The sequence below is a fragment of the Callithrix jacchus genome, chromosome 2, assembly GCF_049354715.1.
Source record: "Callithrix jacchus isolate 240 chromosome 2, calJac240_pri, whole genome shotgun sequence".
In the NCBI taxonomy this organism is placed as follows: Eukaryota; Metazoa; Chordata; class Mammalia; order Primates; family Cebidae; genus Callithrix; species Callithrix jacchus.
This window is the reverse complement of record NC_133503.1, coordinates 66,163,714-66,235,802: the sequence shown is the minus strand read 5'-3', so window position 1 is coordinate 66,235,802 and position 72,089 is coordinate 66,163,714. Positions and strand designations below refer to the sequence as shown.

The 72,089-nt window shown below is 45.7% G+C and overlaps 2 long non-coding RNA genes across 2 annotated transcripts; one reads left to right on the top strand and one right to left on the bottom strand.

Annotated features, from left to right (window-relative positions):
- Positions 1-28,036: 28,036 nt before the first annotated feature.
- Positions 28,037-66,314, bottom strand: LOC118151340 (uncharacterized). Its single transcript, XR_013532516.1, has 6 exons — positions 66,085-66,314; positions 46,411-46,504; positions 43,477-43,571; positions 33,121-33,241; positions 31,612-31,663; positions 28,037-29,583 (listed from the first exon to the last, which is right to left on the bottom strand). It is a non-coding gene; the product is annotated as an uncharacterized LOC118151340 (long non-coding RNA).
- Positions 61,876-64,218, top strand: LOC118151339 (uncharacterized). Its single transcript, XR_004739504.3, has 3 exons — positions 61,876-61,990; positions 62,585-62,748; positions 63,860-64,218. It is a non-coding gene; the product is annotated as an uncharacterized LOC118151339 (long non-coding RNA).
- Positions 66,315-72,089: the final 5,775 nt, after the last annotated feature.

Here is a 72,089-nt window from a genome sequence, read left to right as displayed (position 1 = left end):
ATTGGGAAGACAAGTCTTGAGGTTTATTTATTGATTTTATTAAATTAATGCTTTACTTTTAAATGATTTGAGTGCTGTAATGGCAGGGCAGTGAGTTAGGTGCCATAAGAGAATCCGATGAAGACTACGATTGGACTGGAAGGCCCGGGCGTTTGAAAATCTGTAAGGCAGTGTTCACCTGCACCAATTATTTACTTGCAGTGAGAAGCTGGGCAAACCTCTTCACCTCACTGAGCCTCAGTTTCCCCACATGTGAAATGGCAACAATGAGACCAGTTTCATGGTGTTGTCACTGAGGGTGGCAATGTGTAAATGCCCCTGAGGCCATTCCTGAATTACAGCTAGCATGGAGGCAGAAAGGTCCTAGGTCTGGCCAAGCCAGAAATAGCTGAGAACTGGCTCCAGAAAACTGGCAGAATCAAACCCAAGCTGTGTTCCCCAGTGCTAATTGGGAATTAATAAGGAGAAACAATGACCAGCCAGAACAATTAGGAGAATGAGCTAATGGAACCTGCCCACCCCAAGCTTTGTTCATTCTAGAATAGCAACCAGTCCTCCCCAAGGCTGGTCCACAGCTGCCTCGAGGGTGGAGGGCTGTGTGGGGGCAGAGGCAGAGTATGGCTCATTTCAGCACACCTATCTTTATCTCCACCATCAGTTCTCACGAATGCTGCGCTGAGCTCACCAGACAGGGCAGCCAGGGCCAACCACTGGAGGCTTAGGGAGACCTGTGGATGCTGGCAGCAAGGCAGGGCCCTGAGATGGAGACTAGAGCCAGGCATGTTCCCGGCCCCTGCTTCCCAGTGGCGGAGCTGCAAGCAGAATTTTCAGAAGCATGGATGGGATTTCTAAGTTCATGTAGACTCTGCATCTCCTATGTTCAGATAAGAAAACTGAGGCCGAGAGACAGACAATTAGTGATTTGCCTAAGGTTGTCTAGACAGCAGTATTGCAGCCATACCAGGAACCAGACTCCAATTTCCTTACTGACCTGTCTATCTCAACATCCTTTTAGAAACTGGGCCACCAACATGGAGTTGGAGAGGCTAGGGGTTTGTTTGAACAGAGAAGGGGTAGTGTGAGATCAAGGATGCAAATCTCTAAAATTCTAAGCTGGGTTAAAAGAAAAATCTTTCTCTACTGTGGTAATATCCACATTGGAACAAGGGACCCTTCACCACTAGATTACAAGTCAAGTATCCTCACCCAGAGGGAAGGGTTAGCTGCAGATGAAGACGACGGAGCACAAACATTACTTTTGCCTGATTTGCTTTGTGGAAAATTTTCTAATCCTGGTCCTGTCATTTCCTGGCCCAGTGTCCTTGGGTAAGTTAATTCTCCATTCTGAGCTCTGATTTCTCCACCTGCCAAACTGGGGTAGTGGTAGAATGGAGAATCTTTTGTAAGCGGTAATTTGTTAAATGAATGGAAGGTTTTGACCAAGGGAATTTTATGTGTCAAGCAGACTGAGGCAGATAATTTTTAGTTTGTAGCAGGTGCCCCTGTTCCTTAAAAGAGGGTAAAGAAAAATAATGCCAGGCAGCCATCCTGCAGAGCATGGAACCTCCTTCCTGTTTTAACAACCTCCCTGTAAACAGTCCAGGGGCTGGTAAAGTCTCCTTCACTGAAATTCTGCAGTAATTGCATTCCAGGCAGACTCACCAATCATTAGCCATGCGATCTTGTTTATCCTGCCCCAGCCTGGAATTTGGCCTCTTACAAAATCTCAGCTACAAAAGGAAAACAGGTTGGACCAAAACTGCTTAGCGAGTAAAGGAAGCCTTCCAAGAGGAAGGCTAGGGGAAGTTTGCTAAACAGACATCAGGCCAAGGCCCACTCACCAGACCCTAGCCTGAAAGTCCCAGCTGACCTTCTGGTTAACATTGATTTGAAAGTCTAAGGTACAATCTGATCGCCAGAGAGGATAGCTCCCAAACTTGGGTAATTGACTAGGCTTTGCCAAAAGTCAGGTCATTGCTGCCAGTGATGGCCACATTGCCTTCCATTTGCCCAATGGAGGGATTAACATTTGTTGGGTAGCTTGTATGGGACAGGGATTGTGCAATTCTCATCATTCCCTCAGAAGTTTTGACAGAAGCATGAATTGAGTCTCTTCTGAGCTATTGAGTCATTTGCCCAAGGTCACAGAACCGGGAGGGTGGAGTAGACAGGGCTGACTGCTGTTTGTGTCAGTCAACACATTTCCTCACCTCTCCTCTTCTTGGGATCACAGACGAAGATACCTTGTCCATGGAGGCTGGGCACAAGACCCAGGCTAATCCAATCCTAAGACCATACCCTCCTGGCAAAACCAGAGAGGAGCATGTGATGAAGAGGGGCCAATCAGATGCTGTTTCAAACGTTTAACGTTTGGAACTACTTTATGCCTCATGCAATGGACTAAATGTTTCTGTCCCCCCCCATATTTGCATATTAAAATTCTAACCTTTGGGAGGTGACTGAGTCATGAGAGGATCCCTTCATGAATGGGATGAGTGCCCTTATATGAGGGACTCCAGAGAGGTCTCTTGCCTCTTTCCACTGTGCGATGACACAATAACAATCTGCAGGCTGCAGCAGGGCCCTGGAGCCCAACCTTGCTGGCACCCTGACCTCAGACTCCCAGCCTCCAGAACTGTGAGAAATAAAATTCTCTGGTTTATGGTACCTATTAAGTTGGTACAAAATTAATTGTGGTTTGTGCCATTACTCATTTTTTTCCTTTTTTTTTTTTTTGAGACAGAGTCTCACTCTGTTGCCAGGCTGAAGTACAGTGGCACGATCTCGGCTCATTGCAACCTCTGACTCCCTGGTTCAAGAAATTCTCCTGCCTCAGCCTCCTGAGTAGCTGGGATTACAGGCACGAGCCACCATGCCCAGTGAATTTTTGTATTTTTAGTAGAGATGGGGTTTCACCATGTTAGCCAGGATGGTCTCCATCTCCTGACCTCGTGATCCGCCTGCCTCGGCCTCCCAAAGTGCTGGGATTACAATCGTTACTGTAATTACTTTTGCACCAGCTGTATAGTTATTGCAGCCCAAACTAAGATGCCTCTTAGCAACTCAATGATGTAGATTCTTACGATACAGGGTTGTTATGTACCTTACTGGAGCTTACACAGCTAGCTACTGAGAGGGCTAGGACTCAAACTCCAGAGCCCATGCTCTTAGCCACCAGGCAGGCCTGAGCCTAGTGACTGTCTTCTTTCTGTTTCACCACAAAGCTTCTTGCAGCTTTGTTTTTCGTGAGAACTTCTAGTCCCTCCCCGACTCTGAGGTGTTATTTTAAACAATGTAATCGGGCTAATCTGCTTCTCATAAGGCCTGACTTGTTCTCTGTCTTCGACAGGGTCAAGTCCAAGTAGCTGGTCTGCTGTTGGGTCCGTGTTGCCACCCCTTAACAACTCACCTATACCCCCCCACACATACACCCCCACACACACCCTACCTGTACTGACAGATAAGGCCACTGTATGATTTCTGTAAAATGTCAGCTTCCTAGGGTGGCATAGTCCATACACATAATGTAAAATTTTCTAGCAGCTCCATTAAAAGGGTAAAAAGAAACTGGTAAAATCACTTTAGAAGCATACTAAATACATGTACAACATTGACATTTCAGCATGTAATCACCAGAAAACAAATTATGAATGGGTTTCTTGTTTTTGTTCTACATTTTGGCAATCTGGTATGTATCTTAAACTTATGGGACATCTCAATTTGGAATACCCACATGTTTCTAGTGGCTACAGTACTGGACAGTGCAATTCGCCAGATTTTTTAGGTCACAGCACATGTAGGAAATGACCATACTTGCATGATGTCCAGGGTAAATAGTCGAGCCTGTTAGGGGCCAGAGGCAACAGGCCAGATACCCCAAGTTCCCATCTTCCTCACTGTTCCAAAAGAAAGTCCCTTAAGGGCTGGACGTTCAGAGGCTTTATGCATATTAGGAAAAAGCATCCTGTCTGGGAATTTCAGCCCCACTGCCCCTGAAGCTGAAGCTGGATTCCCTTGTTCTGTGCACAGCCTGTACAACTATCTTCAGGTGCCTGCTGAGGGAGGAGGGATCAATTTCTGAGCACACATGTATCCAGCCATGGTATACAGGCTGGGAAGCTCTGTGCTGGAACTTACAAGGTGTGTGTGTGTGTGTGTGTGTGTGTTGCCTTTGTTCCTTCTCTTTACTCTCCTTTTCTGCCTTCTGTCAAGCACAGCCTGCCCTGTGACCTCATAGCAATAAGTTAGGCCAGTGGTTTTCAAAGTGCAGTTCCCAGAACAGTAACAGCAGCATCACCTGGTTCCTGTTAGAAATGCAAATTCTCAGGCCTCACCCCAGACCTACTGAATCAGAAACTCTGGGGGTGGGGCCCAGAGCTCTGTGTTTGACAAGCTCTCCCTAGGATCCTGATGCTGTCTACACAGACTAGAAATACTGTAATAATAACACCACCACCTTCACTGAGTGCTTTCTGTGAACACTTACTAAATGACTATGACCCTCATAGCCAATCCAGTGAGGGTGCCATAACTTGCCCCATGTTACAGAAGAGGAAACTGAAGTGTGGAGGCCAGTAATTTGAACAGATCCACAGCTGGTGTATGGCAGTGCAGACCCAGGGTTTGAACTGAGTTCTCTTGACTCGAGTACCCGTGGTCGCAACTATTTGGCTATGCAACTCCTTTACCTCAGCCCAACTGATGGCTTGAAGACTTCGGTTTAGAAATAGTCTGTCCTAATCCTTCATTCATTCATTTATTTCTTCTAGATTGAACACCTAATCTGTGCTAGGTCCCATATTAGGCAATGGAGCTGCAAAGATAACTAGGATTTGGTCCTCACTCCTACAGAGCTATGGAATAGTTAATTTGGGCCTCAGGAAGGCAAAACAAACCAAGAACTGTCTGGGTTCAGATGAATTGAGGTCAGTTGAATAATTGGAAATTTAGTAGTCATCGTGGTAGTTTTTAGTGGGAACACAGGTGCTTGGATTTTTCAGGATGGTATTGATCATGACTCAACTCCGCCCCTTTCTTCTGTAAACATTTCTTCATTATTTATTTCTCTAGAAGCAGAAATTTTAATTTATTGACTTAGATAATAACTTGGCCTCACTTTATTTGTCAGCTGAGCTCTAATGGTACAAAGTGGAATGATTTTCCTGGACCCACTTTTTAGGTGTGTGGATGTTATGACACTTGGGAAACTGCAAGTGATTCTATATGAAAGTTTTGTAGGTCAGAATATACATGTAACCTGGACGTCCACTGTGGGGATAGATAAGCACTGTATCTGTTAGAAACACCTTTGATCGTAATTAACTAAAAACATGACCCAGTAGCTTATTCTTATTTATAACAAAAAGTCTAGAATGACCAGATGAGAGCCTTGGTTCAGCAGCTTGTTAATGCCAGGGCCAGTGACTCTGATTCCTTTGGCCTCTTCCCTCATGCTTGTTCCTCAGAACCACAAGACGCCCTTGTAGCACCAGTCATCACATCTGTGTTCAAGGTAGAATGAAGCAGCAGGTGGCGGGGTGGGGGGATGGTGTTGTTACAGACATATATTTCTTTCTTTTATTTTTCCCTGAGTGCTATAGTTTGAATGCATCTCCCAAATTTCATGTGCTGGAAACTTAATCCCTAAATTCGTATGTTGATTAGAGGTGGGGCCTTTGGGAGGTAACTAGGACTACATAAGGTCCTTAGGGTGGGGCCCCCATGATGGGGACTGGTGACTTTATAAGAAGAGGAAGAGAGACCTGAACATACACACAGTCTCTTGCCCTCTCTCCATGTGATGCCTCCTGACACATTTTGACTCAGAAACAAGGCCCTCACCAGATGTCCATGTCATGCTCTTGGACTTCCCATTCTCCAGAACTGTAAGCTAAATACATTTCTTTTCTTTATAAATTACTCAGCATGTGGTATTCTGTTATAGCAGCAGAAAATAAATGAAGACACCGGGTAAGCAAAGCTTTCCCAAAGCCCCCACAACAGGCCTCCTCTTAAGCCGTTTGGGTCAACATTGTGTCATGTGGCCTTAAGGGATGCCTGGAAAATATTTGTCGCAACTGACTCAGGCTCATAGTGATTTATCACTGAGGTTGGACATGGTTCTGTGAGCAAGGAAAAGGGAGAGACTGGACAATCTCTAGGAGACTAAGAGTGTACACTCCAGTCATTAGCACCGTCTCCACTGTGGTTGTCTTCCTTCTTTTTGCCATGTTAGCAAACAATGCTTCTGCTGATTGCTGGCCCCTATAGTAATTGTTTTACAGGTGTTTCCTCATCTAATTCTCAGAACAATCCTAAGAAGTTAGTGCTATTATTTCATCTTAGAGATAAAGGAAGAAGATTAAGAAGGGCCATATGATCTGCCCAGTATCACTCAGCTACTAAGTGAAAAACCTGGGATTTGGATTCAGGCTGTGTGTTTCCAGAGCACCTGTTATTTACTGCTTCAAGAGACTGTCCCCAGAGGGGTGAATGTCTCAGGCCAGGCGTGGTGGCCTGTAATCCCAGCACTTTGGGAGGCCAAAGCAGGCAAAGCATGAGGTCAGGAATTCAAGATCAGCCTGGCCAACATTATGAAACCCTGTCTCCACTAAAAATACAAAAACTTAGCTGGGTGTAGTGGTGGGTGCCTGTAATCCCAGCTACTCAGGAGGCTGAGGCAGGAGAATCACTTGAACCCAGGAGGCAGAGGTTGTAGTGAGCCGAGATCGTGCCATTGCACCCCACCCCAGGGACAGAGTGAGACTCCATTTTAAAGAGCGAGAGGAGGTGGGGGGCATCTCTGGGCTGGATCAACCCAGAGTCACATCCTTGAAAGCCACACAGCCCCTTTCCATCCATTTTTCGTGATTTGTTCAGCGCCATGTCCTCGTGGTCCGCAGTGTCTCCAGCTTTTTCATGCTGATCTGATGCCTATTTTAGATCCATGTGGGCTGGAAACTGAGGCTTCGTTATTAGTTTTCAGAAATTACCAACTGACAATGAGTGGTTAGTTGGCTGAGGAGTTTTATTGAATATTTGGAGGGACAAAGGAAGGAGAATTACCTCAGATTACACAGACCTCCACCATTTTGCTGACTCTTAAATTGCCTTTTCCTTTCCGATCGCTGTTACTTCCTTCCTCTTTTCCAGAATTCCCCAGGAATTCCAAACTTTTTCTGTGATGCTGAGTATTTGGGCATCTTCTCCCATATGTGGGTAGCATGAAGTAGCAGTTGGTGTCAGTGTTGATGGGAGCTTGTAAGACCAGGAGTCCTCTATATTATTCCTGGTGTCCATCCTGCTGTGGACTTCCTGTTCTAGTCTGATGCCTGGACGTGTGCCTGCTGAGGGTCTTAACTGGCTTTTGGGACACTGTGTGGCTGCCCATTGCTGAACTCCATGGTCCCAACCATTGGCTTCTGGTTCTAAAGTCTATTCACCATTAGCCCTCCTCAATGTCTGAATGTCCCTCACTGGGGAGCCTGGGAGCTTGCACACTACCTGCTGCCTAAGGCCCTAAGGCTCATTTATCTGCCTGTTTCTTTCAGAAAAGGTTGTATGTTGTCCCTGCACCTGCTGGACATGGCCTTGTCCACAATCCCTTTCAGCCATGCAGCCTGCTCTCCAGGACCAGGGGAGTGCCACAAACTGCCCACCTCCCAGCCGGGTCCCATGCTCTCAGGATCCTCTTTTCACCTGCATGTTTCCACCACACCTCCTCCAGGTTCCTCCCTGATCTGGGAAAAACAGCTTCACATATGGCTGGTCTCATCATTCCCCCACCACTATCTTTTCTGCAGAACAATCTCAAGGGAGCAGAGGGACCAGAGCTCCCTTTCCTTGCCTTTTCTCGGCCCAAGACTTCCTCTAAGTAAAACCCTCTTCTCTACCCTGAGGTGGCCTTCGTCCTGCCTGCCTCCCTGAGTCCTCGACAGACAAGCTGCAGGCAAACAGCAACAGCAACGAACCCAACAACTTGTCAATCAATGATGGGAGATCTGCAATTGTGATTCTGGTTTTAGTTGCTTTCCAAACCCTTCAAAGTGCTCAGCAGAATAAAGGATCCCTATTTAACAGTTGCCACACTTCTGAAAAGGCAGTCAAGGTTAGAAAGGACAATTTTTCTCCCTGTTACATGCATTCAATGGTGATGATTATGGTGTTAATCATTCATTTAGTCAGTCATGGAAGAGACGTAAAATACAAACAATGCAATTAAGAAATGCAATTAGTGTCAACATGTTGGCCTCCTCTTCCTGCATCTTAGTGAGACAAACCCCTCCCAAACCCACTACCTGCAGTCACAATTTCCTGCACTCTTCTGCCTTTATATCCATCCATGATATGCATTTTAATTCCGTTTCCCCCACCAAACAACTCATCAAAGAAATGGAAATTAAAACAACATTGAAGTACCAGTTTTACCTGTCCTGACAAAATACATAAAATTATGGTAATATCCAGTGTGTGAACCCTTTGACAACAACTTGGCAGTGAGCTGCAGGAGCTATTAAAAAATGTTCATACCCTTTGACCTAGAATTTATCCTGCAGAAATAATTCCTGAAAGGAAAAACTGTCACATGCATGTTCATTGTAGCAATATCTATAATAGCTCCGAACTGGTAACCTCAAAATCAAATGACAGGGAAAAGGTGAAGGAAAATACAGTACTTCGAAGCAGTGTGATATTATGCAGTCATTAAAAATGACGGGAAGATTATGTAGCAACATCAGAAGTGCTTGTAATTTGATGTTCGGTGTAAAAAAGGAGAATACCAAATTGTCTCTCTGCAAGTTCTCCCAACCATCCATGGCCTGTGTTGACGAAATTCTGACCCATTTACTCTTTCCTTTCTATTTTCCTGGCCCAGCTCAGTTCAGGCCTCATCACTTCCAACACACATGTGATGCGAGTCCTTCGTATGCCACATACTTCTCTGCTTCTGTGCCCACCGCTGGCCCTAGATGATACATTTTTGGAGGACAGGCACTCTGTCTTATCCTCTGCTGTCTTGCACATGATAAAGGCTTGCTAGATGTTTGTTGAATGACAATAATCTTGGCTACTGTTTTGTTTTTTTCTGAGATGGAGTTTTGCTCATTGCACTCCCAGGCTGGAGTGCAATGACATGATCTCGGCTCACCGTAATTTCCACCTCCCTCCCAGGTTCAAGCAACTCTCCTGTCCCAGACTCCCGAGTACCTGGGATTACAGGCATGCCCCACCATGCCCGGCTAATTTTGTATCTTTAGTAGAGATGGGGTTTCACCATGTTATTCAGGCTGTTCTTGAACTCCTGACCTCAGGTGATCCGCCAGCCTCCCAAAGTGCTGGGATTACAGGCGTGAGCCACTGTGCCCAGCCTTGGCTACTGTTTAATAAGCACCTACTATGCAGCAGGCACTGTCATTGGCATTTTCCATATATTATTCCACATTATTTTATTCTGAAATAACTCTATGAAGTAGATGCTATTATTATCCCCCTTGTGCAAATGAAAACTGAAGTTCAGAGACCTTCACATACCCTAGGTCATGCATTTGTTAAGATAGAGGGACAAGATTTGAATCCGAGTCTGTGTGACTTCAATTCAACATACATGTGTTCAGTTCAACATATATGTGTATTGTGTGTGTGTGTGTGTGTGTGTGTGTGTGTGTGTGTGTGTATTATCTGCCTATGATGATACAAATAGGAGGAAAACATGGAAAAATAAAAATGGATGATTTATTTGGCTGGTGAGGAGTGAGGTGTGGGTAGATGGCTTTTTTTCCTGTTTTGTAGTTCTTGATATGTTAAGGTGGGTTGAAAAGAAAGGAATCCACTGCGGTTCCAAGTCCGTCTGAGGCTGTCTCTGGTAGACTGAACATCTTAAAGAGAGGCAAACCATGTTGGCCAGCTCTCCCTTTCTATCTTCTTTTCAGGTCCCAGGGGACATTCTGTTCCAGGGACACAGTCGTATGCAAGGCCTGGGCCTTGGGAGCAGACAGTATCTGCTGCAGCTTCACATGCTGCTGAGCCAGCCTGGCCCACCTGGCCCACAGCGCAGGGGCAATTATTCTCTCCCCACTCCTGCCATCCTGCTCTCACTGCCTGTGGGGGAAGTTGCATAATTGTTGCTCCAGGTCCCAACTCACTGCAGGGGTGTGTGTGCTGGGTTGAGGGTGCATGCAGGAGTGGATGGAAGCATAAACTATGGCCACCATAGCAGTAGAAATCCTAACATTTTAAAGGCAGATATTATCTCTAAATGAATTGAGACAGAATTCAAAGAGGATATTCATCACACTGGTTTAAGCTTGCATCGCATTACTGTATCACTCTGCCTGTGTGTTATGAATTAATAGTTTTAATAAATCCTGTAATTATCTTGTGAATAGTGCATAATTATACTACTTTGTATTTATTTCAGTGTTGAAAGCATACATTTGGTAAATGAAAATGTTTAAAATATATCTCAATTTTTCTAAATTTTGTTCCAGCAGGTCTTCATTTAAAATCTATATACTCAAATAAACAACAACAACAAAAAAATTGAAGTGGCCCGGGTCCCTTTCACTCTCTGAGAAATCCAGGCCCCTGGTGTCTGAATGTGTATGGGACAGAGGCAAGCTGATATGTCTCACTGCATTTTGGAGTGTTCGATGTGCTTGGAGATAGAACTTATTATTATTATTATTATTATTTTCAGAACTTATTTATGTCAAACATAAACTAAATAGGGAAAAATCAGGAAATAAAATGAAAAAAGCAAAATCTATATTTTAAAAAGGGTATTGGGGAACTTAGCATTTTAAAATGAAAATCACACCCATTCATTTATATCTGCTTCTTTCTCAAACCATGCTGAAATTACAATGATAAAGGAATAAAGAAAGGTTTAAGTTTACAAGACAAGGAGAATAGGAGCTTAGGTAGGTCAATTACTTTTTTAATGTGTGTGTGTGTGTGTGTGTGTGTGTGTGTGTGTGTGTGTGTGTGACATGTATTTCTTGCAGATCAAGGTGTAGGTCAGGTCAGTTCCTTGTGGAGCCTCTCTTCGGTTTGCAGATGGCCACCTTCTCTCTGTGGCCTCGCATGATCCGTCCTTGCTGTATGAGTATTCCTGGTGCATGAGTATTCCCGGTGCTTCTCTGTGTCTAAGTTCCCTCTTCTTATAAGGACACCAGCCAAAGCAGGTTAGGGCCTACTCTAACAAGCCCATTTTAACTTAATTACCTCTTTAAAGGCCCTGTTTCCAAATACAGTCACTTTCTGAGGTACTAGGGGTTGAGCTTCAACATACAAATTTGGCAGAGGATGTGGGATACACAAAATTCAGCCCCCAACACAAGCCTACCCTGAACCAATGACTGCAGGATGTGCTGATTGACATACACTATTCCACTCTGAAGCTAAGGGTGGGTGAAAGCCCTCCAAAGCAATAGAAATAAATGTTATTTAAGTATTTTTGCCACACACAGACACACACACACGTACAGGTTGTATGGGGTGGAGGGAACACTGGGTCCTACTGGGATAGAGAAAGGGAGAAATGGGACGTTGGAGAGTCATCCAACAATGGCTGAAAGAACTATTGCAGGCTCAAAGTTCACCCAGGGAACTTATAGTGTTTCTCTGACTAAAAGCAGCAAAACCAAGGTACAAAATGAGTTGGCTACCTGGCAATGCAGGTGAAAGAGCTGTGGGGGATGATAAAAAGGGTGGGGCTTCCATCAAAATTTACCTGGCAGACAAGTTTCTCTCCTCTCCTTACTCTCTCTTCCAAGTTGAATCTTATTATTATTTTTTTCTAACTGTGACTTTAGCTGAGGGTACATGTGCAGGTTTGTTACATGGTATATTGCATCATGCTGAGGTTTGGGATACGAATGGTCTCATCAGTCAAGTTGTAAGCATAGGACCCAACAATTAGTTTTGCAACCTTTGACCCCCTCCCTCCTTGCTCTATCAAGTAGTCTCTTCTGTCTATTATTCTTCTTCATGCCCATGAGTACCTAACGTTTAGCTCCCACTTATCACTGAAAACATGCAATATTGGTTTTCTGTTTCTGTGTTAATTAACTTAGGATAATGGTCTCCAGCTGCATCCACACTGCTGCAAAGGACGTGATTTCATTCTTTTTATGGCTGTGTAGTATTCCACGGTGTATATGTGCCATATTTTCTTTATCCAGTCCATTGTTGATGGGCACTAGGGCTGATTTTATGTTTTTGCTATTGTGAGAAGTCCTGTGATGAACATTTGAGTGAATGTGTCTTTCTGATAGAATGATTTGTTTTCTTTTGGATTTATACCCAATAATGGGATTGCTGGGTCAAATGGTAGTTCTAAGTTCTTTGAGAAATCTCTAAATTGCTTTTCACAATGGCTAAGCTAATTTATATTCCCACCAATAATGTATAAGTATTCCCTTTTTCTATAGCCTCACCAATATCTGCTGCTTTTTGACTTGTTAATAAGAACCATTATGATTGGTATGAGACAATATCCCATTGCGGTTTTGATTTGCATTTCTCTGATAATTAGTACGTGAAATACTTTTTCCTGTTTCTTGGCCACTTGTATGTCTTCTTTTGAGAAGTGTCTGGTCATGTCTTTTGCTTGTTTTTAATTAGGTTGTTTGGTTTTTACCTGTCAAATGGTTCAAGTTTGTTCTAGATTCTGTCAAAGGGTCGATTCAATATCAGCCCTTTGACAGATGCAAAGTTTGTGAATATTTTCTTCTATTCTGTAGGTTGTCTATTTTTTCTGTGGATAGCTTCTTTTGCTGTGCAGAAGCTCTTTAGTTTAATTAGGTCTCACTTGTCAATGTTTTGTTTTTGTTGCAATTGCCTTTGAGTACTTAGTCATAAATTATCTCCCAAGGCCAGTGCCTAAAATGGTGTTTTCTGGGTTTTTCCCTAGGATTCTTATAGTTTGAGGGTTTACATTTAAATCTTTAATCCATCTTGAGTTAATTTTTTGTGTGGTGAAAGGTAGTGGTTCAGTTTTATTCTTTTGCATATAGCTAGCCAACTGTCTCAGCACCATTTATTAAACAAGGAGTCCCTTTCCCATTGCTTATTTTTGTCAACATATTTAAAGATCAGATCACTGTAAGTGTGAGGCTTCATTTCTAGGTTCTCTATTCTGTTCCATGTGGTCTATGTGTCTTTTTTCATACCAGTACCATACTGTTTTGGTTACTGTAGCCTTATAGTATAGTTTGAGGTAGAGTGACGTGATGCCTTTGGCTTCATTCTTTTTGCTTAGGTTGCTTTGTGTATTCAGGCTCTTTTTTGGTTCCATTTGAATTTTAGAATAATTTTTTCAATTCTGTGAAAAGTGACATTGGTAGTTCAATAAGAATAGCACTGAATATGTAGATTGCTTTGGACACTATGGCCATTTTAACAGTATTGATTCTTCTAATCCATAAGCATGGGCTGGTTTTTTTTTCATTTGTTTGTGTCATCTATAATTTCTTTCAGCAGTGTTTGTAGTTCTTCTTGCAGATTTTTCACCTTTTTGGTAAGGTGTATTCTTTCTTAGGTAGTTTATTTTTTGTATGTGGCTATTTTAAATTAGATTGTGTTCTTGATTTGGTTCCCAGCTTGAATATTATTGGTGTATAGAAAAACTTCAAATTTTTGTACACTGTTTTTGTAACCTGAAACTTTACTGAAGTCATCAATTAATTTTTAGAAAAATGAAAGCAGATGAGTGAATACTAATTCCTTTTGGCAACTGGAGAAAGCATATAAGAGAGAAGCCAGAGGATCCTGAAGCATCTCAGAAATTGGAGATGTTAGGTGGCTCTAAGGAAGGATAAGGAGTAGAACTGAAGACAGTAGGAGTCATTAAAGCAAAAGACAGCACCAGCAATGTATTAGTCGAGCCTCACATTGCCAAAAAGAAATACCTGAGACTGGGTAATTTATAAAGAAAAGAGGTTGAATTGACTCATGGTTCTGCAGGCTGTACAGGAAGCATGGCAGCATCTGCTTGGCTTCTGGGGAGGCCTCAGGAAATTTAAAACCATGGCAGAAAGCAAATGGGGAGCCAGCACTCCACATGGCCAGAGGAGGAGGAAGGGAGAGAAGCGGGAAAGGTCCCACACACTTTTGAAACAACTAGATTTTATGATAACTCACTCACTCAGTACCATGAAAATGGCACTGAAAGGATGATGCTAAACCATTCATGAGGACTCTGCCCCCTGATCCAATCACCTACCAGGCCCCACTTCAGACAGTGGAGATTACAATGTCATGAGATTTGGATGGGTACACAGATCCAAGCCATATTGTCCACCAGCACTACTACTGTCTTCAACACCACCACCACAACCAACACCACCTCCACCCCCACTGTCACCACCACCACTTCCATCACCAGCACCAAACACTATCACCACCTCAACCATCACCATCGCCACCTCCACCACCATTACCACCACCACCACTACCATGACCATCATCACCTTCATGACCATCACCACTTCCACCACCACCAGCACCACCTCCACCACCATTACCACCACCACAACCACTGCCATGACCATCATCACCTCTATCACTATCACCACTGCTGCCACCATAATCACCACCTCCTCCACCATTACAACCACCATCACCATGACCATCGCCACTTCCACCACCATTACAACGACCACCACAATCACCACCATGATCATCATCACCTCTATCACTATTACCACTGTCACCACCACCATGACCATCACCACCTCCACCGCCATTACCACCACAACCATCACCAACATCATTACCACCACCATCATCACCTCTACACTGCCATCATCACACCATCACCACCCCATCACCACCATCACCACCACTCCTTCCCCAACCAGTGAATCCAAGAAAACATTCCTCCTCTGTCATAATAAAATACTGGATGTTTTTATTTGGGGGAAGATAAACTAGAAAAGACACTGGGCTCCACTCAGGACAGGGGCGAAATACTTTATTTTAGAGATGTGTTAAATGAAAGTTTCATATTAAATAGTGAGATCCTCACTGGCTGCCAAGGTAATAGTTACCAAGCAGGAGATTGGAGAAGTGCTTTCTAGGGAAGTTGACCAACCTAAGGACAAAATTAGCACCTCTTTATCCAATAGTAAAGCTCATCAGTCAACAAGATTATTCATGAGCTTCTAAACAGCTGTTCAGCTCTTAGATATGAACACCAGCCACAGTCACTGGGTAACCAAACAAAGCCCCTGGAACAAAACAGAGGAAAAGGAACCCAAAGGTGATAGAGACATTACTGGGAGCAGAAAAAACTGCAAACAATGGCCAACAAGAACAGTAACAGCATTAAGCTCAGAAAGAGTAGATATTACAGAGGCAGGGCATGGTGGCTCACGCCTATAATCCCAGCACTTTGGGAGGCAGAGGCAAGCGGATCACTTGAGATCACGAATTCGAGACCAGCCTGGCCAACATGGTGAAACGTTGTCTCTACTAAAAACACAAAAAAATTAACCGGGCCTAGTGGCTCATGCCTGTAATCCCAGCTACTCGGGACACTGAGACATGAGCATCACTTGAACTTGGGAAGCAGAGGTTGCAGTGAGCCAAGTGCATTGCACTCCAGCCTGGGTGACAGAGTGAGACACCATTTCAAACAACCTAAAAAAACAAAGAAGAAAGAAACAGTATATATTGCATCCCTAAGATTAGACTAAGAGGATATAGAAATGAAAGATCAGAGAATGAGAAATAGCTCTATGAAAAGAAACAATAAAATAGAGAAATTCTAAAGATCTGTGACCCTTCCAGAATCTAGGGAGGGTAACACATTGGAAACTTAAGCAACAAGATTAGGGAGCAGAGAATCTCATTCCCAACAATCTGTGACAAAGAGATAAATTTGAAAATCAGTGGGTTTGACTATCAGATTTGGTCCTGGTATTTGTTGGATACTTAACCTCCAAAACAGTCCTGCCAGGTATGCTTAATATCCTCATTTTATGCACAGAATCTCAAAAAGGTATGTATTAGATTGAACCACATGAAATAGTTTTGTACGTCAGAGATGGTTGAGTGCCTGCAATTTCAGTGATTCAACTCAATATATGGCTCAAGGTCACACTGCAACTATTTTGGCCAAAGATATGAAATGTTAAAAGATAAGTCACATCATTTGAGGCCTTGAACTTGCTGTGTTTTCATGTGTCGTTTTTTTTCTTATTTTGAGATAGGGTCTCACTCAGTTGCTGAGGCTGGAGTACAGCGGTGTGATCTCGATCACTGTAGCCTTGACCTCCCGGGCTGGGCCTGGCTAAGTTTTCTTCCTTCCTTCCTTCCTTCCTTCCTTCCTTCCTTCCTTCCTTCCTTCCTTCCTTTCCTTTCCTTTCCTTTCCTTCCTTCCTTTCCTTTCCTTTCCTTTCCTTTCCTTTCCTTTCCTTCCTTCCTTCCTTCCTTCCTTCCTTCCTTCCTTCCTTCCTTCCTTCCTTTCTTCTTTCTTTCTTTCTTTTCTTTTCTTTTTCTTTCCTTTCTCTTCTTTCTTTCTTTCTTTTGAGAGAGTTTTGGCATGTTGCTCAGGCTGGTCTCAAACTCTTGGGCTTAAGCAATCCTCTCACCTCAGTCTCCCAAAGTGCTGGTATTATAGGCATGATCCATCGCACCCAATGTTCATGTATTATTCTTGAATCTAAAAGGAAAAGAGTATGTATTTCTATGGCAATCATTGGAGCCCTCTTTCCTAGGTTGGCTGTGGTCAGTCTGCAGCACAATCACAATGTTAACAGTGAGTGTGTGGGAGGCAGGAGGAGGGATGGGTGTGGGTGTGTGTTTTCAGTGAAGAAATCAAATTAGTGTGTCATGCAAAGTCACAAGGAGCCTGAGCATACATATGTGAGAGTGTGGGTTGAAAACAGGAATGTCGTTGCTAGATCTTTCTGCCAGGCTGACTTGGTAAGTAGGTATAGTCCTTCACAGAAAAGCAGAACTCCTTAGATTCCAGAAACCAAGGAACTTCATTTCTCCTCATGACCGTCCTCACAAACTGCCAGCTGGACTCCCTTCTCCCTGACCCCTGGGATTAAATCTTTGAGGGGTAGAAAGTTGGCCACAATTTCTCTGATCACTCATCTTAAACCATAAGTACTCTAGGGAGGCCAGTGAGGCTGTGGAGGGAGCCGTGTGTGGTGCAGCAAGTGGAGCCAGAGGAACAGACAGTTTAGCATTTAAGATGAGTTCTGTATGTGCACGTGTATTCCAAGTACACACAACATATACAGGAATACACGTGCATACATGCACCATACCTATATGTAGAGATCAAGCATACAACTGCAGAGATCATTTCCACACATCATGCACACAGGTGTATATCTATACATTCACATCCTAGCCCCATATTCTCTCCATGGGCACAAAGACCCATACACAAGCACCTTCTTCCACTATAACACACCTACCAAGCACATATTCGCATACATAGTATATTTATATAGCAATATACCCATGGAAAACATTTCTATGATAATTTTGCAAAGATCCCAAGAAGCTGAGACAAACATTAAGTGACACGTTCATCCATTCTCAAGTGAGGAACTTGGGCTCTCTCTCACCAGGTTGGGAAGCCCGATGACAGAGCTAGGCCATGTGAAGTAGCAGGGACACTGTGAGGGACAAGTGATTGCAGCTGACTCATAATTAGAACAAGGTATTTATCTTCCCTCTCCCCACTGAGGAGAACTAGAACAATGATTTGATTTTGCCTTAAAGCAAAAAGCCTCTCTTTTGGTTTTGCCTCTTGGCTGAATGCAAGGGGGAAAAGCCAGAGAGATTCCTGCCAAGATTATAGCATTTGTGAATCGAGGTTATTTCCCCCTCATCTTTGCACATGGGCCACATGAGCAGCGCATGTGAGTCTTAAGTATCTGCCATGTGACCCACTCATTCTCATGTCTGCATTGTCCCAGGGCAATTAGAATGATAGCACCAAGGTCACTGTGTGTGTGTGTGTGTGTGTGTGTGTGTGTGTGTGTGTGTGTGTGTCTGTGTGTTTAGGCCCTTGGAGAGGCCAATTGGATGTGTGAATGAATGTCACTGGAATATGTCTTGGAGTGCCAGTGACCCATTCCCGTGGCAACACACAGAGAAAGCCAGGGAATCAGGGAAATGCTGCCAGATGCTACAGCCTGAGCTGGCTGACTATAGAATAGGAAGGAAAAATCCCGGCTCAAGTGGTGAGGTTTGCGGGGAGATTTGTTCTCTGCACATAAAGAATATGCTGTTAATTCTGTTCCATGTGACCAGCAAATTCAGCATCTAGGGGATCAGCATTTGCATTTCTACTGACCTTTTCTCAGAGGATCCACGAGCCCACCCTGGTACCTTGGACAAACAGCAGCCCTGTTAGTAAAGGTGCTTCCTGGAGGGGTTAGCTGTTGGGCAGGCTTTTCAGGAGATTGCCGAAGAAATGGGGAAAAGATCTACTTCTGCAGTTTGGGCCAATGCCATCCAATTACCCAGTAAACCCACCCAGAGCAGCTGATTGTGATGCAATTGCAACAGCAATGCCCTTTCCTCTAGGAAAGATGCAACACAGAGAGTCTCGGCCATTCATCGACTCTTACAGCTGGAAAACTCATGCAGTTCACAGCCTCTTTGCAAGTGAGCACACTGATTCACTGATTCATTGATTCACTGGACACGTATTTACTGAGGACTTACCATGTGCTTGGCACTGGGCTCTTGAGAAACATCAGTGCAAGAGTCAGGCAAGGTCCCTGACCTCATAGAGCTGACATTTTAGGGAGTCAATAGACAATGCCAAAGAACAGTCAGTGAGATGTGTAGTGTATCAGATGGCGATAGACAACTACAGCAAGGTAAAGGGTGGAGAAGGAGGTAGATCAGTGGAGGGATATGACTCCTTATACAGAAGGCAGAAAGGTCTCTCCAATAATATGGTCTGTGAGTAGAAGTCTGCACAAATGGAGGAAGCATGCTGTGGATATGTCAGCAGGAAGAGGGGCCCTGGAAAGAGAGTGTAAAGGCCCTGGGGTAGGATCCTGCCAAGCATATGCAAAGAACCGCAGGAAGACGGAGAAGCTGGAGCCAATGGGACCATGGTAGTAGGAGCAGGGTGAACCAAAGGGACCGTGGTAGCAGTTAAATTCACAGATGTGACAGTGCCAGGACTGTGGACCTCCAGGCACTGCAAGGACTTTGATTTTACCCAGAGTGAAAAATGAGGCCATGGAGGGTTTTGATAGGTAAAAGGACATGATCTTCAGTTCTTAAAAGATCACTCCAGTTGCTGTTTTGGGAATATGTTGTTGAGAAGGGGGTTCAAGATAAATGCAAGGAGATCACCCACAAGTCAGTAACCGTAATCCAGGCAAGGGGTGCTGGGCTTGAAACGAGATGATAGCAGTGGAATGAAGTGGGTAGATTCTGAAGGCTGAGCAGATGGAACTTACTGATAGATTAAATGTGGGACAGGGGAGAAAGCGAGAAGTTAAGATGATTCGAGGTTTTTTGTTTGAAACAATTAGAAGTGGAGTTGTTGTTTACTGAGATATGATGTTTATTTTAGATATACTAAATTGGATCTCTCTATTTGTTTATCAAAACATTGAGTTAGACATCAAAGTGGAAGCATCAAGGAGGGAGTAGATATATGAGTCTGGATTTCAGGGGAGAGGTTAGAGGTGGAGAGCTGTATTGTGTATGTATCTATGGTATTAATGTATGCATTAATGGGATGTGGAGCTGTGAGTCTGGCTGAGGCCTCCTACAGAATAAGTACAGATGGAAAAGAGAAGAGAAGCAATCACTGCATCCCAAGCATATTCACATTGAGAGGTCAGAAAGCTGAGGAGGACTAGCAAAGAAGACTGAGACACTGAGGGTAGGGAGGTACAAGGAGAACAAAGAGAAAGTCCTGTCCCTGAAGCCAGGTGAAGAAAAGAAGGAGCAACTGCAACAAATGCCACCAACAGTCAAGACGGGACCCCTGGATTTAGCCCTGGAGAGGCCCAGCATTAGCTCCCAACACAAAGCCTTCTTTGAAGAGTGAGTGGCTGCTACCTCTTTAAACATTTGCTTCATTCATTTATTTCAACAGATATTTATTGAGCATGTAGGATAATACAAGCAAAGATATAACATTTGTTAAGTACATACCATGTATCAGGCACTGGATTTTACATTAGTATCTCATGCGAGACTCATGTTTACCCCACAAGACTGGTAACATTGTTGTTTCCATTTATATCAGAGTTCAGGTTGTAACCCAGGTATCTCTCCTCAAAAGTCCAGATTATTTTTCCTTTTTAAAACTATGTTTAAGAAAAAAAAAAAAAACGTAACATGAAACTCACCGTCGTAACCATTTTTGAGTGTACATCAGTAGTGTTAAATATATTCACATTATTGTACAACCAACCTCCAGAACTCTTTCATCTTGCAAAACTGAAACGTGTATTAAACAGCTCTCCATGTCCCCTCGCCCAGCACTGGCAACCACCATTCTACCTTCTGTCTCTTTGAGTTTGACTACTCATATAAGTGGAATCATACATTCATCTTTTTGCAACTGGCTTATTTCACTTAGCATAGTACCCTCAATTTTCATCCATGTTGTAGGATGTATCAAAATTTTCTTCCTTTTTCAGGCTAAATAATATTCCATTGTATGGATATACCACATGTTGTTTATCCACTCATCTGTTGATGGACACTTGGGTTGCTTCCTCCTTTTGGCCACTGTGAAGAGTGTTGCTATGAACATTTGTGTACAAATATCTGTTTGAGTCCCTGCTTTTAGTTATTTTGGATATGCAGTCAGTTCTCTGTATCCATAGTTTCTGCATTCATGGGTTCAAGCAACTGTGGATGGAAATATTGGGAAAAAAAGTGTCTATACTGAACATGCACAGACACTTTTTCCTTGTGATTGTTCCCTAAATGATGTAACAACTATTTACATAGAATTTACATGTATTAGGTATTATAAGTAATCTAAAGATGATTTAAAGTATACAGGAGAGGCTGGGCATGGTGGCTCACACCTATAATCCCAGCACTTTGGGAGGCTGAGGTGGGCAGATCACCTGAGGTCAGGAGTTCCAGAACAGTCAGGCCAACATGGTGAAACCCCATCTCTACTAAAAACAGAAAAAAAAATTGCCTTCAGCATGTGCCTGTAATTGCAGCTTCTTGGGAGGGTGAGGCAGGAGAATAGTTTGAACCTGGGAGGCGAAGGTTGCAGTGAGCCGAGATCGCACCACTGCACTCCAGCCTGGGCCACAGAGCAAGACTCCTTTTCAAAAATAAAAAAATAAAGATAAGTGAAAAGAGTATACAGGAGAATGTGCCTAGGTTATAAACAAATACCAACCCATTTTACATCAGGTACCTGAGCATCCTTGAATTTTGGTATCTGAAGGAGATCCTGGAACTGATGTCCTATACATCAATACCAAAGGATGACTGTATACTGGAAGTCTGGATTTTGTTTGTTTGTTTCTTTTTTGAGGGTCTCACTCTGTCACTCAGGCTGCAGTGCAGTGGTGTGATCTTGGTTCACTGCAGCTTCAACCCCCTGAGACCCAAGTGATCCTTCCACCTCAGCCTCCTAAGCAGCTGGGTCTATAGACACATGCCAACATGCCTGGCTTATATATAATTTGTTTGTGGAGAAGGGGACTCCCTATGTTTCCCTGGCTGGTCTTGAACTCCTAGGTTCAAGTGATACTCTCTCCTAGCCCTCCCAAAGTGCTGGGATGACAGGTGTGAGCCACTGCACCCGGCTAAGTCTGGATTCTTAACCTGTCCACTATTAACACAACGATGGCCAAGAGAGGGGTGGTCCCACCTAAATGGACCACCTCTGGCAGGAAACACAGACACTAAACAGGTAACTCCAGGAATTCTGAGTGCTATCCATAAAAACCAGGGTGTAAAGTCACATAGACAGGAATGCCTACTGTGTGACTTGAAGGAGAAGAGAATGATGAAGATCCAAACACTACCCCAGAGATGCTCACAGAATATTAGATGGTAGCCAACCTCATTAATCAAAGGGACTTACACGCAGGTTCAGATAGGAATGTCTTATGATCTTAATATGCCCAGGGCAGGTGGAGTATATATTTTAGATCTAGAATAGTAAAATACTGATGATGACAATGGTGATAGCTCTCCTTTACTGAGAGTTTACCCTGAGCTGGATACAGTGTTAAAAGCTCAGCACAAGCCAGGTGTGGTGGCTCACGCCTGTAATCCCAGCATTTTGGGAGGCTGAGGCGGGCGGATCACCTGAGGTCAGGAGCTCAAGACCAGTCTGACCAACATGAAGAAACCCTGTCTCTACTAAAAATACAAAATTAGCTGGACATGGTAGCACATGCCTGTAATCCCAGTTACTTTGGAGGCTGAGGCAGGAGAATGGCTTGAACCTGGGAGACGGAGGTTGCAGTGAGCCAAGATCGTGCCATTGCACTCAGCCTTGGCAACAAGAGCGAAATTCCATCTAAAAAATAAAATAAAATAAAATAAAATAAAAACAACTTTAACACACATTATCTTGTTGAACCTTACAATGACCTTGCAATGTAAGAACTGTTATTATCGTCCTTTTATAGATGGAGAAACTGAGGCTGAGGGAGGTGAGCTCCTTCATCTCACTCCATACAGATGGAGGTGAGCAGCAGGCATCAGAGTTGGGGTTGAGCCAGTTCTGCCTGACCCTCAGGCAGATGCCCTTGTAAGACGCCACCCTACCCACTCTTGGCCTCTGCCCACAGACCCCTCTGCTGATATCTCCCATAGCAAGCTGAGTGAATGAGGCTTAGGTCCAAGGGGCAGCATGGGCCACGCCCCATTCCCCAACAGGGCAGAGCCTTTGCCATGACACAGGCACAGTGGATTTCAACATTTTGATTTCCTCATCTTCCTTTCCCAATGTGTGACCTGCTGACCCAACATGTGACCAGGCAGGGGCGAGTGGGCTGAGATATGGAAGGGGACAGGCCCCACCTGTTGCCTGGACTCCCACACTCATCTCCCCACAGCTCCTGAGGAGGCCAGTGTTTTCCCTGGCCATCTCTGCCCCACGGCAGCTCGAGGGAGCTTTTATTTTATTTTATTTTTATTTTTTGAGACAGAGTCTCATTCTATTGCTCAGGCTGAAGTGCAGTGGTATGATCTCAGCTCACGGCAAGCCCCATCTCCCAGATTCATGTGATTCTCCTCCCTCAGCCTCTTGAATAGCTGGGACTACAGACATGAGCCACCACATCTGGCTAATTTTTGTATTTTTAGTAGAGATGGGGTTTTGCCATGCTGGCCAAGCTGGTCTCGAACTCCTGGTCTCAAGTGATCTGCCCACCTCAGCCTCTGAAAGTGCTGGGATTACAGGCGTCAGCCACCGCGCCTGACCAAAAGGAGGTTTAAAAAGTGTAAGTTTGATTACGTCACTCCATGGCTACATCTTTTTGTAGTTTTTCCACTGCTTAGAATAAAAGCTGCACTCCTTGCGCTGGCCTCGAGGCCCCACATGCCACTGCCCCCACCCAGCTCTCCTGCCTGACCTCCCTCCACTATGCTCCCATGTCCCTTCCCAGTGGGGCCTTCCACAGCCATCTCAGGTGCATTTGCCCACTTTCTATCTCTACCCAGTTACTTACTCTCTGGCACATAAACTATTTTTTTTTTAAGTCATTTTTTTGGCCAGGGGCAGTGACTCACACCTGTAATCCCAGCACTTTGGGAGGCTGAGGAAGATAGATCATGAGATCAGGAGTTCGAGACCAGCCTGGCCAATATAGTGAAAGCCTGTCTCTACTAAAAATACAAAAATTAGCTGGATGTGGTGGCAGGCTCCTGTAGTCCCAGTTACTCAGTAAGCTGAGGCAGGAGAATCGCTTGAACCCGGGAGGCGGAGGTTGCAGCGAACGGAGAACATGCCACTGCACTCCAGCCTGGGCAACAGAGGGAGACTTCATTTCAAAATAAAATTTTAAAAAGTCATTTTGTTTTTTGGTGGTAAAGCATACATGCATAAAATTTATCTTTTGAGCCACCTTTAAGTGTGTGCTTCAGTGTCAGGAAGTACATTCCCGTTGCTGTATAACCATCACTGCCATTTGTCTCCAATCGTTCTCTTCATGCCAAAGAGAAACTCTATACTCATTAAACAATAATTCCCCAACCCCTGGAACCCTTTTTTTTTTTTTTTTTTTTTGAGACCGAGTTTCACTCTGTCGCCCAGCCTGGAGTGCAGTGGCGCCATCTTGGCTCATTGCAATCTCTGCCTCCCAGGTCCAAGCGATTCTCCTGCCTCAGCCTCCCAAGTAGCTCGGATCACAGGCGCCCACCACCACCCCTGGCTAGGGTAACTTCGATTCTACTTTCTGTCTCTGGGAATTTGACTACTCCAGGAATCTCATATAAGTAGAATCACATAGTTTTTGTCCTTTTGTCATTGGCTTATTTCCCTTAGCATAGCTTCCTTAAAGTCCATCCATGCTGTACTGTGGGTCAGAATTTCCTTTCCTATTAAAAGTGAATAATGTGCCATTATGTGTAGATACCCCAGGTTCTGTGCATCCCTTCGCCTGCTGATGAACATGGGGTTGTTTCCACCTCTGGGCTATTGTGAATAGTGTTGCTAGGTGCACTTGTGAACAAGTGTCTGTTTGAGTCCCTGCTTTCATCCTTTGGGGTATTTCACAAGCTTTTGTATTGTGTCTCCAACACACCACTGCCTGAAACTATTTTGCTCACTGCTTTGTTTGCTCGCTTGTTTTCTGTCTCCCTCCGGTCATCTCCTTGGAGACAGAAGCCTCGCATGTTTGGCACACAGTTGTTATCAGGCCCATAACGGTGTCCTGCTCATGGTAGGTGCTCAATAACATTTTTTTTAAGTTGAGATGGAGTCTCACTCTGTTGCCCAGGCTGGAGTGCAGTGGTGCAGTCACTGTAACCTCCATCTCCCGGGTTCGAGTGATTCTCCTGCCTCAGCCTTCCGAGTAGCTGGGACTACAGGTATGTACCACTACGCCCAGCTAAGTTTTGTATTTTTAGTAGAGCTGGGGTTTTGCCATGTTGACCAGGCCGAACTCCTGACCTCAGGTGATCCATCCAGTTCGGCCTCCCAGAGTGCTGGGTTTACAGGCATGAGCCACCGCACCCAGCCTCAATAAACATTTTTGAATGAAGGATGAATAACACTGCAGATGGCCCAACCTGTTGGGCACAGGCCTAATCACCACTTCCAAGTGAGGAGACATGTCTGAAACACTAAAATGCTCACAGGTATTCACAGACAGCATTTAAAAATTTTCATTTATTTGTCAGATTTAGTAAAAAATTTACAAAAGTAACATGTGCCATGTGGTCCATGGAAATGAAAGGTGTATGTGAAATCAACAAAGCCACAGGGACTGGGAGAGCAAGGGTAAATGGAGGAATCCAAGGAGTATTCCACCGATCTGCCAGAGCATGTCTGCGCTGCTTAAGTCAGATAAGGTGAAGGTTTGGAACGTAGTGGGACTAGGGAGCGGTGCCCTCCTCCTTATAAAAACTCACCACCATGTTTTGGGCACATGCTCTTTGCCAGCCTCTGATCATCTGGGACCGCTGTGGAGAGGAGCAAGTAGCCCCATTAAGTGCCAATGAAACAACAGTGTCATCATGGTCAACACTGTTTCCTGAGCATAGCAGGGTTAGGAATAGGAGCCAGGACTCCTGCATTCAGCCTGCTTTGCCACCCTTGCTTGGGACTGATGAAGGCTCTTATTCATGTCTTCTCAATCTTTTTGAGCCAGCCAAGGTCCAATCTCCCATCTGTCCATTTCCTCACAAGTGCGTGTGTGTGACAGTGTGGAGGACAGAGTGCATGTGTGTACATATGAGTGTGTATGAGTGTGTACATATGAGACTGTGAAGGGATATGGGGTGAAAGAGTGTATATAAGTGTATATATGTACTTATGTGTGTGTGTGTGCATGTGCATGTGTGTGTGTATGTATATGTTTTAACTGCAGGGACATTGGATAAGTCACTTAAACTCTTTGGGTCTCTTTTTTGTTCATAAAAACAGACAAATGAAAAAACCTCCTCCCTGCCAGGGGATGTGTGAATTCAATGGGATAATGTCTCTGGGCGTTCTATGTGGTGCTGGGCACATGGCAAGTGTTAATAAATGATACCTGTCACTTTTCAACTCTCTATCACTCATGATACCTTTCACTTTCAAACTCTATATCACTCAATCTCCTGACCAGGAATCTAGCTGTCATTCACCTCTTAAGCTACATAAACTACATTCTGCTTTTATTCAGCTGGGGGTAGAGTGCAAAGAGGGGATATCTGTTGAAGAAATAGAAGAGACCGTTTTCTACACTGGCAGCATATCAGAGTGACACATTTTCTCACTCCACTTTGGGTTTCATGTCCATTTTCTTACTGGCTCCTCACTTCAGCCCTGTGAAGTTGGTTTAGTGATAACCAATTTACAGATGGGAAGCTTGAGGCTCAGAGAACAACAGATCACACATCCAGCATTTGACTCCAGACCTGGGACCTCAAAACCACTGTTTCTTCTACTCTCCAATGCTGAAGATGGCTCTGGAGTCAGCCAAAGAGCCTGCTGGGGAGGTCGTGTGCCAGGCAGGGGGCACAGGATAACCAAAGGCCGGGGGAAGAGAGAAGTAATATGTGTGTGATTCTGGAACCCAAAGAGAATGTGAGGAGAGAAAGGGTGAGGCTTAAAGTTAGAAGGATGAACAGGGACTGGATCATGCAAGGCCCTGAAGTCTGCATTGAGACATTTGGAATTTATTTAAACGGAGAACCTAGATGAGATTTGAGCTTAAGCAAAGTGATTTTGACACATCCAATAAAAATTAATGTAGAGCTACCACCAAGGAACAATCTTGAAAGAATAGCAGTGGCCTGGGCTGGGGCAGCTCTCAGAGAAGCTGGCTGGGGAAGCCACCACCTGCTGGGATCCTGCTGGAGCTTCATGCTGACCACCTGCTCTAGGAACCATCTCTGATTGCTGGGAGAAAATGGATCTTGTACTGTAGGCAATAACTCCAGGAACCCACTCAAATGTCAGTGGGGGATCTGCTTTCCATGGCCACAGGGCCCTTCTGGAAAAGAGAGGTTTCCAGTAGTAGTGGATACTGCAGCCATTAGGAACATCCTAGCTGATTGCCACGATGACCAGTGGGGTGTCTTCTTTGCTTTCTGTGCTCCTATACTCCCTCTTCCTTCCTCCAGTACAAACTAGCCCCATGCTACCTAGAAGGTGCTCAATTTCAGGCTACCTCCTCTGGCTTTGGGCAAAAGCCTGAACTTGAGTTACGCTGCAGGAGAGGGAGAGAGCCAAGCGCCTTTGAGTGCAGTGAGACAGAGAAAGACTGACCAGGACTGGATGGGGTGGAAACTGCAGTGACCAATGGAAGTGGCTGAGTGACACATTTAATTCAGGGAGGCTAGACCCTGGCATGGCAGTACAATAGATGCCTACCTTCAGGGGTCCCACAGAAGGGACGAGGAGAAGACCAGCAGTAGCCATATCTGCGAGGTGAGCTGAAGACCCATTTCAGGTGGGAGCTTCACAGATAGTGCGCTGCCCTGAAGAAGAGGGGTCCTGGCTGGGAGCGGTTGGCCCGCACCTGTTATCCCAGTACTTTAGGAGGCTGAGGAGGGGACTGTCTTGAGCTCAGGAGTTCATGACCAGCCTGGCCAACATGGTGAAACTCCATCTCTACTACAAAAATTAGCCAGGCATGGTGGCATGCACCTATAGTCCCAAGCTACTCCACTTTGAATTGTATGTCCACTTTCTCACTGGATCTTCATGAGAGACGCTAGAATCCCTTGAACCCAAGAGGTGGAGGTTGCAGTGACCTGAGATGGCACCACTGGACTCCAGCCTGGGTGGCAGAATGAGACCCTATCTCAAAAAAAAAAAAAAAAAAAGAGAAGGGGTCCCCCTCATCCCATCTCACTCACAACGGAAATCAATTTTTCAGCTACTTCAGCCAGAATGTGGAGTCAAGGTCAGATTTAATTAGACCTCAAGGAAATAAAATAATGTCACATTTCTTGTACAGTCAAATGTATGGAGTAGAATGCATATTCCAGGATCTTAATTAGTAAGACATAGACACCATCATAACACTGAGGTCTTCCTCAGGGACTGTCTGGTTGCTAGAAATGACCTTTTACTCAGAAAAGTTTCCATAAAAGGGAGCTGGCTATCAAGCTTCAAAGCAATCTCACAACTGAGGCAGCAGAAAGTACACCGGGCTTTCAGAGAGCCAAAGCCTCCTCTCCATGTCTCTGGGGCTCAGGGGTGCTGCTCTGCTTCTCTCTTACATGCTCCAACACCCTCTCTGCAGACCCACATTGTCTGTAGGTTTTTCCTTCTTGCTTTTCCAGAACTTCAGCCCTCCTAGGATTTTAATGTACAGGGCTTAGATCTGGTACAGCTCTCAGCTACCTCTGGGGGAGGCAGGAGAGTCAAGTGATGAAGATCCAGGTCATATTCTGTCTATGGGACTTGGTTACTGCGTGAGCCAGTGGAGTAGCATTGCAGCCCAAAGCAGCAATGTAGACAAACTACATCCGCGTCCCTCTTCCCCACCAACAGATCCAGTGTGTCCATGTTATTGAGAAGAGGCCCATGCTGGAAACTTCAAACAACAGTTGCTAACAGCAGATACAAGCTCCAAAGATATCAGGGAAAATCCTTCCCAATATATAAAACCCATGTTCACTTCACTCCTTAAATTCTTTATCTACTGTGTCAGTTCCAAGAAACATTTTGTTTCCAAGTTAGTAGAACTTATTTGGAATTTTCTATTGGAATTTCAGTCCATAGTATATAATATTTACATAAACAAAATAATATAGGTTTATCTAAAGATATATTATAATTATTTTAGCATATACTATATTATATACACTAAAAATGGAAATATGTAGCTTTTAGTATATTTTTAGTATACAGAATATGTGCTATACTAAACTATACCATGTGTATTAATATATACTAAACTATACTAAAATATACTAAAGTCTAAATATTTTTGTTTTCATAACCAGTTGCATGCCATAATCTGACAAACATGGTTCGTCACTAAACTTGGTTTCCTCATCTATAAAATGGGTATACAAACAGAGCTTACTTTGCAGGGTTGATGTGAGAATGAAATAAAGCTCAGCAAACACTAGTCTTTTTTTTTCTTATAACATTGTATCTAAGGGCTAACACTATCTAATAAACCCAGGGCCTGGATCTCTTGGTTCAAAGTCGCCAGTGGATTTATCTGATTGTCTGTGCAGTGTGTCTCTCCAGGGTCAGGAATCTTCCAGAGCCAGGTTGGAGGAGAAGTATCACGTGAAGCAAACATGAGCTCACAGGCTAACCACGCTGCTGGCGGGGAGGGTGATTGCTGAGAAGCAGGGATGGGTAGGTCCACTACAGCAGACGCAGAATTGACAGTAAGAAGATTCTAGAGTCCCAGAGCTGGAAAGGCAATTGAGACTATCTGGTCCAGTCACTCCAGTTTTCCATGTTTAGAAACCAAGACCCTGAGAAACACAATGACCTACTTGAGTGTTGTCCTACACAGTGAATTGGAGGCAGGGGCTCTGCCTTTCCCACCCTATGTCCTATCTAAAGGGGCAGGAGGCCTTCTGGGCAGGGAGGCGAGCCCATCACTGACCCTCCCACCTGGTTACCTCAGAGCCTCTGAGTTAGCTGATGTCGCAGCCTCCCCCGTCAACACCCTGAAATCCAGTCTGCAGGAAGTGCTCAGTCTCCTGGCCTTCTGCCACCCAGCCCTGGCCACCTGTACAACCAGGTTCCACCCATTCCTTCCAGCTAAGCAGGTTCAATGGCCACACGCCTGCCTCCCTCTATACCTTTGCTCAGGTAGTTCCCTCACCTGGAATGCCCACCTGCCACTCCCCACCCACCTGAGTTCCACAGCCTCTGCTGGAGTCCACACCCTCTGAGAGATCTTCCTTGACACATACCCCTACCCAACTCCAACCTAACAATTTCTGTGTCTTTTTCTCCCTCTTCACTCCATCAACTGCCATCTGCCCCATCTATGGGGCACATAATTACATGTTGCCTTCCAATTTTAATTCAATTGTAAGTTCTCTCTTGAGGTTCAAAACCTTGTCTTAGACTGCAGCAACAAAGCACTCAGTGCTATGCTGGGTGCCTGGAAGGCAGTCAGTAAGCATTTGATGAAGAGCAAGTGAGCGGAGCGAGTGGACAAGTGAGCGAGTGAATGGAATGAGTAATTGATTGTCATTTGGGAATTGGACCAGCAGGAGCATTCCTGCTCCAGGATATCCTGGGAAGGGCGGTGAGGTCCCTGGTTAGAGCAGTCCCGGCAGTCCCTCACAGGGGCTGGATCCAAGCTCCGTATCACCTGCTGTTTACAGCTCACCACAGCCTCATTATGAGGACACAGAGGCTCAGAGATGAAAGTGATTGGCCAGGGGCCACCGGGGAACTATACACATGAATGGGGATCGGGCTGCCGTCAGGCTGACTCCTTGACTTGGGCTCTGACCGCCTACCCCATGCACAGGATGCAAATGAGCAGGACACACTCTTGACCTTCAGGAGCACCTGGGGTAGGGGTCGTGGGGCTCATAGGATGTGGCTGGAGGCCAGCTTTGAAGAAACCACTGGGGCCCACACACCTCTGGGACAGAAGCAAAACCAGGAGCAAGTGACCTCTCTCTCTGCATAGTAAAGTCTCTGGGGTCTCTTTGACCTTCAAAACCTCCCTATAACACAGGCAGGATGAGGGTCATTAAACCTGATTCACAGGATGGCAAACAGGGTCAGAGAGGTTGGTGGCTGGCCTTGGGAGCCACTCACAGAGACTAGATAGGAAACCAACATTCCCAGCCTCCTTCCTAACTAACCACTGCTCTTCCCACTGTCCTGTGGGGAAACCCTGTTCCAGAGGGTCAGTCAGCATGTGGTTCCCAAACACACTCTTCTTTATCCAGCTGCCTGGCCTGCTACCCCTGCCTGAAGGCCTTTTCCCACCAAACTCTGCTACTGCAGGGCCTAGCCCAGATCTCACCTCCTTTCCAAACTTCCCCAGGTCTCCTCTGATTGAATTTCTCCATTGACCTCAAAGTCTTTCTCTCTGTGTCATACTCTGATTTGTACCTTTTGAAATAAGAACACAAGTGCCTGGTATGATACCTGGCCTGTCGTAAAGCCTGAGGCAGTATTCTCTGGAATGAAGTGGTGCTCTGCAAAGCGTGGTGTAAAGAAGGTCTGAATGAGTGAATGAACAAATGAATGGGTCTCTTGCCTACGTTTCACTGCTGTTGAGAGGATTCATTTTGGTGAGGTAACCTACGAAGCTCCCAGCACAGAGCTGGGCACAGAGCAGGTGGCTAGTCAGTGCTGGCTGGCGTGAGTCCGTTTGAGGCAATGCTGTCTTCCAAGGCCACTCCCAGCCTAGACTTCCTGAATGGGCCAAATGCCAGCACAAAGGCTCCAGCAGGCGTGGAGCCAGGGAGCTGCCTACGGATCTCTCTCGAAAGGAGCAAAGTCTGCAGCCCTGCCCGCCTGCTCACCCGTCCTGCCAGCTCAGATGCCATCCATACTACTCCGGCCTCCTTCCTGGGCCTGCAGTTTGGGTAAGAAAATAAAGGAGAAAAAATCAGGTTAAACCAGATGGCAAAGCTGTTCTTTTAATCAGCACTTGTGAAGCCCTGGAATGGGGGCCAGGAGGCATGGCTGTGAAGCAGGCCAGAATGGCTAGTGGACAAGGGCAAAGGCCCTGGTGTCTTCAGGATCTGGGTTCAAATCCTAGCCTGTGGGTTTCAGCTGTCATCATGCAGGACAAAGCCTGCTCCCTCTCTGAGGCTCAGATTTCTCACCTGTCAAATGCAATAACGGTAACTTACCACACGCGGGTCTGCAGACAAAAACTGACTAGGGACAGGTTCTTACCCTGTGCAGCATCAACTAAGGACAAATTAATGTATCTCCATACGTATGTGTATATATGTGTATAATATATCAACATAATAGATCACCAACTGCCCTCCCTTAAGGAAGATTGGCTCTTATTCTGTGATTATATCCTTCCTTTATTATTATTATATTTTTATTACAGAAACAGGGTCTCAGTCTGTTGCCCAGACTGGAGTGCAGTGGCACAAACACAGCTCACTGCAGTCTTGAACTCCTGAGCTCAGGCGATCCTCCCACCGCAGCCTGTAGCTGGGACCACAGGCACACACAGTCATGCCTGGCTAATTTATGTTTTTTAGAGACAGTCTTGAACTCCTAGTTTCAAGCAATCCTTCTGTCTCGGCCTCCCAGTGCTGGGATTATAGGCATGCGCCACCTCACCAAGGCCCTTCTTTGATTATTATTTTTTGCACTGAAGAGGACTAAGGGCCTTGGTGCTGCTGTGGCCCCTGCCAAGAATCCTTGCCCCACTCACCCCCACCCACAAGACTCACTGCCTCACTGGCTTCAGAACTTAACTCACACGTCTCCTTCTCAAGGACACCTTCCCTGGTTACCTTATTGAAAACTGCCATCCACCCACAGAGTGCCTTTCCCCATTCCCTAACCTGTTTTTCCTCCATAGCACTTAGACCATGTGACCTATGATTTATTTCCTGTTTGGCCCACTTCACAGGAGGGCAGGGGTTTTTGTCTGTCTTGTTCACAGCTGTATCCCAAGGCTTGAAAGAATGCCTGGCACAGAGTAAATCCTCAATAAATATTTGTCAACTGAATAAACAATTGAATGGATATTTGCTTTATAATGTCTTTCCATGGCAAAATAAAAAGTGAGCAGCCCTATGTCAGCTCCCAAAATTGAGGTCTTGGAAAGGGGAGGATTTCACTGGTCTATGAGGTCCTTACATTACTGAGAAAATGTAGGTAAAAAAGTTCAACACTGTCGGGCACAGTAGTTCACGCCTGTAATCCCAGGACTTTGGGAGGCTGAGGCGGGCAAATCACAAGGTCAGGAGATCAAAACCATCCTGGCCAATATGGTGAAACCTTGTCTTTACTAAAAATTAAAAAAAAAAAAAAAGTTAGCTGGGTGTGGTGGCGCGCACCTGTCGTCACAGCTACGTGGGAGGCTGAGGCAGGAGAATCGCTTGAACCTGGGAGGCAGAGGGTACAGTGAGCTGAGATCGCGCCATTGCACTCCAGCCTGGCAACAGAGTGAGAATCTGTCTAAAAAAGAAGAAAAGAAAAGAGCAACACATATTATGGTGCCTGGAAAAACTCACTACACAGTAATAATTATTCCCTTCCTCTGGTCCCCTTTCTTTCCCCTCCCCATATTCAGCCTAAGGCCTTATCTGTCTCAGCAGGGCTGTCTCTGCACACTGCAGAACTTGCAGGCCCATACCAGCTTTTTCCTACACTAAATCAGGCGTTCTCTGTCCTCTCATTTTGCTTCTTTCATTGATTTTCTTTAAAGATCCTGATGACAGACCTGGCTTGGGAGAACCAGCCAGATATGTGAACGGGTCTGATGGAGGCCTGTCCTGCCTGGAAGACCTGGACACCAGCACTGATGAGCCTGGTCAGTATTCCACTGCTTTCATGATCCCAGGTCACAGGCAAAAGAAATAAAAGGTTTGCATGAGTGCGCTTGCATTTCAGTTCCAGGCCTGCTGCTTAGGGAAGTCCAGGTGTTAAACACTAAGGCTAATTGTGGCCCGGGAGGTGCTGGCACCAGGTAAAAGGTTTTACAAAGCAGATGACCTATACCCACTGGCCTTAGCAAGGGCAAGACCAGCTTTAGGACCCTGAGCCAGAGCCAGAAGGAAGTGCAGAGACTAAATAGATTGACTCTGGGGAAGACTAAGGGCCAGAGAGGTTGTGGGCATTACTTCAGATCTCACTTGGAAATAGCAAAATCAAAAAGCTGATTTCCAGCCAGGTGTGGTGGCTCATGCCTATAATCCCAGCACTTTGAGAGGCTGAGGCAGGCAGATCACTGGAGGTGAGGAGTTCAAAACCAGCCTGGCCAACATGGTAAAACCCCGTCTCTACGAAAAGTACAAAAAAAAAAGGATTAGGAGGGCATGGTGGCATGCACCTGTAATCCCAGCTATACAGGATGGTGAGGTGGGAGAATTATTTGAACCCAGAGGCAGAGGCTGCAGTGAGCCAAGAGTTGGCCACTGTACTCAGCCTGGGCAACAGAGCTAGACTCCATCCAAAAACAAAACATCTGATTTTCTTGCATCTCTGATTTCCTGTCCAGCACTCTCTGAGCAGGGTAAGAGGAGCTCCAGCCCTGCACCCTGCATTTTAGAAGGTCTTGCTCAGACACTACCCCTCCCTGCAAGTGAGGAGTCTTGGGGAACAAGGGGCTATACCCAGTTGGAACCCCCTCTGGAGGACACTGGGTTCCTAGGACTCTGGGGTTCCCTGTCCAAATGCCCATGCCCACTTCTGAGGCCTCCTGGACCATTCCTATTTTCCCTAGTGTGGACCACATGGCCAATGGGTGCTCCAGCCCTGAAGGCTGGCCAAAGGACAGCTGCTTGGGGCACCTGAGTAGAGCTTAGCCTTGTGGGCTGAGTTCCTGGTCTCCTCGTGCAGGAAAAAGTGGAGAATGGGGAAAGTAGCTGCCATGTGCCAATGTGAAACTCCGAGGAGTCTAGAATTCTGATCTGCCCTTCCAGGCCATCAGGAGGCTCTGTCATTTTATCCAGCAGTTTGTTAGCTTGCTTTAAAACTTTTGAAATATTTAGACATTTGGTTTGTGACCCTGCCAGGGTGAGCCTGCTGTCTGGAGAACACACTGGTCTGGTGGGGAGACGGAGTGCTTTCGGGCTTTGCTGAGGAGGGACTTAGGGAAAAAGAGTGAGGGGGGTATCTCCTCACACAGGTGCTTGGCTTGCTAGACCTAGGGTCATTCTCACGTCACCTTTTCAGCTGAGGAAACTGAAAGTCCCAAGGTCACACAGCTGGGAATATATGACCAAATGGCCTTCACCTTCCCCTAAATGATAACTTTCAAATGACAAAAGAAGGAAACAAGGAGAAATGGGTTTGTCTTTCTTCTGAGAGTGTCTTCAGCACCTGTAGGCTTTGCTAGTTGTGTACCTACCTGGCCTCTTTCCAGCCAGCCCAGGTGTGCAAGAGCTGTGTCTTTCCACCTGGTGGCTGCTACAGTCCAAACCTCTGCTGTTGGTTTGACTTCCTAGAAATAAGCCTGATTTAGGGACTGTGGGGGTGAGAATGCAGGCAATATTGAGATGTGGTTTCCCAGAAAGTCACATTTCCGTTTAGCTTTCCCAGGAAGCCCCGAGTCCTTGCTAAGATGATTTCCTATGGAGGGAGGCACTTGCTCTGCATGAGTTTCTGTTTAATTGTTTTTGCGAAAATGATCTAGACAAGAGGGAATGAATCTGGATCAGATCTAGACACTGTCCCATTTAAAGAACTTGCAAACAGTAGTCCCATCTCGCTCTCTAATCTTCCCTCTTCCCATCACCTCTCCCAGTGCCCTGGGCTCCACTGAGAGCCCCCTAAGCAACCACTGCACTTTGGCACATGCTGCTTCCACCCAGCGTGGATGCCCTTTCCCTCCTTTCTTCACCCCATCTGCTTTCTTCTTCAGGTGCCAGCTTAGTCCCTTCCACTTGTCCCCCGGCTGTACCTTTTATGCTTCCTCTGTGCTTCCCAAGCTCTGGAGTGTCCTCCTATAAATGGACTCTGTGTACTGTGGGCTCATTGCTACCTGTCTCTTGTCATGGCTGGCAAGCAATTTGGAGTAGGGATTACATTTTATTCACCTCTCTGTTCTAGTGTGCAGTTTGGTCCTGGGGGGGCGGGACGTGCTCAGGAAGGATCTCCTGAGTGCGAGAGCCTCCTCTCTCATACGGTGTTCTCCAATCAGGAGTTTATTTGCTATTTACATGCCTGAGGAGGACTGACCTTAGCAGCTATGATGACCTCATTTATCACTGCAGATTAACAGTTGGCCAGGGTCTCGGCCAGCACCCCGGGCCCAGCCTCCTGAGCTACTAGTTTCTGGGTGTGGGGGCATCTGCCACTGTCCTGAACTTTCCTCTGCTTGGATGGGGACAGGGAGTCCCAGCAGCACTTGTTCCAGGATGACCCAGCAAATTGCAAAGTGGCATTTGGCCTTTTTTTTAGCAATTGCAAGACTTTGTCCCAGGGCGAGGAGGAAGAAGGTAATGGAAGAGCTGGGGTGAGGAGATCAAAGGCCTTCCCAGAGACCCAGCCAGGGGCCCAAACTGGGGACATTTACAGGCAGGCGCTGGAGCCAGCCTCAGGGACATGCCAATGCAGTGCTGGGGCCAAGGGGAAAGGCTGGTTTCAAAACCACATGTGCAGCAACCTCAATGCTGAGTCATGCTTGTGAGGCCTGTGGGGGACCAAAGACAGGGGCTGAAAGCTCAAAACTGCCTGGTTAGTGCTGACTCCATTCGTTTCCTGGCCTTCCACTTCCAAACCTTCCTTGGATGGCTAAACTCCTTCTGGAAGACACACCTGCTTTTTATGTTTGCCTGGTATATATACTCCACTTCTTTGAGTGACAGCACCCCAGATTCCACTAGAGATCCCCTTCTTCATGTAGTTAAGGTGAGGTTGGATTCTCTTTTCCTTGCCACCCCCAGCCTCCCTGCCCCCAGCACCAAGGACCCAGGCTCAGCCAATCAGAATATCTCTCATGCTCATGATGGGCTCTAGGATGGGAGCATGATGGAAAAGTGGCCACTGAGGCTCAGTTCTAAGACTTTTGTGAGAAATGCTGGGGAAGAGACCCTCTCATTTTCTACAGGGATTGCTCACTGTGCAAATATGCCAGCCTGGGGCAGCTGGGGCCTCCATGTGCACAGTGAAGAATCAGGTTACTCCACAGGAAAGCAGGACCTCAGTGTGGTACTAGGAAGAGACCCAGCCTCCCGGCCATGCACCTCTGCACTTTTCAGCTGTATGGACTGATTCGATTCTTTTTTGCTTAAGCATGCTTTCAAGTGGGGTTTCTGTCAATTGCAAACAGAAGATTTCTGACTAACATTCCCAGGATAATATTTATATTATCTTCCTCTGTGTTCTCACTCTCTGTGCACAGCTTAAGCCTCATCATCCACTTCCACATCTCCTACCTTAGATTATTGTGCAGACTGCCAGCTCAGAATTACAACAGAATCACTGTCGTAGTTGACTAACTGCTTTCTGCATGCATGTTTTATTTATGATAGTGACCTTACAAGTTGATTTTCATGTCTCACTGATGAAGGCACCAAGCGTCAGGCAGCCAGTAAGCAGCAGAGCTAAGATTTGAACTCAGATCGCCTGACTCTGAAATGCATGATCTCTGTCCGTGGCTCACTGTCATGTCTTACTGCCACCAGTAAGGCTCAACCATGATTCTCCCACAACAAGAGCAGATTGTGAGGTAATAACACTTTGGTCCCTTGGAAACACAGAGCCATGAGTGTGGTCAGACTGTCAAATATCTTAGACTTCATGGACACACTATAAGGGCACAAATTTTAGTTTGGGTTCATCCTTTTCCTCCTGCCTTCATCTGCCCTCCCCTCAATTTCCAAGCTCATCTTTTATTTTGTTGGCATGATTTATTGGCCAGGCTTGGGTGACATGCCCATCACTGAGAAATATCTCAGGTCAGGGGATGTGTCCAATGGGGTTTCTTTAGGTCATATGCCCTGCCCTGCATCTCAGTCAGTCCCACTCAAGCCAGATGGATGGAAAGGGGGGAAGACAGTTCCCAGAGGCAAATAAGGTGCTGTTGCCAGAAAGGGTAGCCACTCCTTCTCACCCCCTTGCCTAAGACCTCAGCCACCCAAAGCAACAATCATCTATTTGGTTCTATAGTGTGGTAAGCTCTATGCTGAGCACTGGAAGGACAAAGAGAGATTGGGCACAGACTTCTCACTGATCCAGGTGATAAGGAGCGCACATCTGAGAGTATGTGACCATGGATGAGCCACCAGAATGCCATGGGATCCAGCCGTAGCCAAGAAAGCACAGAGCACTGTGGGAATGAATCGTTGTGCTTGGGGATGGGGAAGGGAACATGAGAGGAGCCATACTGAGAAGGTAACATGGGTACTTGGCTTTAAGGAGCATGGCAGCTTTCATCAGGAAGCGATGGTGGGGGAACAGCATCTCTGGCAAAGGTAAGCAGCAGGTGCAGAGGTATGAGGAATCTGGCATGTTCTGGAAAGGGAGTATGGTTGGGTGGCAATGGAAGACAGAGAAGGCAAGGAGGGGAAAAGGAGCCTAGCCTGAGGAATAAAGAATAATAAAAGCAGGAAAACAATGGCTAAGAATTTTTATCCCTTTTCCGGCCTTTCACCTAAGCTTTGCTAGCCATCCCAAGAGGAAGTTGGTACTTGCCCACCCCACAGCTGCTCTTGAAAGAGGAAGAGTTAATTCAGAACAAGATGAAGAAATTTCTGGGGACGTGAGTTGAAAAGGAGAGACAGAGGCAGTCTGAAACCTGAAACTTGAGCAAGTGAAGGGGGCTTGAGAGGAGGAGAGCAGGCTAAGGAAGGGACAAGTCAGTAGCTGAACCCAACAAAAATCTCTGCCCTGGGCCTTGGGGCTATAGCGACAATAAGATAGGACTCCTGGTCCTTCAGCTTCCAGGCTGCCTGTAGAGATGCAGAAGGACCCAGGCAAAGACAAACAAATGGACTGAGTTTGGTGGAAGCAGAAGGCCAAGGGACTTAGGGAGCACCAGGAGCATCTGCTACAACACAGGCTCTGGGTAAAAGCTTCTAAGAAGAGGAGACATTGGAGCTGGACCTTAAAAAAGTGAATAGGAGTTTGCTCCCTAGACACTGAGGAGCTCTTAATTCCCTATATCCCACCTTGTATTGTAACTGGCCATATTGTACAGCCGGCCCATGTCTCTCCTTTCTGCTAAGCTCCACTGGGTGGAAACTGCAGCTGGCTGGTCCATTGAGTTATCTCCCAGGCCTAAAAGGGCGCCTGACACATAGTAGGTGCTCGATAATGCATGTGAGAGAACAGCCTGTGCTAAGACCCAGCATTCGGTGCAGAGATGGAGCTTGGTACAAGGTGGGTGGAGCAGGTAGTGTCCAGGGCAGGAATGACCTTGTTTGCCCATCTAAGTAGTTTGGATTTTATCTTCTGAAAGGAGAGGAAGGTGATCAAATTGGCATTCACTCATTTATTTGACAAATATCACACATCTGCTGTGTGCCAGGTATTGTATTAGGCCCTGCAGATAACATGGGAATAAGACCAACTCCTTCTCCATGTGTAGCCTACATTCTCATGGGAAAACAGAGACAAAGTTGTAAGCAATTCAAAAATAATACCTTGGCAGCTAGTGATGAAGTGCTAGGTAGAAAAAATTTCAACCGGTAAGAAGCTAAAGTGATTGTGGAAGACAAGGGAGGCTGTGGTAGGTGGGGGTGTCTCAGACAGCATTGCCAGCTGCGGGGAGCAGAAAACCTGCCTCACAGTTGCCCACCATGTAACAGTTTATTTATATCTTGCAACAGGAAGCCCAAGAGGTAAGCAGTCCAGGGCTGGAGACTCCAGGGTGATGTCATGAAACCAGGCTCTTCTTTCCTGGTACACCTTTTCAGCGTTATCTCTGATCATTTAACTTTTAATTTTTTTAATCGACAAATAATAATTATACATATTCATTGGGTACATAGTGATGTTTTGATACATGTAATGTACACTGATCACATCAGGGTAATTAGCATATCCATCTTCTCAAATCTTTATCGTGTCTTGTTGGTAGCATTCAATGTCCTCCATCGAGCTATTTGAAACGATACACTATATGATGTATTAACTATAGTCATCCTGCAGTGCTGTAGAACACTAGAACTTCTTCGTTCTATCTAGCCATCTAGTAATTTTGTATCCTTTAATAAATCTCTCTCTTCTTTCTTTCTCCCTATTTTTTAACGAAGAGAATGAGTCCATGCATGTTATATTTATTTTAAAGTACATAATTGAAAACACTGAAGTTGATATCTTGCTGACATATGGATTTCTCCAACCAGAAATATTCAGGAAAGCCTGATGCTCAAAGAAATAACCAGCTGAGCTTTCTAGTGTGAAAAATAGGGAAAAAGGGCCAAAGCCACATCTGGGTGGATGTGATGTGTGATTGGATGGCACCTGATAGGTATATGTGTGTGCATGTGTGTGTGTGTGTGTGCACGCATGCCTGCAAGGTGACTGATTCATATACTAAGCTAATTCAGTAGAAGCACCCACTCAAAGCCAGAAATGACCATGAGAATATTACTCCAATCTGTACGCATCTCCCACAGAGAAACTCCAATCTGTACCCATCTCCCACAGAGAAACTTGGAAATCTTTTATGAAGAGCATCCAGCTTCCTAAATCTCATATAATGGGAGCTGTGGGACAAATCAACAGCTGCTGAGACATGGTTCTCAAAAGAATTGTTCTGGGATAGTGGGGGAGATAGATTTGGGAAGGAAAGTCTATAGGCAGGGAAATAAAATAGTCCTGGGAGAGATGGGGAGGACCGGACTAGGGCAGGTTATGGGGATGAAGAAGAGGGGGCAGCCTTGAGAATGATGAGGAGAGAATGCTGGAACAGTGGCAGCTGAACAAACAAAAATGAAGGAAGGGCCATGGGGGTGATGGGACCAAAATGCAGCAGCAAGAACTGGAAAGCTGCTTCCGGTCACCAGCAATGTCAGCTTCCCTGTCAGAGAGTCGCTTCTAAGGGGCAAGTCCCAAGAGCTCTCTAAGGAGTCCCTGCAGGGGCCTGTACTTCTTTTGCTGGTGATGCCGGCCAATGAGGGAATCCAAATAGTCACTGAGTACTGGGCATTCATTACTGCCTTGGGAGCCAATGGCAAATTTGTTGAAACATAATAAACATAGCAGCAGCTCTTTGGGGAGTTTGTAAAAAGGCATACCAAGCAACCTAGGTCACTGAACACTTGAGTGAGTGGGTCACTGCTTGGTGGAGACCCTGTTGGGAAGTGGTGTAAATCCCTCTAAAAACTTAGGGCTATGACTATAACTTAGCAAGAAAGGGAGGTGGGTTAGTTCCAGAAAGGTTCCTTTCCAATAGATTATAAGTGCATTTTTTCCTTCCTCTCTTTCTTTTTCTTTCTTTCTTTCTTCCTTCCTTTCTTTCTCTCTCTCTCTCTCTCTCTCTCTCTCTCTCTCTCTCTCTCTCTCTCTCTCTCTCTCTCTCTCTCCTTCTTTTTTGAGACAGTGTCTTGCTCTGTCATCCAGGCTGAAGTGCAGCAGCCTGAACATGGCTAACTGCAGCCTTGACATCCTAGTCTCAAGGGATCCTCCTGCTTTAGCCTCTCCTGTAAGTGGGACCACAAGCATGTGCCACCACACCTGGCTAATTTTTATATTTCTTTTGCAGAGACAGGGTCTCACTTTGTTGCCCAGGCTGGTCTTAAACTCCTTGGCTCAAGCAGTCCTCCTGCCTCAGCCTCCCAAAGTGATGGGATTACAGGCATGAGACTCTGTGCCTTGCTGCATTTATTTCTCTTTATGTGGCTAGTTAAACTGGTTTCAGTTGCTCAAATATTCCACTCTTCCTGGGCCAGGCACTGTTCTAAGTCCTGGGGAACAAAACAGGCAAAAATCTCTCCTCTCACAGAATTTAGATTTCTAGTAGGAGGAAACACCCCAAATCCAAAATAAGCATCATAGTCTATTTATAGTATACTGGTTCCTTTGTTTTCCTATGTTAAACAGGGCTCTTAAAACATATTAGAGTTAAATGTTGCGCATATACATCCTTTATTATGTAATAATAAATAAGGATTTACACTTATAAATTATTCTACTTGTTTCTTCTTTAACCACAAAATCAAAAGGAGATTTGGCCTACAGCACATGATAGTTAATCAGTAATAGGCAAACTTTTGAGCATCTGTTACTCCTATGTTTTTTATTCAAGCATTTGAGAGAATTAAAGATGGAAGCATCAAAGGCTCAGAAGTGAAATGTCCAAAGATCAGTCAATTGACAAACAAGACCCAGGGATCTCAATTCACGGGCTCAGGTGGTACACATTCTCCACCACCTGCCTGAAACTACCACTTCCATGATCCAGACAAAGCTGGTTGCCATGGGTACACATGCATACATCTCATGGAAAAGATATCATGAAGTGTATAGCTCTCCTTAGGTGACAAAGCACTTTTGCGTTTGTTATCTCACTCCACACTCCACATAAGCTTGCCAGATTTAACAAATAAAGTCACGAGGCACACAGTTAAATTTGAGCAATATTTGGGACATGCTTGTACTGAAAAAAAAGATCATTTATCTGACATTCAAATGCAACTGGATTTTCTGTATTTTGTCTGGCAACTCTAACTCTCAACCCTCAGGAGCAGACAATATTAGCGTCTCCATGTGATTACCGAGGCTCAGAAAGTAAATTGCCTACAGTCAGTAATGGATCAAAGGGTGAAAGAACTGCGCTTTCGTCCTTTTACTGGTTGCTGGGAGAATGATTGCTCCCGGATCTCATCTTTGGGCCTCAGATGTGCTGGGGCCAAGTGGGGTGATCTCAGGGCTAGGAGGGAAGGGGACTTTTTCAGGGAGGCCAGCCATGGAGGGACCGGCCATTATGAGTAGTCTTCATAACAGAGGGCAGGGGCGGGGAGGCCTTGATGCTTTGTTGCAATTTAGTTTGGGTTTGTTTACTGTACCAGGGCCTGGGCACTTCAGCCAAGAAGGCTGGAAATGCAAGAAGCCATCTGGAGCCGTGTGCTGAGTCACAGGGCCCAGAGAAAAACAGGAACATCGTGACGCCAGAGCAAGGGTAGGGAGAAATCTCCCTCAAGATTTCTGTGGGCATCGGAAATAGAAACTGATCCCTTTGAAGCATCTATTGCTAGAGATCCAAGTCTCTAGCAGATCACCGGGAGGTTTCAATTCAGTTCCTATTAAGCGCCAACCGAACGTATGTGAGAATGTCAGGGAAGCAGTTGGTGAAGGGGCAGCCTTATTAATTTGATTTTATTTATTTGAACAGAGCAAACCCCTGTTCAATCCTGACTCATCCTCTTTCTTCTCTTACTGCCCATTTGCCCTTGAGCAGATCACTTAAACTTTTTGACCTTGTTTTCTGTTCAGTAATAATAATTCTTGTCTCATTGAGATAGTGTGAGCACTTAAAGGGAATTACATTTTTCAAAAGCATCTTGCACAGATCTGGCACACAGTCAGTGGTAGGTCTTCTTAGCATAGGGATATAAAAAGATCTCTCTGTGGGGCTGGTGTGGGGATTAAATTGGATGACATGTCTTTACTTTCAAGCAAGCTCTGGACTGAGCTCTTAGTAAGGTTTCAGCTAAGGAGAGAGATTTCTTTCTTCCTCCCTAGACACTGGGGTAACTGGTTCTGGTCCCCCAGGGTTCTAGTTAGTGGAGCTAAATACGTACATGCACAATGAATGTTTACACAACATCCACTCATTTCATTCCACAAATATTTCTTTTAACGTTGTACACATCACTGGCTCATCCTTTGTAGAGGCCTAGAAAAACAAAATTAGGATAAATACCACCATTTTGTTGCTGTCGTTTTTAAATAAATGTTCTGTGCCAGGCACTATGCTAAGTACTTTGCATGCATTGAATTCTCAGAGAAATCTTTTCAAATTTGTGCTATCATAATCCTCATTTTACAGATGGAGAGACTGAGGCTCAGAAGAGTTGACTGTGCTGCCCAAATGCACAGAACTAGTGGGTAGCAGAGTCAAGGATCAATCCCAGACCTGATTCTCTAAAAAGTTCTGACTGTCACACTATGTGTGAGTCCCAGAGGGAGAAAAACACTCATTTGGAAATTTAGAGTTACTCATGCATGAAGATACATAAACAACACAAGGTGGCAAGATGGTCAAATCCTGAGAGAGAGGCTGGTCATCAGAGTTATGGCAGTTCTGGGCCGGGAGAGGATCCCTGAGAGCTGTACCATGAAAGGGGCTTTCTAGAAAGTGAAAGTGAAGGTGGGGAGTAAAGCAACAACTTGAAAAATGACATGGAGCAGGTCACAGAGCAAAGGCAGGTTGAGCAGAAGCCCAGACGGCTTGGCCAAGTACAGGTTGAACTCAGCAGAGGTCAGCTGACCAAGCCAAGGTGTGCTTTGGAGAGCAAAAGGAGGAGGGTTGAGCTGGCACAGTCTGGCTGGCTGGTATTAGTTTCTAGAATAATAAGCTCCTCAGCTTGGCTGGTGACTTCTAGCCTCGGAAACATCACTGCTTAGAGGATTCCTCTGTATCACAGATAGGACCTGAGCAGTGGAGCTAACAGTTGTTTCCGTTATTGGAAAGGGAGGAAGTTTCTGCAGAGTAAGTGGGCATGATCTGTCCTGCAAGATGGCCTCAACCTTTACTCTCCTGGGTAAGAGGAGACAATGATATTTCCATGGCCAGAGCATTTCACTAAGAAGCCCACAAGCTAATGGTCATTAAAGCAAACTCAGAGATGGCACGACCTTTCTGCAGACCACAGTAATATATATGAAGAGGATTAAAGTAATGTAACTCTTTGATCTCACAATTTTACTGCTGGAATTAATCCTAGGGAAAGGGTGATAGAGAGATGAGAAAATGTGTGTATGGACAAAGATGGTCACTGTAGAATGTAGTTTTAACTTGCAAACACAAGAATCAGAAATATTCCACCTAGTCTATATAATGGGGGCTTAGTTAAAAATTATGACCCAGGCCGGGCACGGTGACTCACCCCTGTAATCCCAATACTTTGGAAGCCTCAGGTAGGTAGATCACTTGAGGTCAGGGGTTCAAGACCAGCCTGGCCAGTGTCGGGAAACCCTGTCTCTACTAAAAATATAAAAAAATTAGCTGGGTGTGATGCACCTGTAATCCCAGCTACTCGGGAGGCTGAGGCACAAGAATCACTTGAACCCAGGAGGGGGAGGTTGCAGCAAAGAGATCACACCATTGCACTTCAGCCTGGGTGATAGAGTGAGACTCAGTCTAAAAAAAAATAAAATAAAATTATGATCCATCTATACGAGGGAATGCTCCACTTTCATTAAAAGTCGAGGCGGTCACATCACAGCAAGGGGAAAATCAGTTAGTATGACACCAGCTCATAAGTACATTAATCCAATTCATTCACTTATTAACTATTTAATGAAGATGGGCTATAAGCCAAGCACCATTCTGGGTACCGGGGATATAGAGGGGAACAAGTTTAGGGTGGAAATTTGTTTGGGAGAAGACGGGCAGTAAACATATAGACTTAAGAATACACAGGATAATTTCTGAGTGTGGCACACAATACCATGAAGAAAGTCACATAAGATGGGCTAGTTTCGTGTGTGTGAAGATGGAGGGATTATCCAAGGAGGTGACATTTCAGCCGTGACTTGCATGCTGAAAAAAAATGCACTCTTGAAGATCTGGGGAAGAGCATTTCAGGCAAAGGAGCAAAGGCCTTGAGGGGCAATGCCATTGGAGTATTAGGAGGGGAAAAAGCAAGAGAAATAATTTGTGAGTAGAGAGAAAAGATGCAGGAGAGGCAAGCATCTCTTGAGGTCAGAGGTTCAAGACCAGCCTGGCCAGTGTGGTGAAACCCTGTCTCTACTAAAAATATAAAAAAATTAGCTGGGTGTGGTGCACCCAGATCACACAGTGATCACACAGAGACTGAAAGCCAAGGTGAAGTGTTGATAAGGAGTTTGGATTTCGTTTCAAGTGCAATGGAAAGCTACTGGATTCTAAGTAGGTAATTATTATACAGTTGACCCTCACACAACACAGGTTTGAACTGTACAGGTCCACTTACATGTGGCTTTTCTTTCACCTCTGCCACCCCTGAAATAGCAGGACCAACCCGTCCGCTTCCTCCCCCTCAGCCTACTCAAGATGAAGACGACAAGGGTGAAGACCTTTATGCTGAGCTACCTCTGCTAAATGAACAGTAAATATACTTTCTCTCCCTTATAACTTTCTCAATACCATTTTCTTTTCTCTAGCTTCCTTTATTGTAAGAATACAATATACAATATATATAACATACAAAATATGTTAATTGACTGTTATGTTCTCAGTAAGGCTTACAGTCAATAGTAGGCTATTTGTAGTTAAGCTTTTGGGGAGTCAAGAGTTGTATGCAGATTTTCAACTGTGAAGGGGGTCAACACCCCAGCTTCCGTATTGTACAGGGGTCAACTGTCTTTAACTTTATGTATCGAGAAGGAAATATACCAGCAGGTTAGTAGAGATTATCAAGAAGTAGTAGGGTAATAAACCATTTTTAAAACTCTGTGTGCTATTCTGTAACTCCCAAACTTTTGTAATTAGAAACAAACAGTAATTTCTATTTAAAAAATAAACAACTCACCAGAGAGCAACATCAACAGATGATGACCATTGCATGGAGCTGCAGTCTGAAGAGATTTTTCCCTGTGCAATCTCATTTGATTTTCACAGTGACCCTGCGAGCAAAGCCAGACCACTGTAATTAAGATCTCCATTTTGGAGGTGAGGACATTGAGGCTGGGAGCTGAAAAGAGGCTGAAGCAGGAAATGACAAAACTGGGACAAGAATCAAGGTTCCACAGCCCCCGTCCAAGCTTTCTGATTTTGCCGCCCAGCCAGGCTGATGACTGGGTCTGCATCAGATTCATCCAGAGACCCCAGAACCCTAACAAGAAGTCTACAGGGTTATTCTCCTGCTTAGGGGAGGACAGGGATGGACCTACAGCCCCCAACTGCAGATGACCGAAACAAAAAGAAGGATCTTTCCCATGTGGTAGATGCTCACCAAACATTTGCTGAATTAATGCAATAGCTTGCTTTTGGGGGAAATGCCACCTTTGGGAAGTGTTTTTACTAACTTTCCAATTTAGTAGCTGTGCAACCTCCTTTGTAAGAAAGAGATAAGGCCTGTGCTCACTCACCTCAATGAAGTTGGAGTGCAGGTTCTGGAGCCAGAATGTCTGGGCTTGAATCCACTGCTACCATTGACCACCAGCTGTGACCTACACTTTCCACCTCAGTTTTCTGATCTGTGAAGTGGGAGTAATAATGATGGCCTCCTTGGGTTGCTGTTTGGACTAAATGAATGAATGAGTGCTTTGAAGAGGTGTTGGCATATAGCGTGTACTCCATAAGTGTCAGAGGTTAGTAGCATTAGCACGATAGGGCTGCTGAAAGGGTGAAGCGAGAGGCTTTTGGCAGCATGGGCAGAGCTGAGCAGGGTCTCAATAGGTGGTGGTTGCTGCGGCAGCCCTTCCACCCCCGTGACTTCCCTTGCCGCTGCCTCAGTGGTTATTCACAGGAAACATACAGAAATGCACTGCACATCATTTTTTAGAGATGGGACACCCTTATCCACCAGAAGGGTCCTTTGCCAAGTCAAATAACAGATCTGCACTCTCTCATCTCAGGAGGTTTCTGTCTGTTCAAGGTCACGTGAAGAATTTCCTGGCACTTTCCAGTGTCTCTGCCTCTAATTCATTTAAAGAGCCACCTTTTAAATTTCAAGCTTGACATTTGCTTAATAACATGTATGGAGCCTGCCCTGGTGAGTGGCCACGGGGTCTCCACCCCATCCCTCTGTCCTCCACTCCTGTTTTCAAACTTAACAGTTTAAGGTCCACCAATAAGTTTGCTATCACTGCATACCACGTGGTCTAGTCTTTCCCTCAATGTTTGTCTTTAACTTGTCTCCCATTTAAAACTTAAAATACATTTCTTCAAAAGAAAAACTTACTACCATAGATGGAAAGCCAATCCCATCTGCTACAAATAGAAGCTAGCCATAAAAAGAAATACCACGAAAATAAAACTATATTATGAAATTGTAGAATATTTACTTCTAGAAGAATAGGGTTACCTATGGAAGACTCTGGGCTTGAGACCTGTTTGATTCCTATTTGAAAGGGAGATTTAGAGAGGTGTTAAAGTTTGAGAGAGGCGTTAAAGACCTATTAGTATCAAAGTGAGATTTCCTTGCTGGTGTAATGAGAAAGATTGAAGAGAATTTTCACAGGAGAAAACCTCTCATCACACGATGCAGTGTGTTTGTTTCTTTGTCTTTTCACTTTCCCCTACTCCCCAGGGGCAAGGGGTTCCCTATTATACGATTCAGTTCTTTATTGAGAAGAGTTAAAGAGAGAGCAGCCCAGCCCCTGCTTCTTGCTTATTATATCATGCAAATAAGACTCTTTCCCTGCTTTGAAATGAGGGAGCTGGATTAGAGAAGTGTTCTTCTCGGAGGATCTCCAGGCCTTGAAAGTCTGCGAGGCCCCATCCAAAAGTTTGTTTGGCTGCTGTCCTAGTCCATTCAGACTGCCATAACAGAATACCATAGACTGGATGGCTTATCAACTATGGAAATGTGTTCCTCACAGTTTTGGAGGCTAGAAGTTAAAGATGCGGCACTGGTAGGTTTGGGGTCTCATGAGAGTCTGCTTTCTGGTTCACAGAGCACTCCTTCTGGCTCACCCTCACATGGCAGAAGAGGCCAGGCAGCTCTCTGGGGTCTCTTTCTAAGGGCACCAATCCCATCAATGGGACTCCAGCATCATGACCTAATCACCTCCCAAAGCCCCCCCTACTATACCATCGCCTGGAGGTTAGCTTTGTGTTGGGGGTGGCCAGACAAAAACATTGTCTATAGCAGCTGCACATAAACGTGTTCTCACCTGCTGAGGAACAGAGTTGCAACCTCTCAAGAGGATGGCCCCATGGTAGGGGTTGTGTAGCTGAATCTTCCTGATGAGTAAAGACGTAGGCTCCATCACATACCCACAAATAAATTCACGTTTCCTGGGGGTGGATTTTCTGCTCGTTGAGCTGAGCAGATGGCTGTGCTTGAAATGAAAGAGGAAGTTGCTAAACCCCTCTCTCTGCCCAGTGCAGAATTTGGAAAAAACAACCAAATAACTAGTTAACTTCAGGTTCTGCCCGCCCCCTGTTTCAGTAGCCCCGGCAGATTCCTCCTGTGGTGGTTTCCTTATCAGAGTCCCTGGCAGGGATTGCCAGTGCATCACTCCTAAATTATTATGTCTTCCTATCTCCTTCCTTCTAGATCAGAGGGGACCTGCCTCCTCTGAGTGCTGCATGTGGTTTTCTCAGCCTGATGCTCAAGACCTTGTGCAGTATCATTTCAGCCTACAATCTGACTGCACCCCTGGCTGCTGGGATTTCCTTCCTTGAACCCTCTGCTTCTGAAAAGCTGGTTACCTGGCACACAGCAGGCATAAAGAAATGTCTTTGCGTGAAAGAATATGCCTTATGCTGGGCTATAGTTTGCTTCAGTTCATCTCAACGTGCATTTCTTGAGTGTCCAGGACAACTGGTGCTTGAAGACTTCCTAGATGCCAGACACTGGTAGCTTGGCCACTGTTCCAATTTGCCCTGAACCTCCCCAACCAAACTGGGACAGTTGGGCATCCTAATAAATTAGGCTCAATGCATTCTATTTTCATGGGACTTCTGACATAGTGAGAGTGGATAACATTAAACAAATTACCTCACAAAGAAATGCATAATTACAAACATGCTGGGTGCAAAGGACAAGTCAACCCTGAGGTAGGCACTGTGGATATGAAGAGAAAAAGACACAGTCAGGCCTTGGTGAAGCACCCTGCTTGTAATTAGGAGAGAGAGGGACACACAGCTTATTTAATGTAAAGTGATGAGCGCAGTAAGTCAGAAACCTACACTTTCTCGTCCCTGTTCACATTATACTGTTTCTATTTTAATTGGGGTTTCAAACATTAGAAACCCACTCTGGGGAATTAATAGAGGTGTATTGAAAGGAAAAGCTGAAAAATAGGCCTTGGAAGAGAGAGAAACAACTGTTTCTTAGGGAACTGAGATAGTCAAAAAATAATGCCAGAACAAAAGAACATGCTTTGTTCCACTTCCATTAGAAAAATTGACTCTAGCTCTTCAGTGCCCTTGGGTTTCTCTGCCCAATATTCTAATTCCAGGAAGAAAGTATATGATGGCCAGGCTTGGGTCTCATGCCAGCCCCTTGGCCAGTCTAGCGAGGCACCATGAATTAGAAATTCCACCGAAACCATGTGCAGCTGGGCATGGGGATGGGCAGTTGCTATGGGAAATGGAGGAGCTGGTGCTGGGAAGGTGAAGGCCACAGCTGCCTGCTGTCTCCTCTTCAGAAAGGGTCCCAGACTTTGCCTTCTCCAGCATCTCTTTCACCATGGTCACTGCCCTTGGAGAGCCTCTCTGCTTGCTTTTGATCCAGAATATTCTGTTACCATGGATAGCACCAGGCTGACAGCTGTGTGTCTTATTCAGCCACCCCGACTATTATCACCTTGGAGCAGGCGCTGTGTCCTTGGGCACAGCTAGTACAATGCCTGGCCAGTGAAGAGACTCCATAAGCATTGCTGAGTACTTTCCAGAGAGTTTTGCAGAGCACGTGGCCATCCTTCCCTGGCCCACTGCCCTCTGACCAAACCAGCCTTCTTCCTACATCACAAGCACTCTGAACAGCTTTGTAGCCCACCTCACTATTCCTTCATCCCATGTTGCCTGCTTTGCCGGTCTTGTGACTCAGGGGTTCTCAACTGGGGGTAGCTTTGCCCTCCAGGGGAACACTGGCAATGTCTGAAGACATTGTTTGGTTGTCACCCTGGAAAAAGAGATGCTACTGGCATCTTGTGGGTAAAGGCCAGGAATGCTGCTAAACATCCTGTAATGTACAGGACGATCCCCCAACAGAGTTATGGGACCCACAATGTCCACAGTGCCGAGGTCAGGAAAGCCTGCAGCGGGGCTCAATCCCTACAGCCCAGAGACCCTCCCGTTTGGGAGGCCTTCCCTGAGCATTTCCCATTTCTTTCTCTCATGCCCCCCACTGTATTTCCTTCACAACACCTTGTCCTGGCCTAAAATGATCCTGCCTGCTTGTTCAGTTGCTGGCTTGGTGCCTGTCTTGTGCACTAGATTGGTCCTATGAGAGTGACTCCCGTGGGCCTTGCTCGTGGGGGGCTTTCCTGCATGGAAAGTAGCACATGGCATACAGTGGGCTGCTCAGTAAACACGTCTTGCAGGAATGCTGAATAAAGAAATATGACCTCAACTTTTCTTTTACTTTATGTTTTTAGTTTTTGAAACAGGTTCTCACTCTATTGATCAGGCTGGAGTACAGTGGTGTGATCACAACTCACTGCAGCCTCAGCCTCCTTGGCTCAAGCGATCTTCATAGCTCAGTCTCCTGAGTAGTTGGGACTACAAGTGTGCACTACCATGTCCAGATAATTTTCTTTTTAATATTTCTAGAAACAAGGTCCCTGAGTCTTTCTGTGTTTCCTAGGCAGGTCTTGAACTGCTGTGCTCAAGCAATCCTCCCACCTCAGCTTCCCAAAGTGCTGGGATTACAGGCATGAGTTATTGTGCCCAGGCTCAACTTTTCAAAGATCAGTGGTTAGAGAGCTTGGCTGTGAACTCCAGTTTCTTTCAGGCTGGCTCTCTTTGTGTGTCTGTGTTTATTTCCACAGCCAGTTCACATTCAGTCTCTGTTGTTGGCTGGCTGTGTGGGCTTTTGGCAAATTTCTGAAGCCTCCCAGGTCTCAGTCTCTGCACCTCTACAGTGGGGCCATTATGATCAGCCCCTTCATCACAGAGACGTAATGGGAAGTAAATAAATGAACATACAGCACTTAAGAAAACGCCTGACTCAGAAAAGCCTCCATAAACATCATCTATCAGCAGCAGCAGCATCATGTTCTGGCTGGGGCAGGCGATGGGGATGACAGAACAAGCTCTGGGTCCCTACCAGAAGATTAGGGGATTAATGCAGCTTGCAAGGCCAAAGCTGTCCCCATTTGGTTTTGCCAGATCTTGCTCCCTCCATGAAATAAACCGGATGAAGCCTTTATCCAGCCCTTGTTTTGAGAAGGAGGCAAGCAGAGAGCATGGATTTAATGTGGCAGATGGTGCTGTCCTTGAATTATGAAACCAAAGGAGGAAATTAAAGTGCTCCATTGCAACAGATATGGGCCAGCCGGGGTAGAAGGCAGGAGGTGGGGCAGAAAGGAGGGCAGGAAGGAGGTGCTGTATCAATCAGGCAATGACTGTTCTCCAGGGTAGCAGGAGTCCTAAGATTAAAGAATTTTGTAGCCCCAAATAATTTTAGAATCTTCATCTTACATAGGCAAATGAGGCCCAGAGAGGGAAAGTGACTGTGAAGGTCACACACCCAGTTATTGGCAGAGCAACTCACACGTCCTGATTCCTTGAACAGTATTATTTTTTGGGTGCCCCAAGCCAAGGCCAGTGGCAGACCCTGTCCCAAGGCTTCCTGATTTGGGGCAGCTCTGCTTTGTGAGGACTTCGCTGGATGGGCACCCAGTCTTCAGAGAGAGCCCAGGGTCAGGCAGTGCAATCCCTGGGTCTTCTCTGCAGGAGCTCTCCTCTGAGCACACAGAGAGATATGAGCCACTGTCCTGGAGCCATTCTGCTTGTGTCTGAAGCCCAGCAACCATAATAAGTTTTTACTCTCCTGGAATGTCAGTTTCCTTATCTATAAAGTCGGAAAAATAATAGGCTCTTCCTTATGGAGTTGCTGTGAGAATTTGATGAACTGTCATCACCATAAAGTTTTTTGTCCTTGGCTTGGCACATAGTAAATGTTCAATAAAATGTCAGTTCTCTTTGCAGCCCAGAATTGACTTCACAGTCTAAAGGTCCCCTTAGGCTGTGAGCTCCTCAAGGCAGTTGTGTATGGCACAGCTTTTGTTCCCTGTTCCTTGTTCAGCACCTGTCACCTGCTAGGGGCTCAGGAAATGGCAGTGGCCAATGCCAGGACCCCTTGAGGGCACCCATTTCTCAGTGGCCACCGTGGAGCACCGGGTAATGCTGCCAGCGATAAAAGTGACTCTGTTACTCATTTAGACTTTAATCCTAAATGGATAAAGCAACCTTCCTGTCCAACAGTGAACCAGCCCCGTGATGAGGGCTGTGTTTGTTTTCCCAGCCTTTCTCTGTAGCAAGGAGCCTTTCCCCAACGACACCGTAGGCTATTTGCATTTAAATTGGTTTTCTCTCATTATAGAAATCTCTTAGGTCAGCTGGAGTTTCCATTTTCCTCCCAGTCAGTTTGGAGCCTCCATTTCTCGCTTGAGGGTCCCTCGTGCTTTCCTCCCTCTCCCTGGCAGTGAGATGTGATCACGTATTCTCACTGCGGAGACCAGATATCCTGAGAAAGGCGTCTGCATCCCGTGGAGCTCAGAGTGTGTCTCACAGGAGAAAGGGGAGGGGAGGGAGGCGGGGAATGGAATATCCTGGCCCCTGCAGTTACAGGAGGAGACCCCGTGGTGCTTCAGCTTCAGGATTTAGGACTCATTTTCTCATTTATTCCAGAAACATCTACGTAGCATACTGCTGGAAGCTTGGAATGCAGAGAAAAATAAAATACACTTACTGCCTTCCAGGAGCTCCCTGTCTAGGGAAAGAGAGAGAAAAGCAAAATTTTTTAAATATCTGATATTCTCAAATAATTGCTTTAATATGGATCAGAAAATATTCCAGCCATACTAGAGGCTTTCAGGTAATGTTTATCATAAACTAGAGTCTCTCTCTCTGTCTCCCCTCACTCTCTCTTTCTCTGTCTCACACACACATTACTCTACATACATGCACACACACATGTGCATACATAGTAGCTAACATGGTTATAGCACTGCCTATGTGGACAGCTACTCTTGTAAGATAGATATATACACATGCATATGCACATATATATGCACATTCATATATGTATAAGTTACATGTTTAAATATAAATGTAATGTACATTATACACTTAATCTTCATGAGAAGCCATGAAGAAAGTATTTTTATTATCATTGTTTTACAGATGAGGAAATTGAGACACAGAGAGAATAAGTCACTTGCCAAGGTCATTGCTAATATTAGCTTGGTGCAAAAGTAACGGCAGTTTTTGCCATTACTTTTGCAGCAAGCTGTAACTATACAACCAGACTGGAACCCAGGCAGTCTGGCTCCAGAGCTTATGTTCCTCATCTTATGCTGGAACCACACAATAAAAAGTGATGTGCTCTTGCATTTTCTCATCTAGTTCATCTTTCAAAAGGTGCTGGCCAAGATCCATTACCCCAATTTTCTGACCCATTTATGGGCTGTGAGCCATGGTTTGTGGAGACTGAAGTGAACCCTGGAAGGAGTGTGCTCAAGTCCTCCAGGAGAATCAGGGAGGAGATCCTTGTGTTGGGGCTTGAAGAGTGACTTGGAATTTGGCAGATGGAGAAGAGGAAGGGCAGGATAATTCATGAAGAACAAGCATGTGGCAATCCCCATAGTATGAGCAAGCCTGGAGTCTAGGGATCCTCATTACGGAGCAGATGGGTCTAGGGATCCCTCATTATGGAGCGGATGGGTCTAGGGATCCCTCATTATGGAGCAGATGGGTCTAGGGATCGCTCATTGAAGAGCGGCACTCAGGTGTGGTAGAGGCAGAGCAGATGGTGAGGCATGAGACTGGCAAAAACCAGATTACAACAGGTCTTGAATGTCACAAACAAGAGCATGGGCTTTTCCTGAGGGCGGTGGGCATGAAGGAATTTGAGCAGGAGAGGGACATGACCTGTTAGGAAGATCACTGTAGCTCTAGGGTGGATGGTCACCTGGACAGGGAAAAACTCAAGGCTAAGAGACAGTGTAATCGATAAAGCTGACCAACGGGTACAAAGGCTGTCATTCACTGAGTATATTTAATAGGGTTGGGGGGTTTGCCCAGCACACCAATGTGTGACATAGAGCTTCATCTACCCCAAGGGATGTCTTTGTCTCATTCAACCAGAGACACCTTACAAGACAGTGGTGGCCCTGGCATGTGCTAGTCAATGGGAGCTGTGAAAGGGCTGAGTTGAGCAGTGGCGTTTGAGGAAGCAATGGGAGATTAGTCACACAAAGTAGAATGAGGCAAAGTAATGGTGGCCAACCCAGTGTCAGGGCTGAGGGAGAGCAAAGAGGTGGGAATGGTGCTCAGGTCTCTGTCTCCCTCAACCAGAGAAACCTTTAATCCTTTACTCTTACGCAAAGGGTTGGCAAGCTTTTTCTATAAAGAGCCAGATGGAAAATATTTTAGGCTTTTCAAGCTCTGTGACCTCTGTCACCGCCACTCCACACTGCCATTTTATTGCTAAAGCAGCCAGAGATCACACATAAATAAACTGTGTTCTGATAAAACTTTATTTAACAAAACAGGCAAGGGACCAGATTTGGTCCTAGGGATATCATTTTTTGACCCCTGTGCTATACCATGAAGTAAGCAAAGTGCCAGGTAGACTGCCAACTGGGTGTGTCAGGTTGCTGTTAAGTGAGAGAAAGGCAAGAACCCTTCTCAGACACAGAGGGACCATCTATCTCTCCTGGAGGATGCTTACATGATCATAAAAAGATTCACTTGAAATTGTGGGGTTTCCACAATTCCAACTTCTCACCCTGGGAAACCAGCTCTGGCAGGATGGAGATAGGGTGTCTAGCCAGACACAGTCTCTGTTACAGTCAGAGTGGAGGTCCTGGTCTGATACTGCCACTGGGTACAAATCCAACGCAATAGTAACACTAGCTAAACTTCATCAAATATTCTTTCTACACCAGGAACTGATCTCATTTAATTCCAACAAAAACCCAACAGGGCAAGTAGGTACTGTTACATATCCCCAATTTACAGACAAGTAGACTGAGGCACAAAGAGGTTCAACAAGTCACCCACATCATATGGCTAGCAGGTAGTAGAACTGAGGCTTGCAACTCAGGCGGTACAATCCCAGAGCCTGAGTTGCCAATCACTCTCCAAAACTGAGGCTGTCAAGCCACATGGATGCTCACTGCCATCACAGCAAACCCACGTGCTATCCCTGACACACAGGCTGAAGCTAGCTACTCAAGGACTTGGGAGTCTTTTGTCCTCTGACCTGCCTCGTGCCATTGTCAAAAACAAGCAGATGCAGTGAGACAGATCCATCTGCTTCAAAACAAACATCAGCAGCCACAGAGGAGGCACAGCTCTCTGAAATCTCTGCTATTAAGCTAAGTGGTTGTCAGAATGAGTTCAGACAAACTGGATATATTTATATGTGAAGGTATTGCCCTCTGAGGGGGTGGAGGCAGAAAATGAATGATCTTCATGTGCTTGCTCTGTGAACATCCACCGAGAACTCCTGGGTTCCCTGTCCCTGGCCTCCTGGAGAGCACCCTCTGGGAGGGAGCCAGGCACAGAAGCAGACGGTTCAAATGCCCTGGACGTCAAGCATGGTGGGGTGAACCCAGGGTGCACTGGGGACGTAGAGCAGGGACATCTGACTTAGCCTGGGTATAGGGACCTGGAGCCAAGCCCAGATTGGCTGAAGGGTCGAGTGGCAGCCAAGAATATTCCAGGCAGAGGGAATAGCATCTTCAAAAACAAGCGGGATTTGAGGTCTTGCTGAAGGTGAGGACATGATATAGAAAGGATCCAGCTGGAGAGGCTGGGGACAGGTACTAGGGAAGTCTGCCACCCAGCCAGCGGGCCTGGACAACTCTGGGCTGGAGGCCACCTTGTTCTCAGCTCCTCTTTGCAACTAGAACAGCCTCTGAGTTCTAGATGAAATGCAAGGTGCTTGCCAAGAATGTGGTAATGCCAAGAACACTCTGCTGAGGTTGCATCTTGAAATAGTAAAAACGAGAGATAGTAAATCACTTTGGTCACACTGTGCATTCATTATACCCTGCACTTGCAGAGGTTTAATTTGCTATACTCACTGAAAGTTTGAAAGTGGGCAGATATTAATATTGCCATCAGCCCCTTGTAGTATTAAAAATGTTAACAGCTCCCGTTTTAGGGGCGCTCATATTGGCCAGCACATTGGCTTAGTGCTTTATATATTATACTGTCCTGTTTAACGCAGGAACAATCTGAGGCTCAGAGCGATTCAATAACTTGCTCAGTGTCATTTGTTGAGGAAAGGAAGAAGCCAGAGCCCAAGCCCACACCTGCTTGACATCTGAGCCCAGGGTCCTCCCACTGGGCCCCCTTGCCCTGACATCCTGTGATTCAAGGACTTTGTGAATTTCTGAAAATGTTTTCATCTGTTGGTAGGTTTGCCCCTCCAAAGAATCTTCTTATAAGGTAAGGAATCTTGGCTCAGAGAGCTAAAGCGTCCTCTCCAAGGTCACACAGCTTTTGAAGGGGCAGACTGGAGACTGGAACTGAGCTCTCACGATTGCAAACCCAAAGTTGTCTCTTTACCATGGTTCCCAAGTACACAGCAAAGAAAATGGACAGCTAATGTACCCACCAGCTATGATTCTTTAAGAAACCCCAAACTCGTATTCCCTTAATCTTTGGCAGGTATTCATCAAACAGTCAAAAGACAAATACCTAGGAGAGCAGAATGTGCAGGTCACAGCCAGAATGACATCATAAGGAGCAGACTGTGCCAAGCACACATCATTTCCTCTGACAGGATGGCAGGCTGGGATAAAGCTGAAGCCACTGACTTTGTCAGTTCCCCTGGTTTTGAAGGACAAGCTACATCAGCTCCACAGAAACAACTGAGGACTGAAAAGGGGACAAGTCACACCACACACCCACAGAGGCACACACACAGACACTCACAGACACGCCGACACACACACACAAACAGACATGCAGAAAGAGAGACACACTGAAAGACATATCAGTAGGCACATAGGTATAGAGACACATAAATACACCCACACATCCCCAAAGACACATGTGCAGACTCACAGATACACACACATATACACACACAGACACACAGGCAAACACACTTGCCTGCCTCTCTTCCATGTGTAGTTATGCAAATACACAGATGCAGATACACACACACATTTACACACTCACAGAAATGGGCACGCACACACACTCACAGGCACACGTATATGCGTACATCCACATCACCCCTTGCTGCCTACTCAAAACCCCTCCTCAGTATTCCCAAAGTTAGATTCCTCCCATGTTGCAGACCCAGAAAAAGGAATACCTCTGGTATTTGTGCATTTTCTTGCCCCTTTCTTGCCTGCTGTCTTTATCTTGAAGCATGAAAAATGCACCCTAGTGGATATGCATTGTTGAGAAAAGACATCGTCTTTGGAATTTGGCTGATCTGGACTACAGTTGAGGCTCAACCCCTCACTAGATGTGGGGACTTGGGGAAGTCTCTCCACCTTTCTGAGCCTCAGTTTTCTCATCTGTAGAAGGGGCTGATCATAGCTGTGATGACCTTATTGGGCTGGAAACCTTTGAAGCTTTGGCAGTCAGCGAGGGAGGAACTGACTATGCTACTTACTTGCAGTTCTTTGAATATCTGTCTCCCTTGCCAGTCTGGGAGGCTAGCACAGTGTTCATCAAGCACGCAGTAGGTGCTCAGCAAATATCTATGACATGGATGAATTGAATATGTCTAGATCCTTTGTGTTTAGCATAAGGCTTGGCACAAAATATGTGCTCAATTAAAGTGTGTCAAAAAAAGAAATACATGATTATGTATGATGTATTATGATTAGGGACCATGTTCCATTATATGCCAGGCACATCTATGACCTCATTTTATCTTCTCCAGACCAGGAAATAGACATCCATTTCTAGACTAGGAAAATGAGACCCAAGGAAGTTAAATAAATCACCCAAGCTTCCCCAGGAATCTGGGGAAGCAATTCAAAGCAAGGCCTCTGATTGCTAAACTGACACTCAAAACAACCACTGTGGACTCCACAAATAAATGGATGAATGAATATTTTCCCTGTGTGATAGAACTCAGTGGATGACTTCCACAGCCGGCTGCCTTATCCAGGTGCCTTATCTCCAGTAATTCTGGAGAATAAATGGTCACATTGTCTTCAATCCCAGGGTGACAGCTCAGTCTCCAGCCTCTGTCTGGAGCTTTTCATGGTGTTATATTTTGAACATATCACATTACATTTACATATACATGTAGTGAATATACATATATCCATATATATATATATCCAAAAGCTTCTGATGTTTGCATTTCTGCCTGCTCCCTCTCAACTTACACACACACACACACACACACACACACACACACACACGGCATGTATATATTGTATAGGTGTCTATCTATTATATATACTCTATAATAGACCATTTGTCATCTGAGGCCCATTCTATCCCCAGATGTTTCTCTTCTGTTTATGGAAATCACACAGCCCCACCCAGAATCTGTCAAATGCTTTCATTTCCTTTACCTTGCTACAATCTGTGGGTTTAAAACTCAACCAACCTGTAGGCCAATTAAGCTTCTTTGCATAACAGCCACTTTTGGCAGTGATTGATGGTGCCTGGTTGAACATCTTGCAAATCCCTAAAGGCTCCTACCCTTGTATTATCTGTGCTTCTGCATGCCTGGGACCTGCTTGAATTCCCTCTTCTGCCCCCAACCCCTGCAGTTTCCCTGAAAAAAGGAGGGCTTGGCAGAGAACCTTTGCCCCTGTCTGGGGCAGGCAGAATGGGTAGACACAGAGCACAGAGGTCAGAATCTTTCCCTACAAAGGAAAATAAAAGTGGCCGGAGGTAGTGGCCTCCTGATAGGCAGGGGGCCAGGGCAGGCGGTGGTGACTCATCAGCACACCAGGCGGCCTGACTCAGGGCAGAACAGAAGAATATCTCCTGCTCCTCCTGTAATAAGCTCCACACAGCTTTGCCAGGCTAAGGAGCAGCACGGAGACATCTGAGGGCAAGGGAGTCTCTATTTCTGAAAGCTTGCCCCAAGGATGACGTAGGTTGTCATCTATCACTTTAAAAAAAAAAAAATCACTGTGTTGTAGCCAGGCGTGGTGGCTTACGCCTGTAATCCCAGCAATTTGGGAGGCCAAGGTGGGTGGATTACCTGAGGTCGGGAGTTCGAGACCAGCCTGACCAACGTGGAGAGACCCTGTCTCTACTAAAAATACAAAAATTAGCCTGGTGTAATGGGGCCTGCCTGTAATCCCAGCTACTCAGGAGGCCGAGGCAGGAGAATCGCTTGAACCTGGGAGGTGGAGGTTGCAGTGAGCTGAGATTGTACCACTGCACTCCAGCCTGGGCAACAAGAGCAAAATTCCATCTCAGAAAGAAAAAAATCTTCCCAATTGCAAACTCTATTCATTGGGGAACAGAGCAGGGTTTTAAACACTGCTTTAAAAGCAGGAGCCAAGTAGTCCGTATTCTCCCTACCTTCACCACCTCAAATGCCTCTCCCACCAGCGGCTACCTGAGATTTCCCATTAGCAGTTCACTTCATGGGACTGAACTTAGCCCTCTCTTGGGGTTGTTCTTTAAGCTATACCCTCATGAGGAATAAGATGAGATGGAGGGGAAGGGTGGTGACAAAATAAAGGAGAGAGCTACTGCTGGCTCAGGCCAGGCACTTGACAAAATCATCTCCTGGACACCCATGGTCCCTGACTCTCCTTTTCAGAGATACTGTAAGGGGCATTTCAGAAAGCGGGCGTGACCTCCTGAATATTCACAGAAAGGCCAGATTCAAATGCAGATGTGTGTGGCCCCAATATACTTTTCCCACATATCCCTGCTGCCTCCCGAATGCTTTTCGGTCTTATGAAAAGACTGCGAGACACCACACTGTGTCTGCACTGGGATATGTGTCTGCTCAAGTGCCAAAGTTAATACACTGGTAGGACCCAGAAATATGTAATGCTTCAGGGAACACTGGTCTAGTTCATGGAAATATTGAAATATAGAACACAGCACCCATCTTGCTAGCAAGGAGACCAAAAGCTTGCAGCTAAGGATGGCAGAGCAGAAAGAAAAAAGAACGAGGGTCCCCCGATGGGGTAGCGAGCGGCTGACTCCAGCCCTGGAACTCTCTTCTTCAGCAAGCTTTAATGTCTTATTTATTTGGGGCACTGTCAGCTGCATTTTTTTTCCTCTGTTGAAAATGTCCTAATTGACCACCGTCCATGGCAACTTTTGCAAAGTACTAGAGTTCCATGGTTGCCTCTTGCATGTACTTCCAGTCTGGGCTTTTGTGCTCCAGAACCTTCTGCTAAAGTTCAGAACTGCAGCACAGAGAGGTTTCTTATCCATGGGATCCTGACTCCTACCTGGACTTCAGACTAAACCAACCCTCTCCTCCTCCCCAACCCTATTCTTTTTTTCAGACACGGTCTCACTCTGTCACCCAGGCACCCAGCCCTACCCCCCAATCTGGGAATTTATCCCCTGCGTGCCCCACCCATCTTCCCAGTGCAGGCTGCGCCTTGCCTTGCCAGGATGTCTGTCCCAGGCTCCTCACTGATGCCCTATCTCCAGCGCATCCTCTAACCTGGCCCAGGAAGAACTTTTCTAAAACACAAAGCCTGCCGTATCACCACATGCTTAAACATTCTCCCATGAGTCTACATTTCCTGAAGATAAAATCCAAATGCCTCAGCCTGACATCCAAGACATCTTGTCACCTGATTCCTGCCCACTTCTCTCCAACCTTATCTGTAGCCATTCCTGGAGACACAACCTGTGTTCCTTCCAAACAGACACACCCACACCAGTGGCCGCTCAGAGGCTGTCTTTCTACCTCCCCACTTTCAGAGGGACTCCTCTCTGTGCTGAACTCTCTTTTCCTTGATTCTGTAACTCCAGTTCATCCTTCAAGCTCAGTCCTGGACTCCTGGAGTGTCAGTCTGCACTGAGTGCCTCCTCTGGGCTCCCATATTCTCTGTAGTCTCTTATCACACTGTGCCTGTCAATCTGTTTCCAAGCCTGCCCCTCATTTCCTTATTAGGCTGAAATTTCTGAGAACTAGTGCTAAGTGTTTTTATTGATTGATTGATTGAGATAGTGTCTCACTCTGTCACTCAGGCTGGAGGGCAGTGGTGCAATCTCGGCTCACTGCAACCTCTGCCTTCCGGGCTCAAGCCATTCTCTTGCTTCAGCTTCCCGAGTAGCTGGGACGACAGGTATGTGCCATCACACCAGGCTTATTTTTGTATTTTTTGTAGAGACAGGGTGTTACCATGTTGGCCAGGCTTGTCCTGAACTCCTGGTTTCAGATGATCTGCCCACCTTGGCCTCCCAAAATGCTAGGATTACAGGCATGAACCACTGCATCCAGCCTTGGTGCAGAGTCTTTTAATGTTTTTGTTCTTGGCACCCAGAACAGCAACTGACCCATGGCAAGTGCTAGTAAATGCATATTGAATGGATATGAGGGGCACATAGTGTTGAGAAGGTCTATAGTTTCCTCTGGCTTTTTATTTTCCTCCTTGGCCTTCCCTGCTTTAAATCAGTTGAGGCTGTTTCTGTGACAGCAGAAAGGAGAAGAAAATCAGTCTTCCTTGGCTTTTAAGCTTTCAAGATGAGTTTCTCAGGAGATTGGAAAGAATTCATGGCTTAGCCAAAAAATGCTGAAGGAAGACATCATGAGCAAAGGCTCTCCCCACCAGCCTGTGGACCAAGAGAAGATTCCTGGGCTGATGTGGAAAGGCTATCGTAGCACTAAGACTGTGAGTGTCTCTGAGAAACTGACCTTTGTGCTCTGCTCTTTCTGCCAGGTGTCAAGGCAAAGTCCCTAGAGGCACTGCCCATGGAATCTAATAGCAGAAAGGAAGAGGGTGTGCCTAGGGATGAGGGAAGGGCCGAAGGAAGCAGCCCTTCTAAGAGTGCGTCTAGGAGACTCGGGGCTTAGGTGCCTCATGGATCCTGTGAGACTCAAGAGGTAAAACAATGACGCCCGTGAGCCCCAGAATGTCACAGAATCACAGAGTCACCTGACTGGAGACAGGTTGTGGACAGAAACAAGGGACAGCTCCATGGTGACCTGCATTGACCCATGACCCAGAATGATAAATGCCAGGGACAGGTGGCACAGGAGAGCAGGTGGCCATCCTTCTATCACCTCTGTACACCATGCAGAAATGCAGTCTCTGGGAAAAGGAGGGGCAGATCAGCTGAGACTGATTTGTTACCTACCTGGGCTGAATGGAGGCTCAAAATAGGAACTCAACTCAGTTATGATAGCGATATTTATATCTACCCCATACCTGAGTTTATGGACTGAAAATTATACCTTCTACAAGCAAAGGACTGAACTCAGATGATAGTAACATGGCCCAAACAAACACATATTCAGAGCTGGGGCCTTGCCTGAAATAAGGTCCATCTCTTTCTTCCATTCCGACTGCTGGGGCAATTCAGCATGACACGCCAAGAATCCGTGAACTAGATCCAAAGTCTCTCTGGTTGAGGATTACAACTATAGCTAAAGGTCCAAACACAGTAAACCATACAAGGAATGAGAGTTGAACAGTCAAGGCCCAGACTTCTGCTTGAAGACAAACTTTTGGGGCTACCCAGGGCTGAGTAGGGCTTCAGGCGCCCCTCCTTTCTGTGACTCAGAAGCACTGTGTCCAGGAAAGTCTTCTCGGAAAAAATGAGGTTGGGGATGAAATTTTAAAATGAGTAGAACTACAAAGGGAGAAAGGGAAGAGTTACCAGGAAAGCAGAACTACATGAGCAAAGGCCCCACAGTACGGGGGAGCTGGGCTTGCTCATGGAAGGAAACAGGCTCCATGTCTGGAGTCTGGGATCGGAGGTGGGTGAATGAAGCAGGACCTCACTTGGCACTTTCAAAAGCCAGTTGGGACCTCCCTGTCCTGAGTGATCCCTTCTTCTGGTGTTCATACCCATGGAATCCCCTCCCTTGAGTTTGGGCTGGAGCCAGTGACTTGCTTCTGATGAACGGAATAAAATAGTGACAGATGCCCCTTCCATGGTTTGGTTATAAAAGACTTCCGTCTCGCTCACATTCTCTCTTCTGTCCTCACTAGCTTGTTCTGATGAAGCAGGCTGCCACGTTGTGAGCTGCATATGGAAAGGCCCATGCTGCATGGCACTGAGGAGCCTCCAGGCAGCAGCCAGTGAGGAGCTGGATCCTGCCAGCCACCATGTGAGTGAGCTGGGAAGTGGATCCAACTCCATTTCAGCCTTGAGATGGCCACAGTCCCATGGACATCCTACTTGCAGCCTTGTGAGGGGCCTTGAGCCCAAGACCCAGCTAAGCCACACCCAGATTCTCAACCCAGAGAAACAGTGAGATAATAAACTGTGCTGGTTTTTAAGCCACTATGTTTTGGGGTAATTTGTTACACCACAATAGATAACTAATTCAGCCAGTAACATAGACAGATATGAGATAGTGTAAGACATTTTAGATTTTAATGATTATCCTTTGGGTATTAGAGTGTTCCAGGTAGGTTCTCAAACCTGGTACCCACATGTAATCCATCTGAGCTTCTGATTCTGAACCTTCCTGATTCATATAATCTACGTATCACCTGAAGTTAGGTGAAAACTGCTGTTGTTTTACTAACATCGAGGTGGTCGGTGGACAATGGGAGGTTGAAAAGAATGGGGACTAAGCTTGGTTGACAACCTACTGAACTCTGGCTCTTGCAGGATGTTTTGCTGAATGTTCAAGTATCTCACTGATCCTTAAGGCTATCCATGAATCCTGAGGGGTGCAGTTAAGTAACTCACCCAGGAATACCCAGCTAGTCAGAGGCATGACAAGAGCTTCCTGCAGCTCTGCCTTTGAGACCAGCTGTATGCCACAGGCTTCTGACCTTACTCTCACCAGTGGCCCTTTCCAGAAACAGCTGGTCCACTGAGTGAGGACTGATGGTGGAGAAGGCAGAAAGCCAAAGATACCTTATTGTTCCTGGGGAAATATGCCCAGGCAGACCTTTCCAGGGAAGTTGAAGAAGCTGCATGTTGGCTCTGGGAGAGGTGACATTCTGCCATTGCTTCCTACTAATGGAACCCCTGTGATTACTAGGAGCATCCACCTGCCCCATAAATGTCCCGGCCTCTCTTGCCATAGAGGGTACCCAATAAGATGTAGGTGGAAGTTACTGGGAGAAGCTTCCAGTAAAGATTTTTTAAATTGCTGACTTAGCTGACAAGTGCCTCCTCCTGCACTTCTTACCCCTTCTTGGTGCCTGGACTGTGGACATAGTGGCTGGAGCTGCAGCAGTGTTTTACAACCATGCAATGACCTTGACAGAGGAAGCTACTCTGTAAGAGTAGTAGAGCATGAAGACGGAAAGAGCCTTGGCCTCTTGGAGGGGATGACTGGGGCGCCGTCATTCTAACCCTTGACTATTTGCATCAGGAGTTCTTTTATGTGAAAGAAAAGTAAACCTTTTTCTTCTTTAAGCCACTGTTACCTGGGTTTTCTGTTACAGGTAGCTGATACTAACCTTGAGTGATAGACTTGCATTCTTAGTAAGGCATTTAAACAGGATTCGGGGATTTCATTTTTAAATGGCCCGGATCCCAGACTCTCAAAATATCATTTCCCTTCTCCCCATCTTAGTTAAATAGTTATTGCTGTGCTCTCCAGAGGACAGGGGCACTGAAATTTCCTGAGCATCTACTTGACCCCACACACTGCGCATAAATCATATTCTTTGTACTTGCCTCACAGTGAATTTGTGAGATGAGATCACCACCCCATTTTACAGACAAGGAAATGGAAATCGGACAGATTGTACCAGTGTTCAGGGAAACACCACTAGAATTTGAACCCAGACCTCTCTGGCTCCATGGCCCAGACTTTTTCTGTCTCCCAGGTCTAGAACTCTGTGTCCCAGTTCGTGCAGAAGGTGAAGCCAGTTGGACCATGCGGAGGGCCCTGGCTCAGGGTGCCATCCCTTCCCCCAAATCTCCCACTTGCTGCCACAGGCCGAAGTCTTCTCCACTGCAAGGTGATAAAGCAGACAGCCCAGCTGGCCGCCCTCTCCTCACTCGCTGCCATCCTATTTAGTGACCATCTGGCTTTCATCTCTGTAATTCTCTGACTGTCCCTCCTTGAGGTCCCTCTTAAAGAAGCACACACCCTGTTTGGCTTCAGTAAAGGACCTCTACTTCCAAGCCAATGCCTCCCCAGCCTTTACCAGGGCAAGCCTAACAAAGAAAAGGTAAAACAACAGGGATTTCTGGTAGCAACACAAGTCTATTTCAAACCTCGGATTAGAGTATCTGAAAAGGTTACCTGTTCCAAGCAAACACATTTCCCCCCCTCTGGCAGAAATGTGGTCGGAGCAGCCTGATGCCATGACAGGCTCCAAATATTCTCCATCGAAGCTTGCTTTATCCTGTTTGAAACTCCTCTGTCTGTCCCCAGAGAGTCTGGAAATACACTCTTTCTAGGAGCTGATGGAAAATTAACCCACATTAGGAGAGAGCTAGGTGATGCTGAATTGGGGACAGGAAGGTCCATTTGAAAGGGGAAAAAAAATCATGTTCTTTGTAACCAGGACAAGGCTAACCATGCCTTCTCTCTATTGGTCCAAATCTATGCCAGCCTCCCACTGGCATCTGCAGGCGGGCTGAGAGCAAGCTATGGATTTCTATAGAGATTGTCACCATGGTACTAGGTATCTTATTCTGTTATTTCAAGAGGAAAAATAATCAAAAGGTCAAAGGAAGAAAATCTACCATAGGGCTTTTCATTTTACAAATATTTATTAATGCTTTGGTGTGTTCCTGGCATACATTAGATGCTAGCACAAGCAAGATGGGCTCAGAAAACCCACCTGTATTGTATATTCACCATGAGGCTATAGCACAAAGCGAGCCACTGTTTATCCGTGATCTGATTTCTCTCATGACAGCCTTGAAATGGCAACAGTATAATTCCTATTTTCTCAACTGGGAGAAAAATGAAGTATAAGTGCCCAAGTGTATCCAGAATTTGGGATGAAGGGTGTGGTCTGGACCAGGCCATCTCAGTTGGAAATAGAAAGTAAGTGCAGTAGGGATTATGAAGATAAAAGACTGAAAGGTCTAAGATGTGAGGCAAGGGTGCTCACAGGGTGTTGAGCACCTGCAACTAGCCACAGGGAGACTCTCTTGCCTCCCATCGGCTTGACAGGCAAGGAAAGGAAACTGCATTACCAGAGCCTGGTGGGGGCTGGGCTTGGAGCAGGCGAGAGTTGGGCAGAGAATGGATAGTGGGTGAGATGGAAAATCAAGAGTCCCCAGCACAGATGCGCTTGCTGACCAAGCTTGGGTTATGGTCCCCACCCTGGGTGTTGAAGGCCTGTGGCAGGGGATGCACCCCTGTAGTGATTAATCAGCTACCACTGCACTAATTATGGGAAACAACTACAAAACTCAGTGGCTTATGCTAACAAGACTTTCTATTTCTTTCTTTCTTTTTTTGTTTTTTAGTTTTGCTCTTGTCACCCAGGCTGGAGTGCAGTGGCACAATCTCAGCTAACTGCAACCTCCGCCTCCCAGGTCAAGCAATTCTCCTGCCTCAGCCTCCAGAGTAGCTGGGATTACGGGCATGCACAACCATGCCTGGCTGATTTTGTATTTTTAGGAGAGATGAGTTTCTTCATGTTGGCCAGGCTGCTCTTGAACTCCCAACCTCAGGTGACCTGCCCACATCAGCCTCCCAAAGTGCTGAGATTACAGGTGTGAGTCATTGCACCTGGTCACCTTTCTATTTCTTACTTATAAATCCGGAAATAAGTTGCATCCTTGCTGGGAGGGACTGAGCTTGACTCCAGACTAATGTTGGGTTTGGGTCTGCACCATCTGCATCTCTTCCTGTGTAGACAAGGACACATGTTTTCCTCACTGTGGATAATAGGTGCACAGAAGACCAAATCACACCACACATTTAGAGCCTCTGCTCACCTCATAACCACTAATGTGCCACCAGTTCACAAAAACCACATGACCAAGCTCCACATCAGTCCCTTGGAGGGATAAATTCTCCCCTTCAATAGAGAGACACTCAAAAGTCATGTGATAAAGATGTATAATTCTCTTACAGGGGAATGAAGAAACTAAAGCAATGTTCCAATCTATTATATTCCCCAAAGAAAATAAAATGTTAACACCAAACAAGAAATAAATGTAGGTTGAAAACCATCAATGCCCACCACAGTGGTTTTGCATAATATCCACTTGGACAGGTTGAAGCAGTTTGGCAGTAGCGGGAGGGAGTGAGGGTGTTTTCACTGGATTCCTTCTCGTCCTTGGGTCAAGACATGAAAAGTGCTGGTCAGTGACACCACAGAGGCTGGGGTGGGGGCAGGTCTCTGATAGAGACTTCAGGAGTCTGAACACAATAGTGTCCTATTTGTGACATTTATGAATGCCATGATGATCAATTTCAGGGAAATGACGTAGTTTGGGATCATACCCCAACTCTGGGTTCTGAAACATTTGAAACTCCAACATATTATGAATGTCAGGTCTGAGAAACCAAATCCAATCTCATTATTTTCGCAGTAGTGGTTATTAGTCCTGCCTATTGGGCTTCAAAACCTGACCACATGGGCAAAAAGATTGGGAGATTTTGCTTAGTTCTGTGTTTCTAATTAATTATAGCCCTTCTCCGCCTCAGTTGCCTCATTTGCAAAATGGGGCTCATAAGATATGCTTCAGAGACATACAGAGACAACTCAAAGCAACACTGTGTGTGAACTGAGCTTGGAATCCACAAGGTGCTCAATGCACATTGGTGCCTGGGCACCCTCACCTTAGAAGCAGCAGATATGCCCATAACTAGTGGTTCCAGAGGACTCAAAGATCATGCTTCGTGGGGTGTGCCCAACAGAAAAGCTAATGGAGCAAGCGCTCACTATGGAAGATGGGAAGCCTGCTCATTCCCACTCTTTAGCCCTCACTGGAAGTGGCCCATTTGACTTCGGGCATCCTGTTTAAAGAGACACTTTGACAAAGGGTAGCAGGTCCAGCAAGAGCCACAAGAGAAAAAAAAGGAACTCAACATTCTTTCTAATAAAAAATAAGTTGAAAGAATAGAGGAGCATTAGAAATATAATGCCAAATATTTGCCAGAGTGACTTCTATTTTGAGAATATGGAACACTATCAGGCGCAAACAGCAGGCTGGGGATTTTAGCTCAAGGTAGGGAAGGACTTTGCACCCATCATGGCTGCCTGAGTTTGGAACACATGGCCTTATCATGGGGCTTGAGTCAGACACATCTAGTTCAAATCCTGCCCTAGCTGCTCAATTCTCAGATGGCCTTGGGCAAACATGTCTCTTCTCTAGGCTTCAATACAGGTCAGAGTTTTGATCACATTAAATGCTAAGAAAGGGGGAACAGATGACAAAGATTCTTGGATTTGGCCTTCCAGTTGTCCCCCTTCATCCCCAAAACCAGAGAGAAGACAGAAGCCATAGGAGGGGAAATACTGATACTTTTGGTGCCAGAGAACATGGGACAATGGGAAGGTCATGATTTATTGCCTGACCCTTGTAAGATGGCAGGCTCACAAGAAAGAGTGAAGGAGAGGACAGCATTTGCTGGTTCATGCCATCTCTCTGGAACCTAGCATAAGACCTGACATCATGGCAACCTTTGATCAATATTGGAAAGCAAGAAAGAAAGCAGGAAGGGAAGGGGAGGGGAGGGGATGGGAGGCAAGGCAGGCATTCTTTGTGCTAAGTACTCCTGCTTTACAGAATCTAACCTTCCCAAGAACCTGGTAAATCGAAAAGTATTACCTCTTATTTTCCAAATATGTGGAAATTGGGCTTAGCAATTTACCTTTCGCAATTTATGTGATCTTGCAATTTGCCTTATGCAATTTATATAACTTCTCTGTGCTTCGGTTTCCTCATCTGAAAAACAGGAGGTGATAATAATAACATTTGTCTCATAGACTTGTCATATGAGTACCTTAGCTGGGACATGATGAACTCAGATTCAATGTAAGTTATAATTACCACATGGCAAAAGGCAGCTTTAAGACTCAAGGCCTGGTCTTTTTGACTGAAAGATTATTTTTACCTTACCATGCACTTCTACAAACAAACATTTAAAAGGCTCTACACTGTAATCAGTGCCTGATATATAAATTAATTTCCAGTTAGTTTCCTTCTTCTAAGTTGAGGCCTGCACACAATTGTGATAAGCTACAGATTTATAAATGTATAAAGAGCTGGATTTATTGGGGAAGAGTGGTGAAAATGCGGCACAGGGCAGAGGAGAAGTAATTCTTATAAAATAGTGTCAAAGTAGTAAATGCAGAGTGTGGGATACATGATGATGACAACTCATCAGCTTCCATGAATATTCGATCAGGTTGGGTTCTGGGAGTATGGCCTGGAATTTTCAGGCAGGCTGTGGCTTGCTTGGGCTTATGAATAGTGAACATGCGGGAATGAAATGGACTCCCAAACCTGAGTATCACTCCCACCAGAAATTTCTGCCACATCAACTTGGGGAAGGTAGTGGGTCAACTAAAGGGACCAAGGGGCGAGGAGGAAGAGGGGGGCTGCTAATCACGCACTATCACCCCACCTCTTTACCCTGCTCCCCCGGTTGCCCCCAAATGACCAGTGGTTTCCCTGGCACCGATCTGAGATGGCACCATTAACAAGGCCCAAAAGCCATTTAGTCTGCGAAGGAGGAGCTGGGATAGTGTGAGCCAATCTCCAAGCCCCAAGCTGTCTTCCAGCCCTTTCAGGAGCAGCTCGGGTTTCTGGCCCAGTGAATGGCGCAAGCTGGGGCCTCTCTAAGCAGATCCGGTTACACTCCAGCACTGCCTGCCTAAGCCAGGGACACTCAGTTGGAAGAGATCAGATTCTGGCTTGTTGATGACCCTAAAGTGAGGGCCTGTCTACTAGCCCTAACTGTCTCCACTGCAGCATCCAGGCTTATGGCTGTGACCTGAACCTTTGCTTAAGAGGGAGGGCATGGAGACAGAAAAATTTGGTTTGAATCCTAGATCTGCCACTTACTAGCTTGGGGACTTGAGTAATCTTTTAGCCTCTCTGAGCCTCAGTTTTCTCATCTTTAGTGTGGGGATAATCAAAGTATTCAGCTCGTGCCTTTATCAGGAGATATACATGAGCTGAGCCATATGAAATTATTTTGCTCAGTGCTTGGCTCATGCTATGTGCTTCATAAATATCAGCTACTTTTACATTTTGTTATCATCGCTGCTGGTTAGAGTATGTTTCTAAGAAACAGACTTTGGTGCTGCATTGGCCAAGGTCATCTTTGTTAGACTCAAATGGAACGATGAGATCGTCTAGTGTCCAGCTATTTCTTAGGAACAGACGCATCCAGATAAGTAACTTCCTCCAGGTCACAGTTAGCTGGGGGCAAAGCTGAGCCTGAATCTAGGCTGCCTGAGCCACATTCTCCTCCTCCTCCTCATTGTACACTATCCAGTGTATAAAATGTTTTCACCTGTATCTGTCTCCATCATGCCACGCTGCAGCAACACACGTGCAGAACAAAGGGAACTGGGCCCATGCAGCCTTGTCTGCCTCACTCGCAGTGCATTCTGGGAAACTCCTCCCAGCCCTGGGAGGCCTTGACAATTAGCATCCTTCTGGCAGGCTTTTTAACATCCAGAGGAAATCAGCATAGACAACTTCTTTAGGATTTAGTTTGAACTTTAATTTCAGCCCTAAGCCTCAACAATATCTCTGTCATTTGCTCCCTCCATTTCATTTTATTTTTTTAAGATAGAGTCTCAACTCTGTCACCCAGGCTAGAGTGCAGGGGCGCAATCATAGCTCACTTCAGCCTCCGCCTTCTGGTCTCAAGTGATCCTCCCATCTCTGCCTCCTAAGTAGGTGGGACTACAGATAAGTGCCAGTATGACTGCCTAATTTTTTTTTAATTTTTTGTAGAGATGAGTTTCACCATGTTGCCCAGGCTGATCTTGAATTCCTGAGCTCAAGTGATCCACTCACTTCGGCCTCCCAGAGTGTTGGAATTACAGGCGTGAGCCACTGTGCCAGACCTTACTCCCTCCATTTCAAAGGAGAGCTGGAGAAACATATCTGTATGTGTGTGTGTGTGTGTGTGTGTGTATCTCTGTGTGTGTGTGTATCTGTGTGTGTGTGTGTGTAAAAATTAAAGCAAATGCTCTTGGTACAGGATGTTTCCCCTCCCAAGGAAGAGAAAAGGAAAGCTGCGCTGTAAAACTTGTGCTCTAGGCAGCAAACTTGCTGCTAGAATACAGAAGTCACCTGTGTTGTTATGAATTTTTAAAA